This window comes from Lycium barbarum, chromosome 1 (assembly GCF_019175385.1).
Source record: "Lycium barbarum isolate Lr01 chromosome 1, ASM1917538v2, whole genome shotgun sequence".
NCBI classification, from domain to species: Eukaryota; Viridiplantae; Streptophyta; class Magnoliopsida; order Solanales; family Solanaceae; genus Lycium; species Lycium barbarum.
This window is the reverse complement of record NC_083337.1, coordinates 35,901,489-35,962,436: the sequence shown is the minus strand read 5'-3', so window position 1 is coordinate 35,962,436 and position 60,948 is coordinate 35,901,489. Positions and strand designations below refer to the sequence as shown.

The 60,948-nt window shown below is 36.1% G+C and overlaps 2 protein-coding genes, 1 long non-coding RNA gene and 1 other non-coding gene across 13 annotated transcripts; 3 read left to right on the top strand and 1 right to left on the bottom strand.

Moving 5' to 3' along the window:
• The first annotated feature begins 7,868 nt into the window (after positions 1 to 7,868).
• On the top strand, positions 7,869 to 15,112 carry LOC132634546 (uncharacterized). 9 transcript variants are annotated; one of them, XM_060350674.1, is made up of 7 exons: positions 7,869 to 8,043; positions 9,935 to 10,103; positions 10,195 to 10,397; positions 10,563 to 10,667; positions 11,803 to 13,514; positions 14,219 to 14,290; positions 14,677 to 15,112. In XM_060350674.1, exons 2-6 carry the CDS (start codon positions 10,010 to 10,012, stop codon positions 14,271 to 14,273), a joined length of 2,169 nt encoding a protein of 722 aa, XP_060206657.1. In that variant the 5' UTR covers positions 7,869 to 8,043; positions 9,935 to 10,009; the 3' UTR covers positions 14,274 to 14,290; positions 14,677 to 15,112. The 9 variants fall into 9 exon arrangements, with proteins under 9 accessions (XP_060206657.1, XP_060206656.1, XP_060206660.1 ...); XM_060350673.1 differs by having other exon boundaries at positions 7,869 to 8,068; XM_060350677.1 differs by having other exon boundaries at positions 7,869 to 8,132.
• Positions 15,113 to 44,725: 29,613 nt separating this feature from the next.
• LOC132618692 (small nucleolar RNA R71) lies at positions 44,726 to 44,832 on the bottom strand. The gene has a single exon (XR_009574263.1). It is a non-coding gene; the product is annotated as a small nucleolar RNA R71 (small nucleolar RNA).
• A 304-nt stretch (positions 44,833 to 45,136) lies between these two features.
• LOC132611190 (uncharacterized) lies at positions 45,137 to 46,265 on the top strand. Its single transcript, XM_060325606.1, has 2 exons — positions 45,137 to 45,676; positions 45,864 to 46,265. Exons 1-2 carry the CDS (start codon positions 45,137 to 45,139, stop codon positions 46,263 to 46,265), a joined length of 942 nt encoding a protein of 313 aa, XP_060181589.1.
• Positions 46,266 to 56,728: 10,463 nt separating this feature from the next.
• On the top strand, positions 56,729 to 60,098 carry LOC132634530 (uncharacterized). 2 transcript variants are annotated; one of them, XR_009580252.1, is made up of 2 exons: positions 56,729 to 56,942; positions 57,225 to 60,098. It is a non-coding gene; the product is annotated as an uncharacterized LOC132634530 (long non-coding RNA). The 2 variants fall into 2 exon arrangements; XR_009580258.1 differs by having other exon boundaries at positions 57,222 to 60,098.
• The last annotated feature ends 850 nt before the right edge of the window (positions 60,099 to 60,948 follow it).

The following is a 60,948-nucleotide window of genomic DNA, read 5'->3' as shown; positions in this document are numbered from 1 at the left end:
TTAGATATAATTAACATCATTCTTTATCACCCATATGATTGCAACAACCCCAAGTCAACAATCCAAACCATACAATAGTTTATACATTTCTTCTATCAAACCCATCAACTTATAGTGTAAGAACTTAGAGTCTACTCACCAATACACAACCATAATCGATTAGAGGGCGACGGAATTACTTTTTTGACGTTCTATCCTCTTGAATTCAGATTCTAGGGTTTTCTCGCTCAACAATGTTGTCCCAATTGATTTCTATGGAATTGAAGGGTTCAATCATGTTAGTAAGGTATTGGGGACTTGAACTCAACTTAGAATCATCGTAAAAACTTACCTTGAAGGGTTCTTGATTCTTGGGACTTGATCTCTTTGTTTCTAGGGTGTTTTTCGTGTTTTGGGGAGTTAGGGAAATAAACCCCAACCTTAAATACAAGCTAAAACACGAAATCTGAAAATTGACTCGAAAACCCGACTCGTACGATGGTCCCGCATCGCGTGGCTCTCTGTAAGAAAACTTTTAGAGAGCACGCCCACACGTATTGGGCCCACGACACATGGCCATCGCGGACACGCCCTTTGCGCAACGCGTGGCCATCGCAGGTGGTTGTGCTTTGCAGCGTTGTCGTAACGTGTATAACTTTGTGTGTCGATCTCCATTTGTTCTGATCCTTACATGGATGGAAAGGTATTTCAACGTACTGCAACTCTCATTAAGGAAGCTTTTCCAAATTCTCAATGAATCAAGGGTTTATGGTTGCTTGAAATATCCCTCCGGCCATTCGCTCGAAATCTGCTAACCTTCTAAATTTTGTTATACTCTCTTAGTACGAGTCAAGCATTAGCCTGAAGACCTGAGGTGTTACATACTTCACCAATATTCGAAGAAATAAACTAAAATTAGAGAGAAATCCTTTCCAAAGAAGCTAAAGAACAAACACACCAAGAAACAAGAGAGAAAGAAAGCTTAAGAAAAACAATGAGACAGAGAAGGAAGAAGACTAACAAAGTTCATAGAAAAGTTCAAGCCGACTTCCGCCACTCATAATAGCTTACATCCAAAACATAGGAGCATTATGTATCTCCAATGTCGGCTCGTCACTGGCCAATAGGTGAAAGGAAAAAATGTGTTATTTATTCAAATGGAAGTTAGAACTGCAATATCATTTTCCAATGTTTCTCTTCATGTTATTGTATATAGTTCCAGTTTCCAAGAATTCCTTTTGTATGCATGGAACAACTTCTCATGCATATACCAAACAGTCTCCAGATCTTTTGTAAAGAACCTACTCTTTTAGCGTTTGTGGTTATTTGTTGCCAGTTTTACCGGTTCCTTTTGGAGATCTGTTAAGGACCCACTTCTTGTATATATTTGTTCATCCTTCTTGAACATTTATTGTCAATTATACATTATTTTTTAATCATTAAAACTTCATAAAATCATAAATTGAGATTCAGATCAAAGCAGCTCAACAGGAGGTATAGTTGTGTGTGTGGTTGCAAAGTCTTCTTCGATTGAGCGGATCAAAGTTAACCAGTTTGAGAATCACTGGTTGCTTAAGATTAGACAACAGGTGGAGCAAGAGCAGGCTAAGAGGGTGACTAGTATTGACTCTGATGGGGGTATATGGCATGATGGTAGGTTCTGTGTGCCAGATGTAGAGAGTTGAGACAAACCACTATGGAAAAGGCTCACAATTTCCAGTACTCTATACATCCAGAGGCTACTAAGATGTATCAAGACTAGAAGAAACATTTATGGTGGATGAGATTAAAAAGGAAATATATCTAACTATGTAGCTCATTGCTTGAAATACCAACAGGTTAAGTATGAGCATCAGAAACTAAAAGGGTTAGCTAGCTCAAAAATTGGTTATTCCCAAGTGGAAGTGGGAGAGGATTATCGTGGATATTGTGGTAGGTTTACCACGTACTCTAAAGAAGCATGATTCAGTTTGGGTGATTATGGACTGACTTACGAAGTTATCACATTTCATACCGGTTTAAACTACATTCACAACAGACAGTTAGCACAGAATTTTATCTATGAGATTATACAGTTGCATGGATTTCCCATTTCCATCATTTCCTATAGAGGGTCTCACTTCATGGCTCAGTGTTGGCAGTCTTTTCAAAAGGTGTTGGCTACTAGAGTTGAGCTCAAGACAACATTTCTTCCACAAACATATAGGTAGTTTTAGCGAGTCATTCAGAATTTGGAGGACATGTTGAGATCATGTGTCAGTGACTTTGGAGGTCATTGGGATGACCAGTTTCCCTTAGGTAGAGTCCGCCTACAATAACAGTTACTAATTCAGTATTGAGATGACACCATATGAGGCATTATATTATAGGCAGTGTCGTTCTACAGTTTGTTGGTTTGAACAAAGGGAAAGGAAGCTTTTGGGTCCAGAGATGGTACCTCATGTTTTAGACAAGGTGAAAATAATATAGGATAGGCTTAAGATAGCTCAGACCAGACAAAAGTCCTATTCAGACAAGAGAGTTCGTGATTTGTAGTTCTAGAGCGTGAGTTGGTACTTTTGAAAACGTCATGAGTTTGGCAAGAAGGGTAAGTTGATCTCGAGGTACATTGACCATTTTGAGGTTCTGAAATGAATCGTTGCAATGGGTTACAGGTTGATTTACCACTAGTTTTATCAGGAGCTCATTCAGTTTTTTATATTCTTATGCTTCAGAGGTATTCCCGAGATCTGAGCCATATTGTTCAGGTCATTGACCACGAGGCGGTTCAGCTCATCAGAAATTGACCTTTGAGGAGGCCCTGATAACTATTTTGGACAGGCAGGTTGGCCAGTTAAGGTCTAAGAGAACTATTCCTACAGTAAAAGTATTGTAGAGGAACCATACAAGTGAGGAGGCTACTTGGGAGGTGGAGCAGGACATCCGGGACAATACTCACATTTTTTTTAGACTCCAGGTACATTTCTAGACCCGTTTGAGGACGAACGTTATGTTTAGTGGGGGAGAATGTAACAAAGCAAACTCCCGTTTTGAGAATTTATATTCTAATCTTTTTTATGCTTCAGATAGCTTGGTATCATGTTTTTGCACTTAGAAGGCTTAGAAGCCCAAATGAGGTACCCGAACTTAGTGGGAAATATCTTTTGGTGGTTCGAGTTTTCTGCCATAATAGAATCACGTGTGTACTTGGTGAAGACTGTTTGGGTTTCTTTTTCTAGTATCAAAGGCAGTATCGGTCATTCTTCCTCCATTAGACTTATCAACAATCTCATAATCTGAATATTTCCCTTCATACAAAGGCGCCAGTCCATCATCAGCACTAAATTGAAGCAATAGGAGGCAGGTGGGCTACTTCTTCCTCCCTTCCGGTTAAAATGGGTCAAATTCTTAATCACCATACTTGAAGAGGTGTATTCACAGATAAGTTTATGACATTTACGAGTCATTAACTACAGTATAAAGTATTGCTCCCAAAAAATAGAGAGACACTAAAATCATTTTCCATTGCACTGGAACAAACAGATAATGACATGAGCACCATGAGAGTTTAGTCTAAGACATACTTTATTTTGTTTTTTTCTTAATTATGTTTTTCTTACTTTATCCTCTTAAGTGACTGAGAAATAAAGGGTCTTTTGTGGTTTTATAAGAACATGAATAGATTACGATGTATATTGTAAAAATTAATAGAATAGAATGAAAATTACAACAGAATGCACATGTTAAGGGTGCAATGCAAAAAAGCTGACAAAAAGTGGTCTACCTAATAACAGGATTGGAAATTACACCCTCTAGTTCAAAATAAGTGTCCACTTACGTATCAAGAAGAAATTAAATATATTTATCAAGGAATTAAATATATTTTTTTAGATTTACCCCTATTTATTCAATGCAATAAATAGGAAAAATATTACTAATGAAGGGTAGTTTAATCAAAGTACCTACTCTTTTTTTCTAGGAGTTAGTGTTTTTTTCTTATAGGAGTGAGTGTTTTCTTAAGGGGTGTGAAAAAGATTAAGCGTGTGTTTGGTGTGACGAAATGTTTTCCATTTTTTCTTGTTTGGTTGCACTTAAAATCTTAAAAAAGGTATTCCTATGGAAAATGTTTTTCTCAAAATAGGAAAAAATATTTTTCACAAAAATTTGAGGGAAAACATTTTCCCTATTAATATAAACACACCAACGCATTCCTCAACCCCTACCCCCTACCCCCTACCCCGCTATGCCCCCACCACCATCCCAAACTCCACCCCCCACACCCCACCCCAAACCACCCACCCCACTACCCCCACCCCTACCATGCCACCCACCCTACCTTACCACCACCTCCGAATTTTCTTCTTCATCTATTTTATTTTACTTTTATAAAAACTGAAGAAAAAAAATTCTTATCCCCCCATACCACCACCACCAACCCATGCCCACCTCCCCACCCCTTCAAAAAAGTTTAATTCTTTTTTTTTTTAAAACGAGTTTTTAAGTCTTTTATTTAGTTTTTTACACCACCACCCCCCTTCCCCGTGGCCTGCCCCACCTCCCAACCCCTACATACTACCACCAAAAGTTGCACTCCGAATTCAAAAATTTCATAGTAGTGTTGCTTTGAGTATATGCAAATGCTCCTAAAATCACATTTTCCAACTTGTGTACCAAACATAAGAAAATAAGTCGGAAAACCACTTATTATCAGTGAAAAAAAAAATCGTCATACCAAACACACACTTAGTGAGCACTTATTTTGAACCAGAGGGAGTATTTGTTAAAAAAATAAGGGCTTTCTCAATTTTGGGAGAAATAATTCTCACTTTTGTATATTTAGAGGTGAAATTAATGATCTTTAATGTACTCCTTCTGTCTCAAATATTTGTTGTGTTTCTCTTTTACACACCCACAAAGAAAATATTAATTAGAAGAGGTTTTTTACTATTTTGTCCTTATGTATGTTTTAAGAAAAATCTCTCTCTTTATTGAATATTTATCATATTTATGTGTCATCTCTCCATAATTGAGGAGCAAATACTTACCCACATCGGGTGTGTACACCAAACCAATGTTTATCATGGTTAAGTAATTTAATGAAGTCAATATATACATTAATTAACCATCGTCAAGTGATGATTGTATATGTTTAAACACGTGTCATGTATTCATTGATTTGATGTAAACACCCGATGTGGATAAGTTTTTACCATAATTGGAGGTGTTTGTAGTCAGTTGAGTTGGGATCTTAGTAGTTTAGTTGGTTGACTACCTGAACTTTCACCTTGTTGGTGAAGTCATTATAATTCTCTCCCTCATTTTCCCTTCCCCTACTCCTATGTAATTTTTTTTTCTTTTTTAAAAAGAGGTGTTTGTAGTCCCAAAAACAATTACTACTAATGATAAAGTGAAAAAAAATAGTTTTATCTTGTACTTTTAAAATGACAAATAATAGACATCATAACAGATAATTTGAAAATGACCAAATGAGCTCCCAACGTTATCTGAAAATGACCAAATGAGCTCCCAACGTTTGACCGCAATAATTCCACTTTTAAAATGCTTAGGGGTAATAGAACTCCCACAAAAATAAGATATATAGTTGTGATTTCGATCAAACGTTGGTGGCTCATTGGCCATTTTCTCATGTTTTTTTAATGAGATGTACTTAAAGGGGAATAATAATACTTTTCATATAAAATAAGGGTACTTCCAATTTTTCAAATGTCAAGAGGATAGGCGCCGTTTCCTCCGAACTTGAGAGCAATTGGCCGACCCGACTCTTTCCTAATATTTGAGTTAGTTATATACTCTATTTGCAATTCACATAATTGCCCTTCTTTTGGGGTGGTCTTTAAATTTTGCCCCTCAAATTTGAAATTTTTAAATTTTACTCTTCGGCTAAAACTCATGGGTTCCAGGTTCGAATCCTCACACAGTCAAAATTTTTAAAAAAATTCGCAAGATAGAGTTTAAATTTCGCTATGCCCCCACCGGCATACACTTGTGAAGGAATTACCAAAGTTATGCCGGACTCGATATACTTATGCCTTATGGGCAGACTTGGCATAAGTATGTCGGGTCCGGCATAACTTTGGTAATTCCTTCACAAGTTTATGCCGGGTCCGGCATAAAAGTTTGCCCATAAGTATGCCCCCACCGGCATAAACTTGTTAAGGAATTGCCAAAGTTATGCCGGACCTCACATACTTATGCCAAGTCTGCCCATAAGGCATGAGTATGCCGGGTCCGGCATAAATTTGGTAATTTCTTAACAAGTGTATGCCGGGTCCGGCATACACGCGACCCAAACCTTGTCTTGCAATTTTTTTTTTTTAATTTATGCTTGAGCGGGGGTTCAAACTCAGAACCTCATGATTTCTGCTGAACGCTTAGGGTTGCAATGTGAAGGGCAAAAATTAAAGACCAGCAATATAAGGGGCATAATTTAAAGACCACAAATATGAGGGACAAAATTTAAAGACCACCCCAAAAGAAGGGCAATCTGCGCAAAAAAAAGATTTGTTATTATCTTATGTACTAGATACCAGAGCCGACTAGATACCAGAGCCCGTGTCAGCACAGGCCCAACATTTATTTATAATTTTATTTTTATGTAATTATAAAAGAATTGATATATTCTACAACATTTCTTGAAAGTCACGTATGTAAAGATAGGAATTTTGGGAGCACGGGTTCAATAATTTGTGCCATGATGTTATTTCTTTATTTCAGTTTATATGACTTTATTTAAGAAAAAGGCTAATAGACACTTTTTAAACTACGCGTTAATCAAAATTGAACCAGAATTTCAAAACTTATTGAATTTTTAACTACTTCTAAATACGGAAACGTCATTTGAACTACAATTCCCCCAGGCTAAAACGTGAAACTTTTTATACATATGGTGATTATGTATACTGTGTCATATAACATGGGCACATATGCGGTATAGGATTTCTATCCTTTTTTTTTTACTTAACCTATCCTAAGTATGTATTAATAAATTATTCTGGCTATTATGGTGCTCCGTATGTAATTAGAAACTTAAGACATTGGAAAATACCTTTTGAGAATGTAATACGCATCTTAGTTTCTTTTTTAGGATATTAAACAGTACTGCAATAAACATCCAAGTAATTTATTTTATCAGTTGTAGCAATATTCAATTAATTTGATTATAGAATTACAGTTGGTGGGATAAGATATCACTCATGGAACTATAAAATGTAATAAGTTGTAATAGTAACTTTTAAAAAATGAAGCTTGATAATAATATATTCAGAACTACTTTTGAAAAATTAATTCTTACCTGTACTTTCTTTGTCTATTGAATATTAGTACTACAGGAGTACAAAAAAAGCTATGGAGATTGGAGGGAGAGATGAGTAAGAGACTGTCACATTAAAGTTTAATGGGGACCACTTTTTTTGGACAGTCATTCAAAAATGCTGTAAATGCAGCGCGTGGTATAGAAATCTAACTGAACGAATCCACCATTATTGACTTAATGGGGGATACTTTGGAAATTACATAGAGATTGCTTGCTTTTTTAATATGGGATCCACATTTTTTTTTTTACCTGAGTTGGAGGTGGACGACGAAACCTCCTCCAAACTCATGCTTCTAATATAGTAAAAATAAAAAAATAACAAATCACGATATTAGCAATGTAAGGGTTTTTAATAGATGCATAAGCATGGCTAAAGACACAATTGACCCTGAAATATCTCAAAACCTTTTCCAATTATTAAGTTGGAAGGTATTTTTGTAAACAACCAATTTTTTTGAAATTATATAATGCATGTTATTTTTAATACATTAAAACAAACAGTCAATAAGAAATACTCTTGGCATAACTAATCGAAGCATTACTAATACCAGCATTAATTACTAATACACTGCATTATTCTTAAAAAAAAAAAAAAAAAACGGTCCTCAATACTTAACGCATAAAATAAAGGAAGTTGCAGTTTTTCAAATGTCAAAGAGGATCGGCGCCGTATCCTAAGAAGTTGAGAGCAATTGGCGGACCCGAATCTTTCTTAATATTTCAGTCCTTTTCGTCTGTACATCAATTCAATGGTATAGCCTGTTTTGCCCCTTTGAGGTGTGCCCCATCTTTGTTTTCTATTTCGTTTTATTCCATGCTGCTGGGGTCCCATACCCATGACGTATGAGTCTCATAGAATGTGTTTTCATGGTTCTTCTGATAAAGAAACAACTTAAAGGGTACCATTTGAATGTTCACTACTGAAAATAGTTTTTTGGCTTTAATGAGTAACAATTACTACTGCTTCTAAGTCCCAAGCAAGTTGGGGTTTAGCTATATGAACTCTCATGCCCATTTTGCTCCATTCAATATTATATAATAATACATTTAGTCGGCGTTTGGACATAAGAATTGTGAAATTTGAAGAAAAAAACACTGCTGTATGTTTTCAAGTTGAAAATAGTATTTAGAAATTGGAGTTGTTTTTGAATTTTTGTGAGTGATTTGGAGTGAAAATTGTGAAAACAGCTTTTTTGGAGTTTTTTGAATTCCGTAATTCAAGTTGAATATAAGGTAAAACTTAACTAAGACTTATTAATCCTAACTAATTGATATCGTCTGAATAGATCTTTTTCTTCTATTTTCACTAGGTCTGCATAGATACCTAAATTGTAGGTCAAACAACTCCCATCTGATTTTAGGTCTACCTCGGCTCTTTTAACACAATCACCCACCATGGTCTCACACCTATAAATAGGACTTTACCAAATCATCTCAATCGACCTTCTCTCGCTCTATCTTCTATGTGTGCTACTTGCACCTTCCGTTGAATGTGGTCATTTTTTAATCTTGTCTAATCTTGTATTATTTTTTTGAGTAAATTGTCTAATCTTGTATTATCGCACATCTATCTTAGTATCGCATCTCTGTGATACTCATTTTATGGATATGTTGGACTTTAGAGGCATAACATTTACTCCCAAATAACATTGTTGGTCTTACGATCATTCTATAAGACTTGCCTTTCACAAACAGCAACAACATACCCAGTAAATCCCACAAGTGGAGTTTGGGGAGGGTAAGGTGTGCTTGCCTTTCACATTCATAGATTTTCTTGCATTGCATAGCAGAATGGTAGTAGTTTTCCAGTTCAATCATGCTATCTTGGTTCTATGTGTGACATCCTTATCTATCATATAAAAATTCTATTGGAATATCGATCCTAGATACTTGAATTGTGGATTTAGGCACCGTAATGCCATTTAATCTTACCTCAAAAAAGAAGTAACCAATGATTTTGTTATTGAAGCATATGTACGTTCCTGTTGTTTTTTGATTCCCATTACTCATAGTTTACTGATTAGAAGATTGATGATGTTTGTGCGAACTGGTGTTGGGCCAGCTAATTCATGAGGGATTTTATTGGTCGTGAAAAAAAAAATGAATGATGTTGCTTTAGATTGTGGGGGGAGGGGAACTTAGTGTTTTGACGTTGCTGAAGAAAATGAAGTTATTACAGAAATAGTGTTGCTAGTCTTAGGAGGATATTTTTGGGAAGGTGAGTTAAGTATGTATAACATTGTTCCAAGCCTGTGACCATAACTTTTTTGAAAGTTGGGGAAGCCAGTTCTCTAGTTAAGATTGAAATAATTTGGTATTTCCATCTTTTAGTTTTTGCATCTATTTTATTGATAAAGATGGCTTGCATAGAAATCAGATAAAATATATCATTTGGCTGCTTGCTCATGTTATTGTGGTTGTGTTTGAGAGGAAATTTACTCAGTAACCGTGTTTACCTAGCAGACTCCTCCAAGCCACCCCTTTAAGATGAACCTCTATTTAGTTTGACCTTGTTGTTGAAGGATTTGGATGCATCTTATTTCATCCATTTTGGAAATTTAAAAATTTCATATAGGTGTACTGTTCTCTGGTTGTGCTGTCTATTTATAACACCTCTGAGTCTTCCGTATTTGCGTTAAACAGTTCTCTGGGATAACATAAATGCAAGGTAGACGGCAATCAAATATATGATCTCGGAAGCCCTCCAACAGTCTGTTCATGGATACCAAGCGTGGCACATCAAATCTACCATGGATATGGGTGATCGAAACATTGGCAACTTCCAATGAGATAGACACATCTTTACTCATCGGTATGTGTCAAATTACAATTACTTTGTGACAAAAACTGTTGTATCAACTGTGATAATGGCTGCTTTGACCTTTCTGGTTCATGCATAACAGATTTGGTTAAGCGAACTCCTGAAGTTTCTGATGATGATATGGGGAGAAATGCGAGGGAACTTGTCTCCTTGAGAGTTTTAGAGTCCTTGTCTGTCCAGGAAGTCTCAAATGCATCAAATAATGATGCTTCAGTTCCCAGTGATAAAATTGAATTGGATCGATCAGTGCGCTGTGAAGATGTCCTCCGCCACTTATTTTTGGGGGTAAGTACCTCCATTTAACTTATCAAGGTTGGGTTATATGGTTCAGTAAATGAATTATTTTCTGTGATTTTAGTAATTCATTTACAAGGGCAATCTCTACTTGAGAGTTTTGAATAGTGCTGTTTTTCACATGCTTAAATCTGCATGATGTGTACATTTGACCAGGTCTTATCAGGTCGAAAAATGGCTGGGCCAGAGGTGTCCAAATGGGATGTTCAGTCATTTATTACCCAAAAAAGATCTTGCTTGCCAAAATGTGCTTTGCAACAAGTGAGCTAATCTTAATTTATAGGCCAAAGTCGTAGACTGCCCCCTAAACTTGTCCACACATTCCTCATGGCCACCTAAACTGACGCTTGTTCCGATTGAACACCTAAACCCCTCCGAATTTGTACCACATAAATACTTTTTGCTGATGTGGCAAAAAAAGTGAAGCACACTTTCCTTGGGCGCATTAACTACTCTTAAATATTAATTTTTTTTTTTTTTTTTTTGGTTAAAAACTTACCACTTTTAAAAAATATGACTTTAATTAAATTAAAAAAAAAAAAATGGCCCCTGCATTTAACCCTTGCGTCAGTCACCTCTCCCCCACCTCTTCGTCTTCTTCAGTTTTTTTTTTTTGTTCTTTTGTTTTTGTTTCTTTTGATTCTTTAAATAAAAATAATTTGTGAATTAGATGTTTCTTTTGATCACCATATTCTTTATCTTTTCTAAATCTGAAAAGCACCATCACCATCTTGTTCACCGGAAAAATGCTCACCACTACTACCACTCTCTTTTTTATTAAGTGTGCATTCTCACCTTTCATTGATTAACTTATATATAGCAAGAACTTTATAGTGGTGTGAACGTCGGTGGTGTGACGGAGGTGGTAACGGGGTGGTTTAATGGTTGGAGAAAAAATGGTGGTTTTATTTTTGTGAAAAGAGGAAGAAGATAAAGATGGAGATGAGGAAGAAGACCGATGGTGGAGAAAGGATGGGCAATGACGGGTGGAGGAAAGTAATGGGTGTTTTTTTCGGTGGTTGGGCGGCGGTCAGATGGAGGTGGTGGCAGCTGGCTAATCGTTTAAGTTTACAATTTTTTTTTAATAATTTTTTAACCCCTCTGCCACATGTCATTTTTTAATTTGGTCATTTTGCCACGTCACCGTGAGTGTAATACACACATTTTATATTTTTTGCTGATTGTAAAGAAGGTGTCTAAATGGTACAAATTCGGAGGGGTTTATGTGTTCAATCGGAACAAGCGTCATTTTAGGTGGCCATGAGGAATATGTGGACAAGTTTAGGGGGCTGTCTATGACTTTGACCTAATTTATATGTGGAATTTTATAAGTTCGCACATTTGCAATGTACCTGTCTGAATGTCTGGATTTGCTTTGTTTTTAATTGACAATCAGATTAAGGATACTGTTGTAGATACTACCAATCCTCTTTCTACATCCTTGAAAGCGAAGAGCGGATTGAAGGTCAGCAGTCACTCCAGAGATGGAGATTGTTTTAATGCCGTTGATTCTAATGGCACCAAGCAGAGTCGTGAAATAAGAGGCGGTGATGGTCAACATGAACATGTTTTACCAAGTGGGAATGCAACTCCTTGTCTGGGGGGAAACACAAATGGCCTGCAAGAAAATCAACCTAGGACTCTGGTGCCTTCTAAGAGGAGGATTGACGCCTCTACTGCTCATGAAGGAGAACATATCGAAACTGAACACATATCAGAGAACAGTTCTGACACTTGCATAAAGGCCTCCAAAAGGTGTAAGCAGGAAGTCATTAGTCCCAGGCACGATGCACTTCATGATTTTGAATCATCTCAAAGAGATGGTGTTGCAACAGAGTTGTCTGCACAAATTCCCCAAGCTATTGTCCAAAAAGGGAACTTGGAAAATGGAGCTCTTGTTGGGGCCTTGGATGGTAGTTGTGAGGATGCTGCATCAAAAATGGTTAGACAGAACATTGATACCTGTAGTCATGATGATCTGTTGCCTGAAAGAATGATTTCAGAGGAAAAGATTCAAAATGTTAAAAGTAGCAGCAAAGCTTGTGATGAATTGAGAACATCGAGTGGTTCACCACAGCAGGTAATTCATCAGGATTCTCACACTCATGGAACTGAAGATCATCGGGAGTGCAATCGGGGAAATTTATTCAAAGATGAACCTTCTGAAGTCGCCAAAAAGAATATTGTGGGAAGTGATGAACCTGAGTTCTCTAGTGACAGTGATGGATATCACAATGAAAAAACTGGCCTTTCTGCAAAGAGAATCGATTTTGTTAACTCTCAGTGCACTCAGGGTCAAGATTCCTTGACAACTGAAAATGGTAGAGAGCTCAATCTTTGTGTCAAATGTAATGAAGGTGGGCAACTGTTGATTTGCAATTCGGACACCTGCCCATTAGTGGTTCACCAGAGCTGCTGCTTAGGTTCTGTCCCCAGCTTCGATAATGGACGAAACTTTTACTGCCCCTTTTGTGCATATTCTCGTGCAATTTCTGAGTACCTGGAATGTAAAAAGATGTCCTCACTTGCAAGGAAAGATTTGGCTGGATTCGTTGGCGTTGGAGCGAGGCGACAATCAAAGAAATCCTCACATAGCTCACGTAGAAAAAAGAAGAACGGGTCTAGAGAGGATGAAGAATTGTGCCATGAAAGAAACAATAAGGACATTTTGAATGATGAGGTCAAAGAAGCCAGGAGTGCTCCAGTCGGTAGAAATTCTTTGGACGGTGAAATTATGGAGACGCCTTCACCTCAAGCAGAGGCTTCTGTGCCTCATCATCCCGAGGAAGCTGGACAAACATCCAAGAAGTCACCATCTAGATCGCATAGATCAAAGCAGAAACTGTCCAGGGAGGAAGAAGAATTGTGTCACAATGAGGACAGCAAGAAGAATTCTTTGAATCAGTTGCAAGAAGAACCAGAAAATGCTCCAGTCAGTAATAGTTCAGCGAATGCTGAAGTTACACAGATGGGTTCACCTCAAGCAGAGGCCTCTGCACCTCCTGAACTTGTGAGCGGACAGAGTACTTTTGTAGAAGAAAGTTCTGAAGACGAAGACACGATTGCTTCCCGATATTGTGTGCGATTTAGGAATTCAGACAAGAACTAGTAAGTCTTTCACTTGAAAACTGCTAAAGTTTGCAAAATCATGTTGTTAGTGTGTGTATTCTTCCAAAAGAGTCATCATTTTTCTTCCGCTTCAGGATATGCAGTGTTTACATCAGTGTTGTCAAAGGTGCCCTTAAAGCGCGCTTAAGCCTGAAGCAAGGCTCAAAACATGTTGAGCGCTTCGCCTCGCTTAGCGGGCGCTTCAATGTCGTCATCAAGGCTCTAAGACATCCTTTTCCTTGCCAATGAGCGTAATCCTGAAGAGGCATCACTAAACAATTGATATTTCACTTTATCATAATTTTGTTTCAATTTCTTTGTTCATATATTTATTGTTCAAGCTTATAATTATTAGTCTTGCACTACACATACATATTTGTAGTTTTCTTTCATTTGCACCTTTCTTCAATAAAGCCTGTGCTTTCTCTGCGCTTAAAGCCCCAACGGACCTTAGAGCTATTTTATGCTTTTTGCCTTTGATAACACTGGTTTACATGAACACTATGCAGATGTCTTTTTAAAAGAATCCGTTTACGTTTCATTGGAACAGCGTTATGGACTTATGGTTGTTATCACCGTTGTCATGTTTGATGTTTCATTTGTTATGACTGTTATTATTTACTCTTCACTCTCATCATGGAGAAGCATCGATTATTTGCTGGAGCATTGTAATAATTTCGTATGTAGTTTCTTCAAATTTGCAGTACCTATCCTTCAATTCCTCAAGTGAGGCAGAAGCACATCCATCAAAAAAAGTAGAGGAAGAAACATTAAAGGTACTTGGATCCTTATTCTTTCTAAAGGTTTTCTTTTTGACTTTTTTCTGTTTTTCACTTCTCCTATGCTTGTTCTATCCTTTAGACTGTAGTTGCAAAGCACCCGATTGCTCTAGTAAAAGAGAAGTGATGTTAAACTGGGTTTCGTTCATAAAATTTCAACGTTAATGATTTAATCTTTATTGTTTTGCATGAGAGTTCCAGTTGGGTGCAGCTTTATTTTTGCTTTTATTTTCCTTCTACCAGGAAAACGTTTATTTTACGGATTAATAGGCCTTCCCCATGATACCTGTGTGCCTTTGTACCTAATAACAGAAAAGAGTAAAGTATTTAGCATTCTGCCATTCCCTTTGGTTGCTTAATAGTGTTTTCTGCTGCTACTGCAGGAGGGAGTGTAGATATTTTCAAGTTTTGGCTAGATGGAAGAAGATTTTGGAGTTTAGAACTGATGTTTTCTGAAGGTTGGATCGTCCCACCTTAGTTGGTTAGGGGCTTGGTCTCGAATGCTCCCCTTTTGAGATCTTACTGGCTATGACTGGAGCCAAAGAGGAATCGGCCCCAAGCTGTGGACCTAAATCTTAAGGGGGCTCGAACCGGCCCATTTTTCTGTTAATTATTTGTCCTTGGTGGGTATAGAAGGGCTTAGATGGTGTACTGTGCCCACTTACCAGGTTTAGTGGTATTAGATGGTGTACTGTGCCCACGTACCAGGTTTAGTGGTATGCTAGTCAGCAATGGTAATTTTTGTCCTTTTAATGGCACGTTGTCCTTGTAATTTTTGGATTAATGTGGGTATAAAAAGGCTTAAATAGTTTAGTATGCTCATCAATCTTCGTACCACATAGTTGTACGAATTTCATCATCATTCCTAGTAAAAGCAAAGACATCCGGTCGACCTTGAAAATGAACGAGAATGAGAATCTCGTATGACTGAAATTGAGCATGTGGTGGCTGCGGGATCGGGTCTGGTTGCAAAACTGAGGCTGGCAGCAGAGGAATTGGGATATCTTGATCCTCATTTTCAGAGTATGTGAAAGGAGTTCATCGCCTGATTCCTCCGCATCGTGCAGGTCGTCATTGTCATCCTCTTCGCTCTGTGCATCTGCAAGATCAATATCATCGATATGTTGGGAGAATTGTGGTACCACAGGCTGGTCTTGCGATTCATATTCCTTGTACAATAATATAAAATATTTAACCTACCGAAAAACAAAAGATATATTTTATTTAACTTATCCAAATGAAAGACCTACCGATATAATCTGTAGCAGCAAAACTTGAGGATGGATCAACATTTTTACTCTCTTTGACAGTTCGTGGATGTTCCGGCATGATCCGTCTAAGTAGGCGTTTGGACATGCGATTTCATCTCTGATTTTATCTCATGAGATAAAATTCCAAATCATCCAAAAAGGCATGATTTGGGATTTAAAATCATGATTTCAAAAAATATAAATGTAAAATTTGATTCATATGTTTATATTTTGTAAAAAAGGATCCATAAGTTGGTAGATATATTTACCAATCATGTTTACCAACCATAAGTTGGTAGATATATTATTCGTATCATGTGAGAGGATTATATTAAAGAGTAGTTACATTACTATTCATGTTAAATTTTCCTTTTTATTGAACTAAAGTTTGATCAATTGATGTTATACTTTTTAGAAAGGCCTTCTAGTAGCGTATTAATTTTATTATGAATTATGATTTACTCATTTGGTAAGATTGTATAAGAATTACGAAAATTTTGATGATTTTCACAACTTGTGGGGTTTTTATGTTTATAAAAAAAACGGCAACTTAAGAAATCCAAATTGCATGTCCAAAGATGAAATCATGTTTAAATGGCTCCTAAGCAAACCAAAAGGATCCCTGCGTAGGTTGTGGTTCATTTTCACTATACAAAAATGTACAAATGAAAGACCTATCGATAATAAACTATAGGAGCAAAAATTGAGGATGGACCAACATTTTGATCTATTTGACAGCTTGTGGATGTTCCGGCAGATTCCATTCAAATCAAGAGGATCCCCCGGCATTATGCTCTTGTTCATAACCTCCAACATTATTCATATCAGGCCGGTAGCTCCTGAAAAAAAATAAAGATGACATTATTATACGAACAGAAAAGGGCCAAATATATCTCTAACGTATGGAAAAATGGCACACAAATACCTTTTATCCACCTGTTTGTCTAAATATACCGCCAACCTATTTTTTTGGTCTAAAAATACCCCTCGAACTGACACATTAAACTTGATAGCTTTTTTCCAATTTAAAAAAATCACATGATTTATTATAATTGGTCACATATATTATCTAATTTAGAAAGTAATCCCAGTCACTTTAAACCCAAACATTTTCTTTGATAATCTTATTCATTGAGTTCCTTTTTCTATTTTCTTCCTTCACTTCACAATTTTTCAAGGACTACATCACACGAAAACAGTACTAAAAACTAGTACTCTTTCCGTCCCAATATATGTCTCTTTCCTTTTTAGTAGTCCCATAAAGCATGAAACTTTTCTATATTTAATAATAATTTAATTTTTAAGTATTCATTTTTTCCTTAATAAAATGATTTACAGTCAAATATTTATCTATGATTTAATTTAGACGACAAGTTTCAGAAGTCTTATTTTTTTTCTTAAACTCCGTGTCAAGTCTAATACGCTCACATAAATTAGGACGGATAGAGTAGTAACTTTTTGGCTTCTGGATTAATCTTCAGACACATCAACAAAGAGTACAAACAAAAACTAAATCCCTATTAATTTTCACCACGTACGCGAGAATCACTAAAAGTAGGAGGAACCATTACAGAAGAAGAAACCTTAAACCTCTTGCTTCTTGATCCTTCACTGCTTCCAGCACTAATAATATCTGGACTACTAATCCTTCAATGTTCATAATGTGTCCTCGCTTAATTGATGTGGCTCCTTTTCTCTAATAATTTGGAAATCATAGTATTGTTGAATGGTTTGATGAATGACTTTTCAAGTATTATTTAATTTAAAAAGTATGTGGCCAATCATAATATAGAGAGTTAAGGTTAAAAGAATGCGTCGGGTCAGAGGGTTGGATTTAAGAGTAGGTGGATTTGACAGGCCTTCAAACTTGACCTCAGCTGATAAGTATGCTCTCCAACTTTGAATGTGCACTAGTAGGCACCTCAACTTGTATCCACTTTGTCAGTTGAAAACTTCAACTTACAAAATGATCATCTAGACACTCGCAAAATTTATGTGTCACGTCAGTGCTACATCAATATTTGTATTTACGTGTTCAACTTTATACAAGTTGAGGTGTCTACTTGTGCACACCCAAAATTGAATCCACTTTGTTAGTTGAAAACTCCAACTTACAAAATGATCATCTAGACACCTGCAAAATTTATGTGTCACGTCAGTGCTACATCAACATTTGTGTTTACGTGTTCAACTTTATACAAGTTGAGGTGTCTACTTGTGCACACCCAAAATTGAAGGGCATAATTGTCAATTGAGGCCAAGTTTGAGGGCCTATTTATGTATTAATCCAACTTACAAAATGATCATCTAGACACCTGCAAAATTTATGTGTCACGTCAGTGCTACATCAACATTTGTGTTTACGTGTTCAACTTTATACAAGTTGAGGTGTCTACTTGTGCACACCCAAAATTGAATCCACTTTGTTAGTTGAAAACTCCAACTTACAAAATGATCATCTAGACACCCGCAAAATTTATGTGTCACGTCAGTGCTACATCAACATTTTTGTTTACGTGTTCAACTTTATACAAGTTGAGGTGTCTACTTGTGCACACCCAAAATTGAAGGGCATAATTGTCAATTGAGGCCAAGTTTGAGGGCCTATTTATGTATTAATTAAACAATATATGACCAATCATAACAAGCCATGTGACATTTTTAAATTGAAAAAAATCATCAAGTTTAGGTTTTTAATTTGAGGGTTATTCTTAAGCAAAAAAATAGATTGGGAGTATGTTAGACCAATAGGTGTATAAAGGGTAATTGTGAGTCATTTTTCATATATTAAGAGCATTTTTATCCCTTTTCCGTTATACGAATAATAAAATATATTTGATAATACAAATCATAATAAGCGTTTACCATTAAGATGGATAAGTTTGCTAATTTGTAGCGGTATCATAATTTGCCTCATAATTCTGTAGAGAGTAGGTCAAATCCGGCTTCAAAGTTTGCATTAATATTTGTCCTGTAAGAATGTCTCCATAAACACCCATGTCCTAAGTGGGATTTTAGGAAGAGTCCTGGGTGTCGTGATCTGGGGCGGATCTAGGTGGACTTGAGGGGGTTCATTCCTTCGCCGAAAAAATACATTGTATATATAAAGTTAAATGTGATTTTTATGTATATATAGTATATAGCACAACCCAAATGCTTGGTTCAAATGTACCTCAAGGTTGCAGGTTCAAGTCTCAGTCAGTGCAGTATTTTTTGTGTATTACCGGTTGTTTATCGGTTTTCGGTTGCTAAACACACTAAACCAATAACCAAACCAATAAGATATTCGTTGTCGGTTTTTTATTTAGGGTCCTTAACGGTTCGGTTTTTCAGTTTAACCGATAAGAAAATGCTCTAATTTTTTTTTACTTGCTCTTATTTTCATTTATTCATATATACATAGTCTTCATGCGTAAATGTCTACATCAATTACAAGCAGAAGCAAATTCAAAGACGTTATTGCTAACACAAACTTATTTTCTTTCTGGTCGAGAGAGGCAGAGAGACGAGAGCCCTAGTTTGAGAGAACTAAAGTATCGCCTGCGGAAATAGGGTCCTGGAACGAAAGTAAGAATTTAGAATATAGGGTTTGTATTTAAAATCTAAATCCAATAATATAATTAGGGATAAAAAAGAAATTTTAATATTATTTTATTGCGTTATCGGTTTAATCATTAACTAAAACATCAAAACCGAACCGATAGTCCAATAAAAAAGTTTACAAAACCGTTAACCCAATAACCAGATACAGATATATCAATTTTTTGTTCGATTTATCAGTTAAACCAGTTTTTGCGCACCTCTAGGCATTCCCCAACTTTCCCATTTTCCAGATTTCTTTCCTATCATATGTAAAAGTAAGGCCCATTACTCATTTTTTTTCCATAACAATAGTTGTACTATAATTTTATCTCTCTACAAAATATTCCCAATAACAAAAAAATTATAAAATAAGAGGAGATGAGTTTTGTGATTAGTAACTAATCTTTAAATAATATTAAAAAATGTTAAAAAATCTTTTTCAAATCAAACAAAAACTAACAATAAGTAATTCACACACACACACACACACACACACATATATATATATATATATATATATATATATATATATATATATATATATATATATATATATATATATATATATATATATATATATATATATCAATTAAAATTCTTTGTTATTATATAGCCGACTAATATTATCTTAAAATTATAATGTCTTTTTATTAGCTTCCCGCTTGCTTAACTAACTAACATTAAATATACGTCGTCTTTCTATTCAACAAAGTAATTTGGACATTCCAAACGTAGATATGAATTCCATCAACATTTAAAATCCTTTTACATCCTACATTAGCTTTAGAACTCAGTTTCGAAAGAGAGGACAAAATTGTGAATTTTTTCTTCCTTTCTAGCTTTGGGTGTTCCCACAAATTTAACAAACTTTCTGTGAAGGCTATAGATATTTATTAAAAGATTGAAGACTTCAAATGAAAACTACTGTGCTTTCATGCATAGCATTAATTAAAGTTATGAAAATTTCGTTCCTTTTTTGTGATTTTCCAGCCATTTAAATGTGCTTCAAAATAAGTGCTTTAATTTTTTGAAAAATCAAGAAAGTATTAAAAGATTTCCAAAATTACCACTATTTAAAAGAGCACAAGAATTTTTTTAAAAGGCTCAATGGAGCAGGGCAAAATTAGGAAAAAATATTAAATGGGACACAACAAAGCGAGTTAACATTTAGGCGGGTTAAGGTTAGTCGTGCCTTTTGCACTCAGCCCCGTTTATCATCTTGTTATCTTTTCATAATTTGAACAATTTGAATCTCCTTGGTAAAAATTCTGTCTCCGGCACCGGTCGTGCTAACATACATTTCAAGCTTCTTTAGCACGACTTGGCCTCTAAGATCATTCAAAGACCTTAGAATATCAGTCGAACTTTCATTGTCAGTAATATTGAACTCGGCAAAATTTGCTTAATATTGTGGTGAAACTGATAATGGGTATCTCCCTGTTACAGAAAGTTTAACCTCTCGCTTAGTAACTCCTATTCTTCTACATATCACACCGAGTAATGCTTTGTACTCTAATAAAATTAGCAGCAGTTAAAATATATGAGTCCACCAAACAGTATAGAGAAATAGGTTCTCTATCTGTTTCCTTAAGTAAAACAGAAGGTAAATGACACAAGATATTTACGTGGAAAACTCCTTGCTCCACGACCTACCAGAGTAGGATTTCCTCAAACTTCACTAAACTGAGCAACTTCAGATTACAACCTATTGCAACCTAGGAATTAAACTCTTAATCCCTCCCCCTCACAACAACTCTATTACAAGGCCTTTATAATAACTCTATTACAAAGGACAAACCTTGACTAACTTTAGCCAAGCAAACACCACAAAGGTTGAAAATATGTCCTACAAAGAACTTCTTAAAAGCAGTGTAGGAATACAAGTTAAGAACAAAAGACAAAGACTTCAACAACTTAAAGGACTTAAGACATTGACAGTGATTAGAGAACTAGTCCCTCAGTTGTTGCAGCTTTATTCTTGATGAGAACTTTGAGAGCAGCAGCGGCTACGACTTGTGAGAAAATAATTTTTCTAATTTGCAAAGTGTTAGGGTTACACTTGTATAAAGTTGTATATATATGGGGAGCAAGTGTTGAGGTGAAAGGGACATTGCATCGTCCGCTAGTACACTACAGTTGTGCTGCCGCACTGCTGCCAGTCGATACAGTGTCAGCAGCCTTACAATTGTAGAGTTGACTGAGTGCTGGCTGGAACCTGATCGCATCTGGTTCCGCATCTGGTCCCTATCTGGTTCCTCGACTTGGTTTATGGAAGTGAATTTCATTACTTCATTTGTATTTTTGCTGCACTGCTACCAATTGGTATAGTGTCAGCAACTTTGCAGCTGTAGAGTTGACTGAAGCAATGACTAGAACCTGATCGCATTTGGGTCCTCGTTTGGTCCCTCGAATGAGTTTGTCAAAATCATCAACACATGAAATATCATCAAGTTGACCGAGTGAACCTGATCGCATCTGGTTCCTCATCTGATTCCCATAATAAGTTTGTCAAATCATCAAAACACGAAATATCATATAATTTTCCCCCTTTTTAATGATGACAAACACGTAAGTTATATTCCCCCTGAGGACCAGATCCCCACTTGTTCCCTCCCCACCCCCCCCCCCCCCCCCCCCCCCCCCCCCCTCCGAGAATCAAACCCATTTTCCAAACACAACCATACGTTATCAGTACAAACAACAAACTCCCTTTATTGACTTCCCCCTTTTGGAATCATTAAAAAGAGTAAAGACAGATCATACACAAAACAAAGGTCAGTGACATTAACGCATAGCCACTGGGGCAATAGAACATAAGCAATGAGTAACACAAGCATGGCTAAATAACATTGCACATATAGAAAGAGAGTTCCCAATTTTGATTTAGTAAAAACAAATAGTAAGTCCAACATGCACAGAACAGGTAGAAACAAACAGAGTGCTAATGTCAATTACAACCCAAAAACAAGAACATCATAGGAGGGGATAGTCACAAGATAGAAACATTAGGATTTTAGGGAATAGGGAATAAGAAACTGAGAGAGAGAGAGAGAGGGACCAGTTTAAAGCTTGGAGAGAAGCTTGTCAATACGCTCATTCGCTGCTCGATGGTCATGAACCAACTGCTGGGTTAGGTCATCTACCTTCTTTTGCAGATCAGAAACTCCAACCTTGAGCTTAACATTCTTTTCCTTTAACCTTTCCGAGGTACCTAGTCCCTCTTTCTCTTGTGCACATTGTTTTAGCTCAGCCTTTAAGATTGCAATTTCAGTGTCATTCTGAGCTAGGAAAAGTGAAAACTTGTTTAGTTCCTCATTTTCCCTATCCTGGGCCTCTATCAGACTTGAGATCATAAAGTTGTTGCCAACTTCTCCCCTTTTGAGTATGCATTCACAGTCCTCGAGAATGCTATCAGTAAACATATGTTTTCTAGTCCCCATGGTCACTCGTCAACCTGAACTTTGAAGTGCTCGAAGATTTTAGTAAGGAAAAATCCATAAGGCAGTCCATGCTTGCCATCCCATCCCTGATAGTGACTACCTTGACCACGTGTTCAATCATGAGGGCAGGCAGACTAACTGAAGTGTAATTGGCTAAAACTTCAATAAAAAACAGATCTGGAATTGCAGCCATGGATCTCCTTTCTACACGGAGCAATATCACTTTGTTGATCAATTTGAAAAGTAGTTGGTACTCGGGTATAAGTTGTTTCTTGAAGACCCGTTCCCCTAATATGGTTCATTCTTGTTTGGTAATTATATTCAAGAACACATGTGATGCTGTGTTCGTCTTGACAGACTTCAGCCCATCAGTGGGAACTTGCAGAATCTCCCTAAGAGCCTTCTCATCAAGTGAATTCAAAACCATTTATAGATAAAAACAGAGTATCATCAGAGGTGAATAGGTTGACATAGAAATCCACCACCTCGTCCTCAAAGACACTCGGTATTGGAGGTTTAAATAAGTGAGTCCATTTTTGAAACTCAACTATTTCCAAAAGGTCCTTCATTCCTGGTTTCTCAGCAATTTCAGGATCAAAGACCTAACCCTTCAGTATCTTCTGAGTCTTTAAGACTTCCTTTCTTTCCCCATCTGATATTTCCACTTTTTACTTTTTGGACGAGGAACCTGGTTCCCTTCTGACATTTATAGTCCTTCTCCTGAGAGAACGAGTCCCTTTCTTTGGCTAAGTTTTTTGACTCTTAGCACCAGGTTCTCTTTCCTCATTATCGGTTTCCTTCTCAGCAGCCTTTTTGGATGCGACTCCTTCAATTTCTTTTCTTTGAACTTTTCTTTACTGGTGAACTCTCAATACCAGGTTCTTCCACTTCTGCTTCTTTCTCATCCACTCCCACATTTTGAACATTATCTACCTTCATTATAGGTGGCTCCTCTTCTTCATCGACTAACCTCAGCGTTCTCTTCATTGACTGTGCCCTTTTTCATAAGATACGTTTCTTCTTGCAGTTCTTTAAGGTAGTGTCCATCTGAGCTTTAGCCATTCCTCTGGTGACTGGCCTCCGATTTGATTTAGTTTTCCCAATACTCACTTTGTTCTTTTGAGAGGACCTTGCATTTCTTTTGAACCTTAAGTTCAGAGACGTATCCTCATCGTCATGTTCCTCAAAGGGAGTGACAATCACTAGTTTTCTACTTTCAGATATCTCTCCCAGGGGTACAGTAATTGTAGGTACATAGTGAGAACCTGGTCTTTCATCCAACACTGGAGCATTTTCAAACACAAGAGAATTATTTCCACCATGGGCTGAGGCATCAGGTCCCTCAATAGCCCCCCTATCCTTCAGCTTTTCAACAGACATTAAAAATTCAGCAACAATTTCTTCTTCCTCACTTGCTAAGATGTTTGACCTATCCTTTTTCCTTTCAACAAGATTTCCCTCAAAGAAATGGCTGACAAAAGACTTAGATTGTCCTTTGTCAGACTCATCACCCCTTTTCTATCTAGGTTAGCAGAAATACCTGGTGCATAGTCAGTTTCCTCACTAGTATTTGCCTTTTCGTATTCCTCTGCACCGACGTCGGAGGTACTTGGTATATCTTCTTGAGCATTAATTTCTATCAATTCATCGACCTCACTATCTTCACACTTAATCTGACTCAAAACTTCAACCTCTCCTTCGTTATTTCAAGTTCAATTGTATGTAATGACCTTCCTTGCCTTTATAGAAAATCTAGGATCACCCTTTCAATAGAACCTTTCCAAAGGTAAAACGAGCTAATAAAAGCTCAATTGTAGAAGTCTAAGAACCGAAAACTTGGCTTGTTTGTGATTATTGTTTGGTTGTATTGAGTCCATTGGGGGTGACGTAGGAAATTAAACCTCCGTTGGGGATTTCTTGGCCACGGGTGAGTCTGTATGATGATTTTACATTAGTGTGCATATCGTGTTGTGTTTGTGAGGCCTCGGATGAAGTGTTGTGTGGTAGAGTGAAAAATTGGTGGAAATTAGTGAGCTTACTGGTTCAGTGGCACCGCTGTAGCGGTGAATCTCTCGCCGCCGCGGACATATGGGAAATGGGGTGTCCGCTACAGCGGACACTGGACCGTTGTAGTGCTCGCCATAATGGAAGTGGACGAAGTTGGAGGTCCGCTACAGCGGGCCTTTGCTGCTATAGCGAGACCGCTGCAGCAGACATAACGACTGCCGCAGCGGTCGATGGGGGCAGTAAGCCGTGCTTTAAACACTTAGTCCAAATTCTTTATTCATAAAACTCCAAAACAGTTCCCAAGGAGCACCTAGGGTGAAATTCTAAGGCTAGGGCAAGAATATTCTTAAGAGGTAAGTCTCAACCCTTCCTTCCTTCATTACGTATTCATCTCTAAGATTATCATCATTTTAATAGGTCTATAATGGTGAATTGAGGACTAGTAACCCTAGAACTTAAGAGACCTTTAATAGTTGGTTGGTTATGAATATTATTGTGTGGTTATCATCTAAAGGCTTGGGTTATCACTTTCTAATCCAGAATTGAACCGTTAGAGACATGAACTGAGTGAATTGAGACGTAGGGTTTCGTAAAGATGGTAGCTTGGCCATAGAAATTGCTAAGGCCAATGTTAGGATGATTTACACCTAGTAAGCATTCACCCATTAGAAAGGGGTCAAGTGGAAGGGTGTTCATTGACTTGATATTGTTGACTAGAGTGCTGTGACTTATTTAACATCTTAATTGCTAGACTTTGAGCGTTCCGAGGCATTACGGAAGGAAAAGGCTATAGCGGAGTGATTCGCATTGTTCCAGCTCTATAGTTGAGGTAGGTTACGGTTTACTTGAATTAGACTTTGATTAGTTGATTGTATGTATTATGAGATTGATAGGAGAAAGCATGTCTAGTGATGTGTATAAATTATTCATATAATTTCAATATAAAAATTTAATATTTTAAAAATAAAACATGAATAATTATATCATATTCTCGCACTTTTCTAACAAATCTTGCAGGAAAAGAATACATGGAAAAAGAGAAGAAGCAAGAACTAAAAGCCAAGAAAGGAGGATGCATCCGTGACAACTTCACCAAAGACTACACAAAGTCAAGAGAAACAAAGTTATGACAAATTCTCACCAAGATTTCATGATAAATTATCATGCCAAATTCTCAAGTTTGCATGATAATTAGCCATGCCAAATTCTCAAGATTGCATGATAATTTGCCATGCCAATTTCTCATCAAGGAAATATTATTATATTGAATTTCTCTTGCAATGTCTCACCAAGGCTTCTAGGAATATTTCTATAAATAGACATATGTTGTAGAAGAAAGGGGCATCCCACTTTTGTATCTAATTTCCTATCTAGTTCTAAGCTTCCTAGAAAGAAAAGAGTTACTGTTGGTCTCTTTCTCTAGTCTCTTTCTTAAAATATGTTTAGTCATTTGGAAGTTCTCTTTAGCTTTTCTTACTTCACAATGGAGTAATTTCTTTTTATTGAGATAGTTGATGAAGCTTGATATAATTATAATTCTATCTCAGTTTCAATACATCCTTAGCTTGAAATCATCTATTTAAATTTTATAGTGTGCCGGAATATTGATCTTGTAATCATTATTATCACATCTATATATTTTATATCTAAGTTATTCTCATATTAATTTTGTAATTCTCACGGAAGAAAATTAATATATAATAACTGATGAATAGAATATTAGAGTGAGAGTAATATTTAGTAAGATTATTATTTCAAGACTGTAATTTTGCTTGCCTCAGTTTTAATTCTCACGGAGGAACTGTTGTGGGCAAGATTATTGATTTTTAGTAAAAATATTCTCATGAAGTTTTTACTACCCTTGAGCACAATTCAAGCAAGATATTTCAGTTTAATCATCGCTAAGCTTAAGTGAATTAATTGACATAACCTCGCGGAGTGTTAATTAATTATTTATTTTTTAGTGTGAAAATATAATTGTATTAGCAATAAGCAATTATTCTTTAGAAAATACGTGTAGAAACTAAGATTTTATTGTAATGATATATCAAGTGAATTCAACGATTCCCAACTCTTTTAAACTATAAATCTTTCGGAAGTTGTTCGCTTTAATATAAGTAATTTATAATTCCAAACTCTCCTTTCATCAATCTGATTCTCTCAAATAGTAGTCAAAATATTACAAGTCTATAGCCTAGATTGTGCAATCTCCGTGGGACGATATCATAAATTATACTAGAATTTGACTGAGCATGAGCAAAAAATCCTTTACACTTTGGCCTCGTCAAATTTTTGGCGCCATTGCCGGGGATTGGCACAGATCTGCTTCAGATTAAATATTTTATTACTAATTTGAGAACCTATTATTATTATTATTGTTATTGTGCTTTTTATTTTTTATTTTCTTCGCTACTACTATAATTGTTGCTGTTATTTGTACTAATGTTTTTACTTTTTACAATAGTATTATAACTTTTCTTTTCCTTTTAGATTGTCAGTACTACCTCATAATACTTACTATTAAAAATCTCCTTAGTACTCTCATATTATTATTATTATTATTATTATTATTATTATTATTATTATTATTGTTGTTGTTGTTGTTGTTGTTGTTATTATTATTATTATTATACTACTACTTGTACCTATAGTTCACATATAATAATACTATATCTTTTTTAATCATTTGCATTAATAGTCAACCTATATCTTATTATTTTATTAGTATTATTGTTGGTACTCTCCTCTGCAATATCACTGTAAAGTTCTTACTATTTTTATCTATATAAGATTATATTTTTATTTTTTTTGTGTTATCTTAATTGCTAGTAAATTTTATTATAAATTCAAAAAAAAAAATCATATTGTTTTTATTATTTGTATTATCTTTGTAATTTTCTTCATTAACTTTTACTAATTTACGAATTAGTTTTACTTACAAATTTCAGACAGTTTATGACCCGTTCTTCTACGAAGGAGCTAGTCAATTATGATCCTGAAATTGAAAGATCTTTGCGATTTCGCAGGAAAGAACAAACAACTTCTCATAACATAACTTGTGACAAAATTGAGCATGAAATAAGAGATAACATTAATCCACGGGAGATCCCACCACCAGTTCATATAGAAGATCAGTTTGATAAAGTGGCACCAAGACCAGCAAACAGAATCCTAAGGGATTATGCTAGACTAGACCATTTTGATAAAGTGGCACCAAGACCAGCAAACAGAATCCTAAGGGATTATGCTAGACTAGACCACTTCAATTGTGAATCCAGGGTTAGGAAACCTCCAGTAGCAGCCAATAACTTTGAAATCAGGACAGGCCTGATTCAAACAATTGAACAATCTTGTATCTTCACTGGTGATCCAAGTGAAGATCCACACAGTCATTTAATCGATTTTCTGGAACTTATTGAAACTGCTAAGTATAATGGAGTATCTCCTGATGCAATAAAGTTAAGGTTATTTCCTTTTTCCTTAAAAGGAGATGCCAAGACTTGGTTGCGAAGTTTGCCTCAAGGGTCTATTACCACATGGGACCAGATTGTCACACCCCGTTTTAACCGGGTCAATTTAGGGAGTATGACGTATTGGTGATTCCTGTTTATTTGTTTCAAGGAGTCGCCACCTAATTAATTTAATGGTGAATTAGGACACCTAAATATTAACGAAGGTAAAGTTAAAACTAAACCTCCGTTAATGGTCTGCTAACCAGTGTGATTCTAGGTAAGGGCTCTATATTATCCTAAAGGGAAGGGGTTAGGCATCCTTTAGAATCCGTTAACTTACGGTTATCCGACTAAACTTAGGTTAATTAATATAGACTAAACGCAAATATAACATTTAGAAAATAATTTGTAAATTATTGCTAAGGTTTTAAAAGAAAAAGAAATGTAATAATGCTATTTAAAATAATACTTATAGGTATTACTAAGGCTTTAAATGAGAAATATTAGCTAGAATAAGACTTGATAAAAAATATGATAATTTACATAGAAAGGAACTTTCAAATGCCGTTTAGCAAAAGAAGATTTGAAATGCTAAATAATACTTAAAGATATGTTGATATGATTTTAAATACTAATACTATTTTTAAAATAAAACTTGTGAAAGATAATTTGCATATGAGTGATAGTTTTTAATAGAAGACCTCTGCAAATTTAAACTTTGAATAAGATAGTGTGATATGAATATGACTATGTAGAAAAATCTAGACTATTTTTTAAATAGGAAGCAAAAGGAAGTGAGTTTTCTTTCTCTTTTAATTATCTTTTATTGACTATGCTTAATTAAATGCATGATTGATTCAAACTTGAAGAGTTATCTATGAATATACTAGAGTTTATATTTGAGTATTAATGATGTTTTGAAGTGTCTATAATAGTAAAATATGCTTCCCTTTACTTGAAATATATAGTCATGTTATTTTGCGAATCAATTGTTTCAAGTAAAATAGATATTAGACATTATAAATAGTTCTAACATGAAAAGAAGAGAATAAAACTTATGGAATTAATTATTGGTTTACTACCCGTTACTAAGACTAAACCCCACTAATTTCACTACGGTTCATCTAAATTAACAAGTGTTAGTCATGCGATACAAATTAAATGTATAAAAAATAGAGGAGTAAATAAGTTAAATGGGCTCAGCCCATTTTAAGGAAGGGCTGCTGTAATCGGGCACGGACTCAGCCCATTTTGAAGGATGGCTGATCTGCTGCTGTTGGGCTGGACACGGAAAAGATTTCATTGGGCTTTTAGCCCAACACCGAATGTGGAAGAAGAACGAGTCCCTCGGACTCGTATACGATGGTCATGCATAAAAATGAAAGAAAAAAGGATTAGTATCTTAAGATTAGACACGTGACATATAAATTCCAAACAAATCAGAAAGGAACAAAGGCAGGTTTCTAGAAAACAAAAGGCTTTGAACTTGAGATTTTCAAAACAGAGAAATCTCAATACCTCTGTGTAACTGATGAACATGTAACTTAGAATGAGCAGCTAATACTATCATCACATTGGAAGAACACAAAATAATAATCCATCATCAATATTTCTCATTCTTGGACAGCATTGCCAAAACAAAGTCACCATAACGTAGTCAAAACAAACAATTGCATAACAAATACTCCGGTAAAGTAGTCAACAAAGGTGAGGCAAAACTAAACAAAGACATTCAATTTGGTGCGGCATGGTATATCCTACTGAATCTCAGATGAACCAACTGATATTAGGCAAGGTCTTAATCAAACGTGCCACATATTTGCAGGATTCCTTTGAAAGTTACTTAGTTTTTAAGGCAATCTGTGATGAAGAAACAGGGACAGCCGGTTCAAGCATTTCATTAAACTGAGTAAACAGAGCATAAGGCTACGATCACAACCAAATATAATGATCCCAATCTCAACGTAACAGACACGCAGAGAGGACAGTGGCAGGCAGTGTTATAACTAATAGCCATAGCATCGCGAGCATAAGGATAGTGATCAGACGTGGCATTTAATCATGCATATGTAGGTATTCTCATTCTAACATATTAACTAGATACAACAACCCCATTATCCGTACAGGTTCAAACTAATGTTACAAATTAAACACACTAAAAGGTAAGCAGATATGCGATGTCATCACTAAATAAGCAGAGGAGGAGGGGGGCAAATGGAACAGGGGCATAGACAGACGAAATATCAGACTCCCTGGAATAAGGAAAGCATGCTTGAATACTTTTCTTGTTCTGGCATGATTACTAAAAAAAAAAACTGAATAAAGCATGATCTCAGTGAAATATGACAATATCATAATTCTCAGTTTCAAACAAAATAATACGTCGAGACTTATACTCAATTGATCCTCATAACACTCTTAAATGACATTAGTGAATACGGACATGTTTATACATAATAGGAAATGATCATTTCATTATGCCATTATCATTTTAATGAGCATCAACCTCTCTAAAGGATTCAATCAGGGATTAATCTGAGTTTAACTAAATGCAGGGAACTAGACCTGTAAGAAGGTTTGCCAAATGATGTAAGACCAATCTGATGACATGCTAATCAACACACATGAAGTTGAGGCACCATACGAATCTAAACTCATACAAGACTAACATACTCACTAATTTAAACTAAGAGGAACTGAATATGCTTAATTCAACCATCATAACTGTAAACGAAACTAAAATACAACCAAAGCCAAAAAAAATCACATAAACAGTTAAAGCACTCGAACAATTGCTAAAATAACTTAAAGGAAGGAAATTTACCTTCTTCGGGTGCAGCGAAGTGCGGCTTCGAGTCTTCGATCTACACTCGAACACTACCAAATCCGAGCTTGCGATGCTCGGATTCACAGCAACACCACAGTAAATGACAGAAAAACAAAGAATTGATTTGATATTTCGACTCGATAGCAAAAACAGAACAAACAAAAAAAACAAAAAAAAAACTGCGAATCGAGCTCGTATTTCAAGGAATTAAAGGTGACTAAAGGACTCGATCTTTCAAAGGATTTTGTGCGACTCAGTATTTTGTTTCAATCCCTTTTCCCTCTGTTTCTTGAAGGCGTTTTGATTTCCAGGATCTTCCTCGTTTTTTTTTATTTTTGATTCAAGATCTTTTTTGTGTAAGAGAAAAAATGCACTCCTTTTCTTCCTCTCCCTTCTTCCCCCCTCTTTTCCGTCTCCCCCAGTTCATCTTATAGAGCCTCCCTTTTAGGTTTTTTTTTTTGTTTATTTCTTTTTTTTTTAGGCAGATGCGCATGGGTGTCGGGGTATGGGTGTGATAGAGGAAGACGTGGTGATGTTAGATGGTTGTGACGGGGATGTCGGGGTGAGTGGGATGTTGATGGGGTGTCGATGACGAAGTGGAAGTCACGAGGTGGAGATGGAGATAGTGGCGAGGGTGTCGGGTGTCAGAGATATCGGGTGAGTGGAGGTATGGGTGTGGACGATGAAGTAGTGGGGTGTGTCAGAGGTGTCGGTGATGGGTGCGGTGTGACGAAGATAGTGAGGGGGTGTGTTGCGGCTAGGGTTTTATGATGAAGGGGAGGAAGGGAACGATGGGGAGATGGTGGTGTGGTGGAGGCGATGATGGAGGGGATGGTGGAGACGGCGATGGGTGGCGGGTGAAGAAGAGGAAAGGGGAAGAGGGAGGCGGAGATGGGTGGAGAGGAAAGTGAAAATGGGAAACCCTGAAAAGGGTTTCCCTTATTTGGATGCAAAATGGATCGGACCCGGTCCATAAATGGACTGGGTCAATTTTTTAGACTGGGTATTAAGAGAATAGGCTAATAAATTAAAACACGGATTATTCTAAAAATTGAGATAAGAGATACGGACTAGTCCAAAAAATATTAGGGGTTAATCGGATTTTGGTTTGGGGTCCGATAAGTCAAAATACGGATCGAGTGCAAGAAATAGTTTGTCTTCTAAATTTAAATAGAAGACCTAATTTAATTAATGATATACCGAGGGTGACAAAATATTGCTTAATACCAAAATGTGTGATTATTAGACTCGGGTAATAAAATCATATGGTGTTATAATAGCCGTGTAATAATATATGTTATTTTCTTTGAAAATCCGCACTAAATAAATACTACTATTTAATTATGCAAAGATAAATGTTATGCGTGTGCGTAAGCTGGTAAAATACTGAAAATGATAAAAATTGTTAATAATAATAATAATAATAATAATAATTAGTAACTGTAATAGAATAATAAAGTGTCGGTATTGATAAGAGGCTAATAATTATAGTAAACATAATATATATATTTTATTTTTTTCAAAAAATATTAGAAGCTTAAAAATAGGTATTTTGGCAGAGAGGCGGGACAAAATTGGGTGTCAACAACTTGTCCCTCTTTGCCCGATAATGATGAAAGAGTTGTCGGGCAAAGACGTTGACTCGGTAGCCTATTTTGTCCCGGCTAAAGGAAATTTGAGAGGGTCATGACCGAACTCCGGTCTCTGAGTTGCCTACATATCTAGGGCTATACGAGAATCAGGTCGAGTGTAGTTCTGGGACAACTACGACACTTGAACCCCAATTGGCGCGAAACTTGCAAAATATTGTCTCAGTGCTGAATTATGATAACACTGGGTATTGTGATAGAAACTTGAGAATTCTGAAAATTGTATTGCTGGAACGCAAGAGAATACTTGTAATTAGAGACGAGTGTTCGAGGTAGATCTTTGACCCGTGTCGGGAAGTCTGATTATCCTTCCCGACAAATTGCCCCAGTTCGCTGCCGAAGAAATAGTTCCACGATTTGATGTGTGATGCCAACTTTGATGTTGTCAAAAGCCACCAGCTAAAAACAATTGTTAGCAATAAAGAAATATATGTAAATAAGACAGGGTTGGAGAAGTTACACTTGCAGCCCCTGTTTCGAAAGTTGAATCCACATTCGGAGGTGGATGCCGGAACTGAAATATAAGATACCCGCATTCGGAGGTGGGTGCCTGAACTTGAAATATAAGATACCCGCATTCGGAGGTGGGCGCCTGAACTGAAATATAAGATACCCGCATTCGGAGGTGGGTGCCTGAACTTGCAATATAAGATACCCGCATTCGGAGGTGGGTGCCTGAACTTGAAATATAAGATACCCGCATTCGGAGGTGGGTGCCTGAACTGAACATTGAAATACCCGCATTCTAAGGTGGGTGCCTAAATTGAAAATCGACATACCCGCATTCTAAGGTGGGTGTCTAATTTGAACATTGAAATACCCGCATTCTAAGGTGGGTGCCTGAATTGAACATTGAAATACCCGCATTCTAAGGTGGGTGCCTGAATTGAAATTGACATACCCGCATTCTAAGGTGGGTGCCTGGATTGAAATTGACATACCCGCATTCTAAGGTGGGTGCCTAATTTGAACATTGAAATACCCGCATTCTAAGGTGGGTGCCTAAATTAAAAATCGAAATACCCGCATTCTAAGGTGGGCGCCTATATTGAAAATTGACATACCCGCATTCTAAGGTGGGCGCCTAATTTGAACATTGAAATACCCGCATTCTAAGGTGGGTGCCTAAATTGAACATTGAATTACCCGCATTCTAAGGTGGGTGCCTGGATTGAAATTGACATACCCGCATTCTAAGGTGGGTGCCTGGATTGAAATTGACATACCCGCATTCTAAGGTGGGTGCCTAAACTTGAAAATTGACATACCCGCATTCTAAGGTGGGTGCCCAAATTAAATTTTGAAATACCCGCATTCTAAGGTGGGTGCCTATATCATGTCCACTTCCCATGGTGCAAAAATGTAAATCCACATCCACTTTCAGGGTGCAGAAAAATAAATCCAAGTCCACTTTCACAGTTCAAAATATAAATCTACGTCCGCATTTCACGGTACAAAATATAAATCCACGTCGACTTTGACGTCCGTATTATACGGTACAACAGTAAATTTACATCTACTTTCACGTCTGCATTATACGGCGCAAAAATAAATTCACTTTTACTTTCGAAACATAAATCTGTATCCACTTTCTACAATTATATGTATATTTTTGTAATATAATTCTACTCCCACTCCCATACTCGTATCCACAATATAAATGTAAATCCACGTCCACTTTAGAGATAATATTGTAAAAAGATATCCACATCTTACTCGATGTCCCATTGTGACGGGGGTTAAATCTATAATTAACCCCACAATTTGATATACGATGCAATATTTCGATCTTGTTATCTTATTAACATACTTCATTCTAAAAGAATTTGATAATGATTTGAACATGTATGAAGTGATGACGAAATTGAGGAATTCTAACCAATAACAGGTGATCAAGGTCAGTGTCCATGATTATATGTATTCGATCCATCGATGAATGTCACGAGCTAAAACAATTGTTAGTGATAAGAATAAATAGTTGGGTCTGAAAGAATTATACTTACAGCCCTTGGTTGAGAAGATGAACTTGTGTCCACTGTTGCAATTGAAATTTCGTGATGAGGGGAACGACGCCCACCGTTCGGCATAAGCTACCTTTGCATCCACGCTGAAGAGTATTTGCATTTTGAAGAAAGTTAACTTTTTGATCACGCTCATAATTTAATACATGCACCGTGTTCATGTTAATTGGACCTGTCTCAACAAAGAAAAATTGTGAGTTTAAAAGAAAATTGGTTGACTTGTGCATGTCGGGGAACTTGGCCCTTGAATTGACTTTTGTCTCGGTCGCGTCCACGTTCTTCGATGTCTCACCACATATCTTGCTTTGCCGGGGAGTTTCAGTTATAAAAAATGTATTTTGAAAATAAAAGTAAATGAGATTTGGATGACTTTGAAAGGAAATACTTAGTAGCTCTAATATGTAACATGATTAAGAAGACTCGATTTTTGAATTTACTCACATTTTAGAAATATGGATGGACTTTTGTTTAACACCACTTTTATGCTACTTCTAAAAATTTGTCCCAATTTCAGTCTTAGAGATGCTTGATTCTGGACAATTGAAAAATAAGAACTTATAATGAAACTTTTCGAAAGTGATTTGACCGACTTCGAAATTTGTCCCAGTTTCAAGTCCTGGAAACGCTTGGTTCTAAACGATCGAAAAGTGAGAAAGTTGTAATGAAAAAATTTTGAAAGTGATTTGACCGATTCCAAAAATTTGTCCCAGTTTCAAGATACTAAAACACATGAATTTAAACGGTGGGAAGACCAAAATCTTGTTAAAAATCCTTATGTATTTTATACGAACCAAAAATGTTTGGCCAAACCGAAGATAAAAATTTTAAGATAGAAGGGCCGAACCCGCCTCGGGTTGCCTACGTATCCCAAAGGAAATCAGGCCACACGTAGTTCCACCCATACAACAAAACACTGAAATATTTTGAAAAAGTGGCCGAACCCGATGTGGGCTGCCTACGTATCCAACAGGAAGTCAGGCCAAACGTAGTTCCAACCATACAACAAAAGCACTGAAATATTTTGAAAAAGTGGCCGAACCCGATGTGGGCTGCCTACGTATCCAACAGGAAGTCAGGCCAAACGTAGTTCCAACCACAAACAAAGATACTGAAATGATTTGAAAAGAGTGGCCGAACCCGATGTGGGCTGCCTACGTATCCAACAGGAAGTCAGGCCAAACGTAGTTCGTTACAAACAAAATGACAGAATCTTAATTTAAAAAGGCCGTAACAAAACATAGAGGCAACATGACAAAAGGAACTAAATGTTCTAGTTGATGCCTCCGGCCTACTACAAAAGGAAATTTAAACTGAAAATACTGAAACTCCCGACGAACCGGGGCTAAGATAGAAGTTCAATTTTGCAACTCAGGTCCTGGCTCAGCAGCCTATAAAGTCAATATTTCAGCAAAGTCTTTGATTATCGCAGCATGATCATCTTCATCTTCCACGAACAGGTTCTTGACTCCCTCCACGATATCATCATAGGCAACTTCAACAATCAGATCTGAAGGTTTTGAGAAAGTTTGATCAATGGTAGGAATAGGTTTTGGCAATGCAATCTCCTTCCTTTTATTCTTTCGTGCTTTCTTCACTTCTTCCTCAGTTGGCTCATATCCCAAACCGAATGTAAACTGTTGCGTAGGGAGAACGACTGGCTCAACTCGCCCATTTAGTGTTTTCCCTAGCCCAAATCCAGGTTGGTACCCATTTCTCACCATTTCTTTTGCAACCATAATTGCGGCACATGATCTTTTGAACTCTTGAGTTTGACATACTTCACTCTCCTTAGTGATATTCACAACCTCCCAAGCGTGGTAAGCTGCTCCGTCGAACCCTCCTTCTGCCTCGACGAATGGGGTGGATTGCTCTAGATAGAAAGACGTGTCCCCTTCTCCATGTATACATATTTGTTGCTGATCCCACTCGAATTTGACAGTTTGGTGCAAAGTAGATGGTACGGCCCCAGCCAAATGGATCCACGGTCTACCTAACAGCATGTTGTATGTTGTGGAAATATCAAGTACTTGAAAATCCATAATGAATTCAACAGGGCCAATCAACACTTTCAACTCTATTTCCCCAATAGGGCGCCTTTGAGCCCCATCAAATGCTCGAATATTCATATCACTGGTCTTGAGCTCGCTAACATTATATCCGATCTTCTTCAGACTTGTTAATGGACAGATGTTGAGTCCAGAACCCCCATCAATCAATACTTTAGCCACAAACATGTTACGACACTTGACAGTTATATGGAGTGCTTTGTTATGCATGCATCCTTCCGGCGGCAATTCTTCATTATCGAAGCTGATTCGATGGCTGTCAAGTACGCGCTCAATCATCCCAGCTAACGCCTCACTAGTTGTTTCGCTTGGGACATATGCTTCATTCAAGATCTTCAACAGTGCATTTCTGTGCATATCTGAACTCAAAAGCAAAGAGAGAATAGAAATTTGAGCATTGGTCTTTTTCAACTGATCCACAACTGAGTACTCACTAGCCTTGATCTTCCTCAAAAATTCTTCTGCTTCGGTTTCAGTCACGACCCTTTTGGGAGGTACATTGGTTTCCTTAACTTGCCCCAATCTAACTAGCTCTTCTGGAGAATAGCATCTTCCCGACCTTGTCATTCCTGATGTCTTAACCTTGTCAGTGATCGTGTCCTTTCCTCGACATTCCATCACAGTTTGTTGATAATTCCATGGTACGGCTTTTGTATCGAGCACTGGTAACTGATTTGGTGCTTGAACTACTTCCACAGGCGTTGATGAAGCTCCTAATATCTCGACAGGCACACAACCCCTTATCACTACAGCCGGAGAAGCAACGGCTACAAAATCATGATCCTCCACACGATCCACAGGCACTATAAATTCGGCTGGGTCGTCAACATTTTCATCTATTCCAATCATATTTATCGTGGCCCCATCATGGGTCGGGAGTGGATTGTTAACCACATTTGGTGTTGGTGGTTTGACCGTGATCTGTTTTGCTTCAATAAGATCCTCAACTTTATGCTTCAATGCGTAACAACGATTAGTGGAATGGCCTTTTACCCCCGAATGATATGCACATGTTTTAGTGGGATCAAAGCTTCTGGGTAATGGATCTGGAATTCTACCTTCCACGGGATATACTAAGCCTGAAGCTTGCAGTCTTTCGAAAACAACGCTCAGTGGTTCTCCCAATGGTGTGAAATTGCGGAACGGTTTATTTGGGCGAGGTGCGGATGCATTGTTTGGATGATGAGTTTGTGATGGTGGAGCTGGATATGTTGGTGGTCGTGGAGCTCGATATGCTGGTTGTGTGTTGTAAACAGGGTAGGATATTTGTGGTGATTGAGGTTGGTAAGATGACAAAGCTTGGTCGTAGGGATGTGGAGAATATTGGAAATATTGTGAGTGGTGAGCGTTAGGCTGGTATCGCGGTGGTCGTTGATGGCGGTATGATGTGTTTCCCAAGGCCATCACCGATGCTGCTTCTTTCTCTTTTTTCTTTCCATTTCCGAGAGTACCAGTTTGTATAGCCCTACTGGTAGACTGCAAAGCTGCTAGACTTGTTATTCTCCCTGTCTTAATGCCATCTTCGATCATGTCCCCAGCTTTGATCACTTCTGCAAAAGTTTTTCCACTCATTGTCACCAAACGTTCATAGTATTCCGGTTCTAGTGCTTGAATGAAGAAAGTAACCATTTCTGTCTCCTCCATGGGTGGGTGTACCCTAGATGCTTCTTCCCTCCACCGTATAGCATATTCTCGAAATGATTCGGTGAACTTCTTCTTCAATTTTGTAATTGAGATTCTGTCAGGAGCGATCTCAACATGAAACTTGTAGTGATCCACAAAAGCATTTGCCAAATCATCCCAAGTACGCCATTTGGTTGTATCTTGCTTAGAATACCACTCCAAGGCTTTTCCACTCAAACTCTGATTGAATAGTTTGACTCTTATCCCTTCATTCTTCCCCACACCAATCAACTTTTCACAATAGACCTTCAAATGGAAGAAAGGGTTCCCCGACCCATCAAACTTCTCAAATTTTGGAATCTTGTAACCTGGTGGCAATTCTACCTCAGGAAATGCACATAATTCTTCATATCTCACGCTTTGGTTACTACCAAGTCCACGCAAACTTCTCATGGCATCTTCCAAACTTTTGAGCTTTCTATTTATCATTTCATCATTAACTGACCGTGCCTCATTTTCAACTTCGACATAATGATCAACATCTGTGCGACATTGTCCTTGAATCTGTGTCATGGGTGGAGCTGTGGTATAAGTATACACCGGCGGAACTTGATGTGTGTCATGTGCTGGCGGTATGAATTGAGCTTTTGAAGAGGTGGTTGTAAATAAAAAGGGAGCATTTTGAGTGAGGTGTTCGGAACGAACTGGTTGAGAAGTGGTGAAATAATTTGCTTGGTTAAATTCGTCCAAATTTGGGAATGGAGGTGGCACAGGCAAAGTCTGACGAACTCCTTGGGATGGAGTCATATGTGGTGGCGTTTGAGAAAATGACCGGTTATGAAGTACCATATGACTTAGTTCGGCAACTCGTCGCTCCAAACGAGCAATGATCTCCAAATGTGTTTCTGGTTGATTAGAAGATGTGGGATCACTCGTGATCGGCAAACTAAGAGATGGCTCAGATGAAGTGGTTGCATTGATCAAACTTTGCTCCATTTTAGAACGAGTCCTTTTAGTTAACCAGGTGATTAGTGATGAGTCAGAATCTGATTTTTTGGCTTTAGACCGTGTGAAATATGGATGCTCCGCCAGTTCCCTTTTAGCACAAGTCAACCTTTTATTTTGAAAATAAATTTTAAGAAGGAAAAAGATAAAACAAGAAAAAGAAAAAGAAAAAGAAAATGAGTCAGTATACGGTAAGGACATATTATTGCATATAAACACATTATTGCACATAATACATCGCGTTTTATAATGCAAGGGACCTCTTTATGCCAGAGGTAGGCCTAACGAATATTTGAAGGACAATCATGTCTTTTATGTATCATTCCACAACTCCTCCTAAAAGTAATTTGCAAGAATAAAAATTATTACATGCCAATAATACATCTCAAAATCAACCTAAGATATCTAATACTTCAACTTCACTAATTTCCTTCGGTTGTCTTCAACCTCCGGCATTAATTAATGCTCCACGGCAACCTGCAACAAATGTCAGTTTCCTTGAAATATTTATCTATAGAGTATTAGGTCCACATATTCCACATATTTGTCCTTCAAATAATGCACATAGATAGTGAGTAGTGTCACTTAGAGTCATAGACTCATTTCGACATTTGGTAAGGTTGACTAATGAACTTAATACACCAAGGGTATTAAGCTTCCTAGGTTTAAAATGATGCATGTCCTTACAAGGTTTTGGTTTCGCTCTACCCTAGGTAGACTGAGAATGGTTTTCCTATGACACAAGGCTCTCCCAAGCGGACAACTTGGAAGTGGAAAGTCCGTGGCCGTCGACTGCACCGCCGATCGACTAAATCCACAAGACAAATCCAACTAAAAGGGGTAATTTAGTAGTGCACGGGCGCAAACTGCGAAGCCGCTTTAAGTGTGTGAATATGTGTGAATTTTCCAGGAGTGGAGGAAATATGAACGGAATGCCAATTTAAGGAAAGCAGTAATATACATATTACATAGAACAAAAAAATGCATATAAGGAATGGAACAATAATACTTGAAATCATATAAAACTACAATACAGGCAAAATAAAATAAAACAAACAAAATATCTCACAAATTATTTATTAACCTAAGTTGTTATGGTTAGAGCCTAAAGTCCCCAGCAGAGTCGCCAAGCTGTCACACCCCGTTTTAACCGGGTCAATTTAGGGAGTATGACGTATTGGTGATTCCTGTTTATTTGTTTCAAGGAGTCGCCACCTAATTAATTTAATGGTGAATTAGGACACCTAAATATTAACTAAGGTAAAGTTAAAACTAAACCTCCGTTAATGGTCTGCTAACCAGTGTGATTCTAGGTAAGGGCTCTATATTATCCTAAAGGGAAGGGGTTAGGCATCCTTTAGAATCCGTTAACTTACGGTTATCCGACTAAACTTAGGTTAATTAATATAGACTAAACGCAAATATAACATTTAGAAAATAATTTGTAAATTATTGCTAAGGTTTTAAAAGAAAAAGAAATGTAATAATGCTATTTAAAATAATACTTATAGGTATTACTAAGGCTTTAAATGAGAAATATTAGCTAGAATAAGACTTGATAAAAAATATGATAATTTACATAGAAAGGAACTTTCAAATGCCGTTTAGCAAAAGAAGATTTGAAATGCTAAATAATACTTAAAGATATGTTGATATGATTTTAAATACTAATACTATTTTTAAAATAAAACTTGTGAAAGATAATTTGCATATGAGTGATAGTTTTTAATAGAAGACCTCTGCAAATTTAAACTTTGAATAAGATAGTGTGATATGAATATGACTATGTAGAAAAATCTAGACTATTTTTTAAATAGGAAGCAAAAGGAAGTGAGTTTTCTTTCTCTTTTAATTATCTTTTATTGACTATGCTTAATTAAATGCATGATTGATTCAAACTTGAAGAGTTATCTATGAATATACTAGAGTTTATATTTGAGTATTAATGATGTTTTGAAGTGTCTATAATAGTAAAATATGCTTCCCTTTACTTGAAATATATAGTCATGTTATTTTGCGAATCAATTGTTTCAAGTAAAATAGATATTAGACATTATAAATAGTTCTAACATGAAAAGAAGAGAATAAAACTTATGGAATTAATTATTGGTTTACTACCCGTTACTAAGACTAAACCCCACTAATTTCACTACGGTTCATCTAAATTAACAAGTGTTAGTCATGCGATACAAATTAAATGTATAAAAAATAGAGGAGTAAATAAGTTAAATGGGCTCAGCCCATTTTAAGGAAGGGCTGCTGTAATCGGGCACGGACTCAGCCCATTTTGAAGGATGGCTGATCTGCTGCTGTTGGGCTGGACACGGAAAAGATTTCATTGGGCTTTTAGCCCAACACCGAATGTGGAAGAAGAACGAGTCCCTCGGACTCGTATACGATGGTCATGCATAAAAATGAAAGAAAAAAGGATTAGTATCTTAAGATTAGACACGTGACATATAAATTCCAAACAAATCAGAAAGGAACAAAGGCAGGTTTCTAGAAAACAAAAGGCTTTGAACTTGAGATTTTCAAAACAGAGAAATCTCAATACCTCTGTGTAACTGATGAACATGTAACTTAGAATGAGCAGCTAATACTATCATCACATTGGAAGAACACAAAATAATAATCCATCATCAATATTTCTCATTCTTGGACAGCATTGCCAAAACAAAGTCACCATAACGTAGTCAAAACAAACAATTGCATAACAAATACTCCGGTAAAGTAGTCAACAAAGGTGAGGCAAAACTAAACAAAGACATTCAATTTGGTGCGGCATGGTATATCCTACTGAATCTCAGATGAACCAACTGATATTAGGCAAGGTCTTAATCAAACGTGCCACATATTTGCAGGATTCCTTTGAAAGTTACTTAGTTTTTAAGGCAATCTGTGATGAAGAAACAGGGACAGCCGGTTCAAGCATTTCATTAAACTGAGTAAACAGAGCATAAGGCTACGATCACAACCAAATATAATGATCCCAATCTCAACGTAACAGACACGCAGAGAGGACAGTGGCAGGCAGTGTTATAACTAATAGCCATAGCATCGCGAGCATAAGGATAGTGATCAGACGTGGCATTTAATCATGCATATGTGGGTATTCTCATTCTAACATATTAACTAGATACAACAACCCCATTATCCGTACAGGTTCAAACTAATGTTACAAATTAAACACACTAAAAGGTAAGCAGATATGCGATGTCATCACTAAATAAGCAGAGGAGGAGGGGGGCAAATGGAACAGGGGCATAGACAGACGAAATATCAGACTCCCTGGAATAAGGAAAGCATGCTTGAATACTTTTCTTGTTCTGGCATGATTACTAAAAAAAAAAACTGAATAAAGCATGATCTCAGTGAAATATGACAATATCATAATTCTCAGTTTCAAACAAAATAATACGTCGAGACTTATACTCAATTGATCCTCATAACACTCTTAAATGACATTAGTGAATACGGACATGTTTATACATAATAGGAAATGATCATTTCATTATGCCATTATCATTTTAATGAGCATCAACCTCTCTAAAGGATTCAATCAGGGATTAATCTGAGTTTAACTAAATGCAGGGAACTAGACCTGTAAGAAGGTTTGCCAAATGATGTAAGACCAATCTGATGACATGCTAATCAACACACATGAAGTTGAGGCACCATACGAATCTAAACTCATACAAGACTAACATACTCACTAATTTAAACTAAGAGGAACTGAATATGCTTAATTCAACCATCATAACTGTAAACGAAACTAAAATACAACCAAAGCCAAAAAAAATCACATAAACAGTTAAAGCACTCGAACAATTGCTAAAATAACTTAAAGGAAGGAAATTTACCTTCTTCGGGTGCAGCGAAGTGCGGCTTCGAGTCTTCGATCTACACTCGAACACTACCAAATCCGAGCTTGCGATGCTCGGATTCACAGCAACACCACAGTAAATGACAGAAAAACAAAGAATTGATTTGATATTTCGACTCGATAGCAAAAACAGAACAAACAAAAAAAACAAAAAAAAAACTGCGAATCGAGCTCGTATTTCAAGGAATTAAAGGTGACTAAAGGACTCGATCTTTCAAAGGATTTTGTGCGACTCAGTATTTTGTTTCAATCCCTTTTCCCTCTGTTTCTTGAAGGCGTTTTGATTTCCAGGATCTTCCTCGTTTTTTTTTATTTTTGATTCAAGATCTTTTTTGTGTAAGAGAAAAAATGCACTCCTTTTCTTCCTCTCCCTTCTTCCCCCCTCTTTTCCGTCTCCCCCAGTTCATCTTATAGAGCCTCCCTTTTAGGTTTTTTTTTTTGTTTATTTCTTTTTTTTTTAGGCAGATGCGCATGGGTGTCGGGGTATGGGTGTGATAGAGGAAGACGTGGTGATGTTAGATGGTTGTGACGGGGATGTCGGGGTGAGTGGGATGTTGATGGGGTGTCGATGACGAAGTGGAAGTCACGAGGTGGAGATGGAGATAGTGGCGAGGGTGTCGGGTGTCAGAGATATCGGGTGAGTGGAGGTATGGGTGTGGACGATGAAGTAGTGGGGTGTGTCAGAGGTGTCGGTGATGGGTGCGGTGTGACGAAGATAGTGAGGGGGTGTGTTGCGGCTAGGGTTTTATGATGAAGGGGAGGAAGGGAACGATGGGGAGATGGTGGTGTGGTGGTGGAGGCGATGATGGAGGGGATGGTGGAGACGGCGATGGGTGGCGGGTGAAGAAGAGGAAAGGGGAAGAGGGAGGCGGAGATGGGTGGAGAGGAAAGTGAAAATGGGAAACCCTGAAAAGGGTTTCCCTTATTTGGATGCAAAATGGATCGGACCCGGTCCATAAATGGACTGGGTCAATTTTTTAGACTGGGTATTAAGAGAATAGGCTAATAAATTAAAACACGGATTATTCTAAAAATTGAGATAAGAGATACGGACTAGTCCAAAAAATATTAGGGGTTAATCGGATTTTGGTTTGGGGTCCGATAAGTCAAAATACGGATCGAGTGCAAGAAATAGTTTGTCTTCTAAATTTAAATAGAAGACCTAATTTAATTAATGATATACCGAGGGTGACAAAATATTGCTTAATACCAAAATGTGTGATTATTAGACTCGGGTAATAAAATCATATGGTGTTATAATAGCCGTGTAATAATATATGTTATTTTCTTTGAAAATCCGCACTAAATAAATACTACTATTTAATTATGCAAAGATAAATGTTATGCGTGTGCGTAAGCTGGTAAAATACTGAAAATGATAAAAATTGTTAATAATAATAATAATAATAATAATAATAATAATTAGTAACTGTAATAGAATAATAAAGTGTCGGTATTGATAAGAGGCTAATAATTATAGTAAACATAATATATATATTTTATTTTTTTCAAAAAATATTAGAAGCTTAAAAATAGGTATTTTGGCAGAGAGGCGGGACAAAATTGGGTGTCAACACAGATGACTCAGAAATTTTTAAATAATTTTTTTTCACCTGCTAAAACCACAAAGTTAAGACAAGATATTTCTAATTTCTTGCAGACTGACACTGAGTCAGTTTATCAAGCTTGGGAAAGATTAAAAGAAATGTTAAGGAAATGTCCACACCATGATATTCCTGAACATATGCAATTGTATATCTTTTATCACGGGTTAAAACCTTCTTCTAGAAATGTGATAGATGCAGCTGCAGGAGGGTCCATAATGGGAAAAACTACAGAAGAAGCAATTACAGATGATGAATGAAATCTCTAAAAATGCCATTCAATGGCCATCTGACCGCGTTATTATCAAGAAAACTGCTACTGTAGACCAAGCAGATGCCTTGAATACACTAACACAACAGATTGCTTCTTTGGCACAAAATTTGAATCTTTTCAGGTGAATACACAACAGTCAACCCAAGCTGATGTTTGTGACATGTGTGGAGGAAACCATTTAAACCACGAATGTCAAGCAACTAACCAAAATGATGAGCATGCTAATGCCCTTGGATACAAGCCATATTCCTTTGGCATTCCATTGGCACAAAAACATCCAGGCTTTCAATGGAGCAATCCAAATGGTGCTGAAAACTCCCAAAGCTTCCAAAAGAAACAGGTACAGGGCTCGCCTGGATACCAGAATCAAAATCGCGGACCATCGAATTTCAGACCATATCAACAAGCAGCTTCATATCAGCAAGGACCTCAACAAGTCTATCCAAATCTTGATGAACTGTTGTACAAGTATATTAAAACCACAGATGAAAAAATGGAAAATCAAAATTCAACTCTCAAAAATCTAGAAATTCAGTTAAGCCAACTAGCAGCTATTGTGTCGGGAAAAATTCAAGGTCCTTTACCCAGCAATACAGAGAAAAATCCAAAGGAACACCTTAAGGCCATCAACTTACGATCAGGTAAGAACCTTGATGACCAATATGCATTCAGACAAGAAAAGAATCAACCAGAACAACAGGTAGACAAGGGTAAGAATGATGAAGCATCCCCTGAACCATCAAGAGAAAAAGAATTCAAGAAAGAACAAAAGAATATTGAAAAAATGACCCCCCCCCCCCTTCTCGTGACAATTCCTTTTCCACAAAAAAATGAAAAGAGAAAAGCTTGATAGTCAATTTGCAAAGTTTTTGGAGATTTTAAAACAGATCCAGATCAATATTCCTTTCACTGATGCTTTATTACAAATGCCTACATATGCCAAATTTTTAAAAGAAATTTTGTCAAACAAAAGAAAATTAGAAGAAGTTTCTGTGGTAATGCTTACTGAAAAATGTAGTGCGATACTTCAAAATAAACTACCTCAAAAGCTCGGTGATCCAGGTAGTTTTACAATTCCATGCACTTTGTGGGGAGTATATTTTGACAAGGCACTTTGTGATTCTGGAGCTTCAATAAATTTGATGCCATTTTCTATCTTTAGAAAATTAAATCATGGTGAAATAAAAGACACAAGTGTGTCGCTTCAATTTGCAGATCAAAGTACTAAGAAATATAAGGGAATAATTGAAAATGTGCTTGTAAGAGTAGATAAGTTTTCTTCCCTATAGATTTCATAGTACTTGAAATGAAGGAATGTCCTGATGAACCAATAATACTGTGTAGACCATTTCTCGCAACTGGTAGGGCAATCATAGATGTCCATCAAGGACAGTTAATTTTAGGCAGTTAATTTTAAGAGTTGGTGAAGAAAGAGTCATTTTGATATGCAAAAGATATTAAGATATGCAGAAGATGAAACATCATCTTCGTGTTTTTCGATTGACGTGATTAGTGATCTTGCAGATGAATTAAAAAATGATCAATTAATTTCTGACTTAATGGAAAGATGCTTGGTCACATCAGGCACCACACAGGATGATTATCTCACCATAAAAAAGGAAGCTGAATTATTGGAAAAAGATTCTGAAGATGATAAAGAAGAAATTCAATCAAAGATTGAATTTAAAACTCTCCCGTCTCATTTAAAATATGTTTGTCTTGAGAAAGAATTATTTCCAGTAATTATTTCATCTTATTTGACTGTAGAACGAGAAAACAGTTTGCTTGCAGTGTTACGAACACATAAAAGAGCCTTAGGATGGATTGTAGCAAATATCAAGGGGATCAATCCAGCTATTTGCACGCACAGAATTCTCGTGAAGGATAGCTACAACCAATAATCCAACCTCAAAGAAGTTTTAACCCTGCAATGCAAGAAGTGGTGAAAATGAGATAATAAAACTTCTAGCGGCAAGTATCATTTATCCCATTTTTTATAGTCCTTGGGTAAGTCCTGTTCAGGTAGTACCGAAAACGGAGGTATGACAATCGTAAAAAATGAAAAATTTGAACTCATACCTACAAGAACAGTTACAGGATGGAGAGTTTGTATTGATTACAAGCGTCTCAATGATGCCACCAGAAAAGATCATTTTCCTTTACCTTTTATTGATCAAATGTTGGAAAGAGTAGTAGGATATGCATTTTATTGTTTTCTTGATGGATATTCAGGTTATAACCAGATATCAATTGAACCAGAAGACCAGGATAAAACTACTTTCACATGTCCCCATGGAACATATGCCTATAGGAGAATGCCATTTGGTTTGTGCAATGCACTTGCCACATTACAACGCTGTATGTCTGCAATTTTTTCAGACATGAATGAAAAGTTTTTGGAGATTTTTTATGGATGATTTCACACTCTTTGGAAAAACATTTGAAGATTGTCTCCATCACTTAACCTTAGTTCTTAAAAGATGCGAAGAGACAATTTAATTCTTAACTGGGAAAAAGGTCATTTTATGGTTACTGAGGGAATTGTTTTAGGACATAAAATCACTGCTAAGGGGATAGAAGTTGATAAGGAAAGAATTGATCTTATAGCAGGATTACCCCCTCCCATGACTATTAAGGGCATTAGAAGTTTTCTCAGTCATGCAGGTTTTTACAGAAGATTCATAAAAGACTTTTCAAAAATTTCAAAACCTCTGACTGACCTCTTGATGAAAGATATTAAGTTTGATTTTTCAGGTGATTGTTTCTAGGCATTTGAAACTCTTAAGGAGAGATTATCAACTGCACCTATAGTTGTATCCCCTGATTGGAACCTGCCTTTTGAAGTCATGTGTGATGCTAGTGATATAGCCGTGGGAGTTGTTTTAGGACAGATGAAGGATAAAATTTTGTGTCCCATTTACTACGCTAGTAGAACATTGAATGAGGCTCAGTTGAATTATGCCACAACTAAAAAAGAATTACTGGCAGTGGTATTTGCATTTGATAAATTTCGTTCCTATTTGATAGGAACCAAGGTCACTGTTTTTACTGATCATGCGGCTTTAAAATACCTCTTAGCAAAGAAAGATGCTCGACCTAGATTGTTAAGATGGATTTTACTTCTTCAAGAGTTTGACCTTGAGATAAAGGATAAAAAAGGAACGGAGAATCACGTAGCCGATCATTTGTCAAGATTATAGAATCCCTCTCTTTAGTCTTTTGATATAAAAGAAGAGTTTTCCGACGAACGTATTCTATCTGTCAATTCAATTGTCACTCAACCACCCTGGTTTGCAGACATTGCAAATTACTTGGTTGGAAAATGGACGCCTAAGGATCTATCTTACCAACAAAGAAAAAAGCTTATATCTGATGCTAAATATTATTTGTGGGACGAACAGTACTTGTTGAAATTTTGTGCAAATAATATCATTAGAAGATGTGCACCCGAGGAAGAGATGAACCAAATATTATATCACTACCATGGTGGAGCAATCAGAGGACATTATACAGCCAACCAGACTGCTTTTAAAGTTTTGGAAGTAGGATTTTTCTGGCCAACACTTTTCAAGGATGCACGTGCATACGTCGCACGATGTGACAAGTGGCAAAGAGCAGGTAATACCACTAAGAGAGATGAGATGCCTTTGCAATCAATATAGGTGTGTGAAATATTTGATGTCTGGGGAATAGATTTTATAGGTCCTTTCCCCTCGTCTCATTCTTTTGAATATATCCTTGTGGCTGTGGATTATGTTTCAAGACGGGTTGAAGCCATCCCCACAAAGAAAAATGATGCTTGAACTGTGTAATTTTCTCAGAAAAAACATTTTTATCGGATTCGGCACACCGAGAGTCATCATTATTGATCAAGGGACCCATTTCATGAACAAACAATTTTCAACCTTGCTATCAAAATATGGCGTGACTCATAAAATAGGAACACCATATCATGCTCAAACCCAAGGGCAAGTTGAGGTTTCCAACTGCGAATTAAAAAGAATACTTGAAAATACGGTTGGGATCTCAAGGAAGGAATGGTCTTTAAAATTAGATGATGCATTATGGGCATATCGAAAGACATTCAAAATGCCAATTGGTACTAGCCCATACATATTAGTCTTTGGAAAAGCTTGTCAGCTTCCTGTTGAATTAGAACACACAAATTTTTGGGCATTAAAAGCACTGAACTTTGAAGTAAACTTTGCTGGTAAAAAGAGATTTTTTCAGGTTAATGAATTGGAAGAGTTGAGATTGGAAGCCTATGAAAATGCCAAAATTTTCAAGGAAAAAAACAAAAAATGGCATGACAATTTAATTCGACAAAAAAGTTTCAAAATTGGAGATCAAGTACTTATTTATAATAGTAGACTTAGGCTATTTCCAGGAAAATTGAAATCAGGACAGGTCCTTACAATGTTACAGATGTCACTCCATACAGAGCAATTGGAATTCAACACGCCAATGGAGAAGACAAGTTTAAGGTAAATGGTCACAGGTTGAAATTGTATTTCGGAGGAAATTTTGAGCAACGACCATCTGTCACTTTGATAGACTGATAAAGTCTAGAGTTACTAAGTCGAGTTGGTGACGTTAAACTCAGAACTATGATTCCTTAAATTCTTACCCGTAGTCATTGAGGAAGAAGCAATGGAACCTCATAAGTCCAATATATAATTGCATAAAAAATTGCCTAACTAATTAATCTGGTTAATATACAGATTTTTGTACAACCAGAACATTTCATGAAGGCCTCTATAAAAACAGTGTCACCTGCACAGAAGCAATTCCATGGTGATTAGTATGCCTTAGTAACTGGTTAGTTAACCATTTAATTGTGCAGATTAATTAGTGACTCAGGTAAATTTTTTGGTTGATATTTAAACCATAATCAAATGGCTATAAATAAAATAAAAAAGTGCTTTTTATTATTTGTTTTTTTTAAAAAAAATTACCTTCTAAATATACAGTGATAGTTCGCTTTTTAATGAGTTTTAATTATATTAGCTTATTATACCATATTTGTGTGGGTATATAATATGAATATTATATAATATACATCACATAGTAGTAATTTTATAATAATAAATGAGCTTTCTTGTAAAAGAATAAAAAATGAGTATTTTCAATCATACATCAATGTGTCCGACAAGAAGATGAAAAGTTCTACTTGCTATGCCAGCCCCACGTGAAACAACAGACCTGTATATTTTTTATTTTTTTTTCGTGTTCAATTTTTTTTAAATCAAATATTTAACAATTTTTTTTTATAAATAGGTGATTGTATGGGAAAGTACAATTCAGTTTTTGTTTTCCTTTCAGAAAGGCTCTATGTGGAACGGTACAATTCAAACTTTTTGTTGTATTTAATACTCACCTTTTTGAAATGAAAATTCAAAAGCAACCATGACAGGTTGTCACCTAATTCTCTCTCTTTCTTTATAAAATAACAAGTACAATATTTTCATACATAATTATAAACCTATAGATATATGTATATTATTTTTTAAAAAAGTTATAATATATTTCATAATTTAGTAATCATTTATTTTTGTTTAAAACAAAATGAAAACTGAAAAACGAAAACGAAAAAAAAGGGGAAAATACAAGGAAAAGAAGGGGAGGTGGAGTAAAATCTAAGTTTCAGTGCTAAAGTACATGCTTGGAAGAAACTTACAAAATTGACTACAAGTTTATATATGTAGCTTACTTTATTGCTTTTTCACCATACGCAACAACCATTCTCTTTTCTTTCTCCTCACCATGTAACCTTCAAACAGTGTTTTATTCTCCTTCTCTCTTCCTTTACAATGTCTTACCTTCTTCTCTATCTACATTAAATTTTTTTCACATGGCTTTTAATTCAAGTATATCTTTAGAATATTGGGCTAGTAAAAACTCTTTTCGTTCTGAAATTCCAGAAAAGGGATTATTCTTTAACAAAGAAGATGGAAGGGAAGATGCATTTATTGTGCAAACTATTGAGCACTTCAAATGGAGTAAATTTGCCAGGCCACCTGGGTCATTTAGCTTCACTCTTGTTGGAGAATTTTACAAAAATTTGAATGAGACCAATAATGTTTCTAGTGTTCTAGAAAGGCCAGGTGATTTCTCTCCAACAACTATTAACAAATTGTTCTCTTTCACTAAAGTTGATGATAGTGCTACACTTAAGCTTCTTGATAATCCAGATTTTGAATTAATGGAGAAATGTTTATGTCCTTATGGTGCATATTGGAGCTATACATCAACAAGTAATAAACTCTATCTCAAAGGGAAGAACATAAGAAAGGAGGCAAAACCATCGTTGGCTTTTCTGAGCAGTAGATTAATTCCCAACCCTGATCTGTCTATGATTGATATACCTAGACTCTCCCTTCTCTTTGCTCTTTATTATAGAAAGAATATTGATATTGGTAACCTAATCAATATCAATATCAATATAAAGAGGTGTCATCGTGAATTTACAGTTCAACAGTGGTGGTTCCCTTCAACAATCACTTCATTGATCAAGCAAGCTGGTATTGTTCCAAGCATAGAGTCTAGTGTTGAATCTAGTGAATTCACAAGTAAGGAATTATGGAACAAATGTGGAGAGACGGAAGGGCAAAGAAATAGAAAAGGATATGAGATAATTTTGCAAGCTATGGAAGAAAAAATAATGGTAGGAATTGCTGAAATGGAAACAAAGTTGGCAGCAAAAATGATGGTGCAATTTGAGGAAATAAAAACAAAATTAGAAGAATTATTGATGGTAGGATCTGGTGCAATAAAAACACAAGGGTTAGAAAAGTTTAATGAAAAAGAACACTTAGAGTTTCCAGCAAATTTAACAGGTGATATGACTACTAATTGGGGTTACACTAATGCATCAACTGATTTTTTATCACCTACTTTTGATAACCCATCTGCCAGTTCATTCCCTAATTTTTTAATTGATGATAATTTCATGGATTTCTCACAAATTGTTCTTTACCAACTCTCTCATCACTACCAGCTGATTTTTCGAATGTGAATAATTTCACAACTATTTTATCTCATAACCTTGAACCAGATTTGGGAAAAAGGGAAAGCGACCACGAGATGGGGTTGGAGGAGGCAATGAATGAATGAAAATGTAAGTGAAAGTATGTTCATCCGGGAGGATGAAATGTCAAAGTTGGGGGAAGTTTTTGTTGTGTCTCAACCTTTTGCTAAGTTACTATCTATGAACCATTTCTATGATTTGGTTGGTCTTGTCGTTTAAATACCACTGTGTATATGTGTTAGAAATAATTTAGATAAATGCTTTTGCTAACTTTTGTGGTATGTGGGGACCAAGGAACAATACGTAAATATATGACTATTTCCTTCTGCACTACTGTTAGTTTTCACTTTTCTGATCTTACCAATGTTCACTTTTCTGATTTTATATATATATAATAAAATAAAAAAATTAAATTAAATTAAATTCCCGTAGCCATTGAGGGTGAGGCAATGGAGCCTTATAAGTCCAATGAGCGAAAGAGAAAATGCACTTGATTAATTGGCACAGGTAGGTAATTTTCTAGTTTGTATACAAACTAGACTTATTATTTGCACGCAAGATGTGTGCGGCTCCAGTTTCTTTCAAGCTTTCTTCTGGAGTTGTATAATTGAAAGCCAAAAAGATTTTCACTTTATTTTAATATTGAATAATTTAATTTATTATATAAAAATATGTCTCTTGTAAAATGCTAGTCTATCAAAATAAAATTCTTATCATCCAATGTCAAATATTTTTTTATATATTTAACTCATAACTTCCTCGTTTGTGAGTTTATTTTTGTGAAGGCAAGAACTAATATCTTCAATTCTTGGCAGGACTTTCTAAGATTGAGAAGCATTACGATAAAGCAAACATAATTTACAATCTTTATTCTAGAACTTGCCCCGAATGTCCTTTGAGGCGAAATCCTAGACAACACTGATTTTTAGAAAATGAATTAGGCTTTCTTTGTTTACCTCAGCCGTTTGTAAATATCGCACCAATAAAAAAACATATATCCCTAGCACCTGTTTTGAAGCCTAAATATACTCTCTTTTTTTTTACACCTAAACCATCTCAAATTTAAATATGCAATTTCATGCTTATGATTTGAAAGTCCTTTTTCAGAAAATAAGTTTGGAGCTCGTTTTGAAAAAGAATCAGAATTAAAGAAAAAAAAAGAGAAAAAAATGGTGGTGATTATGTACAAAACTTTAAGTACATCAAGAAAAAAAAAGTATCAACTAGCAAATATGTGAAAAGTCTGTTCTTAAAAAAAAAAAACACTCCAAAGCTGGAAAAAGGCAAGTCACAACAAATACAACCTTTACCCTACCAGCCTAAAGCCTACATTACAAGCCCAAAAAGTCCTAAATGATTTTAGAAGTCAATGTTTGGTCTACATTAGTAGAGATAGACATAAAGGGCAAGCCTATGGACAAAAAGATGAAGAATACTAAATGCAGATGATCGTAAAATTATCAATTTCAGAGAAGTCCCGAAAAGAAAGAAGGTGAAGCTTTTGTCAAATAAAAATAAAAGCAGAAACAAAGTGAAGATTTGATAAATATGGAAATTATAAAGTTTGGAAGCATGATAGATTTTATTTGATTAAATTTCCATTTTACGAGAGTAGCCATAATTTCATTAAAAAAAAATTCCTTCAAAATAGCAAAAATTCAAGTGTTGGGGTATTTGATGGGTATAAATTATTCATGTAATTTCAATATAAAAATTTAATATTTTAAAAATAAAACATGAATAATTATATCATATTCTCGCACTTTTCTAACAAATCTTGCGGGAAAAGAATACATGGAAAAAGAGACGAAGCAAGAACTAAAAGCCAAGAAACTAGGATGCATCCGTGACAACTTCACCAAAGACTACACAAAGTCAAGAGAAACAAAGTTATGACAAATTCTCACCAAGATTTCATGATAAATTATCATGCCAAATTCTCAAGATTGCATGATAATTTGTCATGCCAAATTCTCAAGATTTCATGATACTTTGCCATGCCAAATTGTCATCAAGGAAATATTATTATATTGAATTTCTCTTGCAATGTCTCACCAAGGCTTCTAGGAATTTTTCTATAAATAGACATATGTTGTAGAAGAAAGGGGCATCCCACTTTTGTATCTAATTTCCTATCTAGTTCTAAGCTTCCTAGAAAGAAAAGAGTTACTGTTGGTCTCTTTCTCTAGTCTCTTTCTTAAAATATGTTTAGTCATTTGGAAGTTCTCTTTAGCTTTTCTTACTTCACAATGGAGTAATTTTTTTTTATTGATATAATTGATGAAGCTTGATATAATTATAATTCTATCTCAGTTTCAATACATCCTTAGCTTGAAATCATCTATTTAAATTTCATAGTGTGTTGGAATATTGATCTTGTAATCATTATTATCACATCTATATATTTTATAGCTAAGTTATTCTCATATTAATTTTTTAATTCTCACGGAGAAAAATTAATATATAATAACTGATGAATAGAATATTAGAGTGAGAGTAATTTTTAGTAAGATTATTATTTCAAGTCTGTAATTTTACTTGCCTCAGTTTTAATTCTCACGGAGGAACTGTTGTGGGCAAGATTATTGATTTTTAGTAAAAATATTCTCACGAAGTTTTTACTACCCTTGAGCACAATTCAAGCAAGATATTTCAGTTTAATCATCGCTAAGCTTAAGTGAATTAATTGACATAACCTCACGGAGTGTTAGTTAATTATTTATTTCTTAGTGTGAAAATATAATTGTATTAGCAATAAGTAATTATTATTTAAAAAATACGTGTAGAAACTGAGATTTTATTGTAATGATATATCAAGTGAATTTAACGATTCCCAACTCTTTTAAACTATAAATCTTTCGGAAGTTGTTCGATTTAATTTAAGTAATTTATAATTTCAAACTCACCTTTCATCAATCCAATTCTTTCAAATAATAGTCAAAATATTACAAGTCTGTAGCCTAGATTGTCCAATCTCTGTGAGACGATATCATAAACTATACTAGAATTTGACTGAGTACGAGCTGAAAATCCTTTACACTTTGGCCTCCTCATCTGGTCTTCAGGCATAATGTGTGGTTGGAATTCCTATATGCTATTGATTGAGTGATGATGTGGGCTAAATGGCATTATTCGATGTGTGGCGATCTATAAATTGATGACAATTGTGGTAAGAAGTTAATATGATCTTCTTGATGAAAATGATATTCTACTTGATAATTGCTCATTAAAAGTGATGTGACAATATATATATATATATATATATATAAGAAAAGGTGCATTTGAAAGGAGGTGAAGATGTGGCCTAAGTTAAAGGCTCGTGATCCGAGGTAAGATTTCAGAGCGCAGGTACATGGACACCATGGGTCCCTTGGAGGTCATAGCTATTGGGCAAAGACATCGATTAGCATGTATGTACACAAATGATCAGTGACTGAGTAAGTGAGAATGTTGTTGTGAGGTTTATTCCACTGCTTGCTTCCGTTGACTTGATTGTTAATATCATTGGTGGACTTGATTTTAATATCATTGGTGGACTTGATTGCTAGTTATCTGATTATGTGTTGCTGACTGGTCTGTCTATTTTATTGATTTTATGATTCGTGCATGATACTAATCTTAGTTGGCCTATGATATCTACCGGTACATAGTGTTTGTACTGATACTACCATGTTGCATTCTTTTTAGTGCAGATTGTGATCTAGAGACTACTACTCGACCTCATATTTAGCTTGAGGCCATTTTCTGACAGATTGAGGGTGAGCTTCTATTCGTGCCAGGCCGCCCAAAGATCTTCCTTTATTTAATGTCTATTTCCATTCCGGACATTGATGTTTATTTATTCTAGACAGTATGGATTTCCTTAGACATTTTTTGGATTAGAGTCCTTGTACGGTGACTTTAAGATTTTGGGGTTGTAATAATTAGGACTTCCACATTTACATTGTTTTATGGCATTTTCGAGGCCAGTTACAGGGCCGGTGATGACCGGTGAGGAGCATGATTTATTTTGGAGGTTCACTAAGATGAAGCCTCCGGTTTTCTATGGCACTGAGTTAGAGAATGCGTACGAGTTCATTATAGATTGTCATTGTTGACACCCAATTTTGACCCTCCTTTTCGTTTAATTAATTTCACTATGCTTCTCAGTCGTGAAAATTCCCCAATAAATGAGTTTGGAAGATTTCGCTAATTATTACACTATTTTTCGAGATATATTTCTCTTAAGTTAAGGACATTTTTTATTGTTTCCTAAAAATTACCAAACATCATATTTTTATAATTAAAAATTACTAAACATCATTCTTTACAATTAAATCACTCAAAAAATAGTGTTGATATTCCTATATCAATATTGGCGTTGACATTTTTTCTTTAATCCTATTTATTACTATGTTAATCATCATTTGTTCTATTTTTAAACTAAATAGGTATATTAAATTACTTGTATTATAGTTTTTCATATGTACACATTTTTGAGAATTAATTAGGATAAAGAAGCATATTTTAATTGATTGAAGTAAAAAAGGGATTAGAGAAAGCAAGACTAGAAACTAATTCAGCTAATTTTTAAACTTGGGCCAATCCTTATTTCTTGAAAGCAATTCTCAGCAGCCCAATTCACCAAAAAAAACGCCCCAGCCCAAAACCCCCCTACCCGGCCCACCTAAAACTACAACCACCACCTAAATCCCCAAACTAAGTCTTCAACTCCATTTTCATCCCAACCAAACGACCCAAGTATTCTTCACCCAAAACCTAAAATCCCTAATCTTCCCATTTCAACCAAATGAACCTTAACGTAACCAGCCCTTTCTTCAACCTTCAACATAAACATAGCAATATCCCACAAAATCCGCTACCTACACCCCTCTTCTCCTTTCTCACACTCCATCTCTGAAGCTTGCAGGCTCCATGTGCGATTTCAGCGGATTTCAGGGTAAGTCCCATCCCCATTTTCATCATCTCATCTGTTGAAAACATCTCCCAAAATAGCTTTTCCTTATTTTTGAACTTCGAATTCAAGTTGTTCAAGCCCTCAGTTGTTAGCTATAAATAGAAGCCCTTAGTGAGCTATTTGGGACAAGGTTCAAGTGTTGGAAATTCCTCTTGAATAACCCAAAAAATCTCATCTGTTTTTTTTTTTTTTTTTTTTAAAATCTCTCTTTTAACTTTAAGTTTGTTTGTCGAATTCTTGGGTGGTTCTCGGCTCTTCAAGAAGATTCGGAGACTCGAGACGACAACAAGCCTCAGTTCGTTGTCACGGAGAAGGTAATCACACTCGTCCTCTCTTCGTCTTTCATTTTATAAGAAGTAGAAATGTAGTCGTTCAAGTATTTCTTGTCGTTTATTTGGTTTAGTTGGCTGCTGGAATATGTGTTCTCCTCGTTTGTTGTAAATTAGCTTGAAACGACTAATTTCGTCGAATGTGTGTTTAACTCCCGTCGCTGCCGTCAAAAGATAATATTTGAAGCCCATTTTATTCCTATCATTCATTTTCGCATTAGCACATAAGTGTTTATTTTGGTTTGTTTTGAGAAGATTTTTTTTAAAATATGTAGCCTAATGTTGGCAGAAAAGTGGTTGCTGCACTTAAACTAAGAAGGATTGCCACTGCTATTTGTTGATGTATTGGCATGAGTCTACTATAATTGGGGCAAAGTTGCCACTGCCTTTGAGATGCCACACTTTGAGACTTCTAGATGATGTTGCATCATAGGCTGTTTGCTCCAAGGACAACTTGAGTTCCCAGGAGCTTTACTGTTGCACTTTGGCGATAACCTTGCTGTTTTTCCTACTTGCTATTTATTGATGTTGTTTTGCTGCTACATCTTGGTGCAAGGGTTGCTGTGCCTTAGGCATATTTTACTGCATATTTTTTTTTAGTTAAACTAGTACTGCTACTTGGTTGCTGGTTGCCCCCTTACCTTTGCGGCTACTGCTGCTGCTATATTGTCCTCATAGATGTTGTGCCCCATCTCCTCTCAAGAACAAATACTACACTTGATAGGAAATGGTTGCTCCCATATTTATTATGACCTATTGTTGCTGTTTTCTCTGTTGTTATCACTGTTTGCCCTGTGTTGCTGCCCATTTTGGGATAAGCTTTCCACTTCCATGTTGTTGCTATTTGTTGTTGTTGGGCTGCCCTGTTGGTGACCATTTTAAGCCTAATGACTGATGTACTTAGCCAAAGCTCGCTGGTGTATTTTGGGAAAAATCGACTAATGTGTTTAAATTTCAAGGTACTATAATTTTCGCTATAAATTTTCTGCCAAACACGAGTAGATGCTCCACTTAGCTGCTGGTTCGTATCGTTATACTTCGAGGCCGAATGGCTGACTATAGTTGACATCCAACTGCTGCATATTGCAGTAGATCTCAATAAAATTTGGGATTTCCATTTGAAGCTCGTATGTTACTTAATAGTTGCTGCGTTTTTGGCCATTTTCTACTGTGTCCTTAGGCCATTTGTTGCTGCATTTTAGACCCTTTGCTACTGCATTTGTGGCCATTTTCACTTCATTTTGGGACTGATTTACTGCCTGCATTTTGGCCAACTGATTGCTGCATTTTTGTGGCTGAAAATGCCACATTCTTGAGAGACATTTAGAACCAAACAGTTACTGCAATTTATACCTAGTGTTGCTGCACTTTTGGGGACTGATTTAAACCAAACAGTGGCTGCATTTACTGCTGCATTTTTGCTGAAAGTTGCTGCCATAAACATGGTATTTCAAGCAAAATTTGAAGTTAAGTAATTGCTGCGTTTAGGCCAAATAGTTTTTGCATCTTAAGCCAAGTTGTAGCTGCACTTCAAGGCAAGCACAACGCTGCATTATGAGCCGAATCGCTGAGGCATTTCAAGGCAAGAAGATGTCGCGTTTTGAGCCGAAGTACTACTGCGATCTATGGCGAACAGATGTTACACTTGAGCTGCATTTGATGAACTACTACTACTACATTTAAATGAGTTTCGTTTCTCCACTTTATGAGCTGTTTGTTGTGCATGAATGGCTGCATTTTAAGCAAGTATATGAGGTCTTTGGGGATAGAACACCTGCTGAATTTTTGGGCATTTTCGAGGTTCAAAATGTTATACTCTTGGCTGTATTTTTTGGTTATTCACTGCTGCATTGTTGGCTGTTTCACTGCTAATGTTTTTGGCCCAACAACTGCTGCCTTTTAAGGATGAAATAAGTTACTTTCTTGAGGCAACATTTCTTAAAAAAAAACAGATTCCTATACCTGATGAAAGTTCACTGATTTGAACACGATACTACGCTTGGGCTGATGAAGAGTTGTTTAACTTGAGGCCTCACTTTTAAAAGAACAGATTTCCATACTTGATTGAAAGTTTACTGATTTGAACACTTAAAACTTGCATAAAAAGGGAGTGGGGCTGCTATATTCAAGTTCGGGTGCAATTAATATGCTAACTTATTTTTTCCTCATTTGAACCTAGAGAAAAAAATGCTAAGTATCTCTGGATATATATTGTTTGGGAATAAGCCAATATGATGTTTTGAAGTCTGAGTAAGCTTTAGTTTAATCAAAAGTTCTTGTTGTACATTTAGCTTGAAGCATTTGGTTGTTTGAGTAGCAATTGGGACTACAATGATCTTCTTTTAAACTGATCGTGGTGTTGCGTTTTGAGAATATGACACGAGAAAGCCTTGTCTTACATTTGATTCTTTTATCTAGCTTTTATTAATTAAAGTTATATAGACTTCTTTTTTCCTTGTTGAGAATTGTTTCTAATCCTTATCTTTATTTTTTTTTCTTTTCTTTTTCATGAGGAACTTTGGGACCATTTGGTGGAGTGGCAACTCCGGATTCTGCCCATATTAGAGAACAGCCAGTTGCAAGATTTAATTGCTCGTGTCTAGCGTCCCCATCTTCCTTCCTCTCTTTAAATTTCGTGTCTTCGTGTTATCATGTATATCATGTTTATATTCTTGACTAACATTTTTTTTTTGGATTGTATTTGTAGCGTATTTATTTCTTGTTTGTGTATGAACCTGCGAAAAAAATGGTTAAGTATAACAATAAGTTTAGTTGCTTCCCCCCCTCCCTCCCATCCCCTTTGGTATAATTTTCGATTTAAGTATATTCGGTATAACGCTTATGAACATTCTTCAGTTCCTTTTAGTTAACTTTTCCTAAGTTGCAACCAGTTATTTTACGGCGGAATAGACATACTTTTTTTTACCATATAAACGTGGTTAACCAAACCTTTTCTTTTCAAAAGATTGCGGAAGAAATAAGAGTTCCAAAATATAGATTTTTGCAAAGTGCTAAGATGTGAATTTTTGGAAGTGTAAAACGCAAGTTTTAGAGGGATAAAATGTAGATTTTTTTTATGGGTAAAAGCAGTGGTTGCAAACTGACCATTCTTAGAATTACATTCTTTTGATACTAACATGTGAGCAGGTATAATTTTTTCAAGTTTATACAATACTTTTATTAGGTCCCCGTATAGTGATCCAAGTTAATTTATGAGAGCTCCAAGGTACATTACTTTATTTTTTCATACATATGTATCTACTCTATCTTATTTTTTATTAACTCTTTAATCATCTTTACACCGCGTTTATACATATTACTCTCATATCATAAATGACTATTTTTGAAACATTATATACCACCTTACGAAGGAAATAAATATCCTATATGTACATTATTTTCTCAAAAAATATACATACTAATCCTCCCATTTTTATACTATTTTATGCAAAAATACGTCATGAATATGTGTATATATGTTTACATCTCATGCGTTTTAAACTACTTACTTTACAACTGAACATACACATATATCATTTTTTACATACGTGCATCTATATTCTCACTAATCATTTGTACACGCGCATATATTTATTTTCGTGATCGTGACTTTAAAAATGCTATTTGTACAAATCATCTTTGGATATTAGTTCCTTTAG

Bases quoted from the DNA above. Each gene is read 5' to 3' on its own strand.
- LOC132634546 (XM_060350674.1), top strand. From the start codon at position 10,010: ATGGATACCAAGCGTGGCACATCAAATCTACCATGGATATGGGTGATC. The intron at 10,398-10,562 runs GTAAGTACCTCC...ACATTTGACCAG, and splicing joins TCCGCCACTTATTTTTGGGG to GTCTTATCAGGTCGAAAAAT. The intron at 13,515-14,218 runs GTAAGTCTTTCA...TCAAATTTGCAG, and splicing joins AGGAATTCAGACAAGAACTA to TACCTATCCTTCAATTCCTC.
- LOC132611190 (XM_060325606.1), top strand. From the start codon at position 45,137: ATGTGTGGAGGAAACCATTTAAACCACGAATGTCAAGCAACTAACCAA. The intron at 45,677-45,863 runs GTAGACAAGGGT...ATTTTAAAACAG, and splicing joins AGAATCAACCAGAACAACAG to ATCCAGATCAATATTCCTTT.